The sequence below is a fragment of the Rhinopithecus roxellana genome, chromosome 1, assembly GCF_007565055.1.
Source record: "Rhinopithecus roxellana isolate Shanxi Qingling chromosome 1, ASM756505v1, whole genome shotgun sequence".
Lineage (NCBI taxonomy): Eukaryota > Metazoa > Chordata > Mammalia > Primates > Cercopithecidae > Rhinopithecus > Rhinopithecus roxellana.
The window spans coordinates 54,797,587-54,864,939 of record NC_044549.1 but is presented as its reverse complement, the minus strand read 5'-3'; the positions used below and the strand labels follow the sequence as shown (position 1 = coordinate 54,864,939).

The 67,353-nt window shown below is 52.2% G+C and overlaps 2 protein-coding genes and 1 pseudogene across 5 annotated transcripts; 2 read left to right on the top strand and 1 right to left on the bottom strand.

Annotated features, from left to right (window-relative positions):
- The first annotated feature begins 7,468 nt into the window (after positions 1-7,468).
- On the top strand, positions 7,469-40,850 carry TEX264 (testis expressed 264, ER-phagy receptor). 4 transcript variants are annotated; one of them, XM_030934297.1, is made up of 6 exons: positions 7,469-7,575; positions 8,492-8,583; positions 10,554-10,845; positions 20,674-20,895; positions 35,994-36,162; positions 40,254-40,850. In XM_030934297.1, the coding sequence occupies exons 3-6, from the start codon at positions 10,588-10,590 to the stop codon at positions 40,544-40,546; spliced, it is 942 nt and encodes a 313-aa protein (XP_030790157.1). In that variant the 5' UTR covers positions 7,469-7,575; positions 8,492-8,583; positions 10,554-10,587; the 3' UTR covers positions 40,547-40,850. The 4 variants fall into 4 exon arrangements, with proteins under 4 accessions (XP_030790157.1, XP_010379924.1, XP_010379933.1 ...); XM_030934397.1 differs by lacking the exon at positions 7,469-7,575 and adding an exon at positions 7,580-7,618; XM_010381622.2 differs by lacking the exon at positions 8,492-8,583 and having other exon boundaries at positions 7,471-7,575.
- On the bottom strand, positions 30,768-30,886 carry LOC115900804 (annotated as a pseudogene).
- Positions 40,851-43,597: 2,747 nt separating the features above from the next.
- Positions 43,598-55,365, top strand: GRM2 (glutamate metabotropic receptor 2). Its single transcript, XM_010381639.2, has 6 exons — positions 43,598-43,696; positions 45,359-45,944; positions 49,123-49,960; positions 51,820-52,895; positions 54,390-54,570; positions 54,792-55,365. Exons 2-6 carry the CDS (start codon positions 45,495-45,497, stop codon positions 54,863-54,865), a joined length of 2,619 nt encoding a protein of 872 aa, XP_010379941.1. The 5' UTR covers positions 43,598-43,696; positions 45,359-45,494; the 3' UTR covers positions 54,866-55,365.
- Positions 55,366-67,353: the final 11,988 nt, after the last annotated feature.

Below are 67,353 nucleotides of genomic sequence, written 5' to 3'. Positions count from 1 at the left end.
GGGGTGAAGGTGGGAGGGGAGGGAGGGAAGAACTAAGATGGAAACTGAAAAATGAATTTATCTTTCTTTAAATGGAAGTCAGTTTGGTGGTTCATGGCACCTATTAGTGTGAACATCAGGGTGAGCCCAGAAGAGCCATGGAAATCACAAGTTTCCTTCTAGATGGGTGAAGAGAAGGCCCAGCTAACTTAAGTCTCTGGTTTTCAGAGCCACATTTGTGTGAGAATGTGGGGAAATTCATGAGAGAAAATGGGCATTACCAATCTATGTCTCTTAACCCCGGTGGCTATGTCTCTTAACCCCGGTGGCTATCTCTGAGCAGCTCTCCCTTTCCAGCGTGGAAGGTTGTCTGTGTGCAGAGGCTGGGAGGGAGAAGCACTGCAGTATGTGAATGAAAGATCGTAGAGTTGTGGCTGGAAGACATTTTTCACCAGGGTAGAACTGAGCCCCCAGCTGCCTATCCTGGTAGTCTTTCCTGTTTCTTTCCTTCCCCTTTAGAGAGCTCCATGTTAATTTATTTCTTATGGGCAATTATTTATTACTTGGACTTTTCATGTGTCTTGTTTATTTGGGGGTGGGGTGGGGGGAGGTTAAGGGTGAGGAGGGTAGGAGATAGAAAGGGAAGTTTTAAGATATCCCAGACCCTATAGCCACTGGTGAAAAACAATCCTGGATGGATGGTAAATTGACCAGGGAAAGAGTTAGGTTTGACCAAGGTTTGGATTAAACAACTATATTTTTGAGAGATGGCTTTTCAGGAAGATCAGGGAATCCTGAGACTGGATAGTTAGTGGAGGGTGGGACTCATTCCACAGAAATTGAAAGTTGTGATCATGGAGTTTGCAATTGGGAAGTAAGAGACCCCAGAGTTGGAGCTATATCCTCCTGGGATGACCTTAGAGGCTGGCTCTCTATGCCGAATAGTGAAGCTGTGGATAGGTGGTTGCTGGGTTGAGGGACTATTGATTTCTTGTTAGGAAATGTCTTCAAGTAGTCCATGTAGGCCTGGTGTCTGCTGCCTCCATCTTTGAAGGAACATAGAGGAGCCCTTTCTCTGTAGGAGCCCTAAGTCTGGGTTTTACCTTAAAAGAATGCGCCAGTCATTCTGGGTCTCCCCTTATTGCCATTGCCAGGGGAGGGTTGTCTAGTCCTTAAGCATAAACACTGGCTGTCTTCCTATTGGTGTCCCTGCCCCCTCTGTATCTACCACCACAAGACTTTGCCAGACGGTTCTTTATGATGAACAAACTTTGGCTTTAGAGCTTTACCACTTACCCATGGCTCCCTCCTTACTGGGCAGGTGCCGTACCTGCCTCTTCCCAGCCCAGAAGGCAGCTTAGTCAGGTTATCCCAGTAGTAGCTCCTGCAGCTCTTCTGACCAGCCCATTTCCATCTTTGGAGGGCCTCAGCAGACTCTGGGGTATTGTCCTCAGAGAAGAGACAAGGACATGATGGATGGGGTGCATGTGTATATGTGTGTTTGTCTGCTGTCCAATAACACCAAAAGTGGAACTTAAGAAGCTTTGTGTTTTCATAAGCACCCTGCCAGACACTTAACTCTTCTACTCATGGAAGCCTTAGATCTACAATTTAGCTATGCAAATTATTTTAATAATTTAAAAATAGCAGTTCCAACCAGTGCTTTCTCTTTCAGATGCATCCCAAGAATGGATGGTGAAGGGACTCAGTTGGAGTGGGCTCTCAGGTTGAGGTTGGTGCAGTAGGAGTGAGCTAGACTGAATCTCCAATTTACAGGACACACTCAGAACCTGGGTTACACTGATGCCTCTCAGGGCCTGGAGCACTGGGATCCCAGAGACGCGTGTGTGCAAGTGTGTATGTGTGTGTATGTGTTGTGTGTGTGTTTTGTCGGGAGAAGGGGGTATTTCTGTGTTCAATTCTAGGAAATCACTGTACCAACCTCCAAGAATCCGGAAACCTTCCCAGCCGGGAACTGAAACCATTCCCTGGAGGGATAGGCTTGACTTTTGAAGTTGACAGAAAGTAAATGGGTATTCTGAGAGGCAGCACATGCTTACTCTCTACCCATTGTTCCAGGGACTGGGTCTTGCTTCTACTCAGCAGAGGCCATCATTCTGAGAGGCTGACCTGACTAGAGAAGACTTTCTCTCATATGTGCAGTTTCTATTGTGTAGAGGGGTTGGGGGTGGGATCATGGGAAATTGGAGTGCTACCAGGTCCATGGTTTTTGCTTTTTTTTTTTTTAAAGAAAAGAACCTGAAAACACTTCTGACTTTTCCGCTATCTCTTTATGTGTGCTGGTAGGCAAATGTGCATGCACACCAAACATAAGCATGTTTGTGAGGGAAGCGGGAAGTATCTCAGAGCCTAACAACTATGTTTTACAGTTTCTTTGATCATAAACACTTGGTGTCTTCCACCCACCATCCAGGCCTGAGGGGGGGTTGTGGCTGGTAATAAGAGGGAGGGCTGAGGCATTTTCCCTTACCATTGTCTTCATGAAATGTTTTCAAGGGCCTCTCAAGCCCCATTCATTTGGTTTAGCCAAGTTCTCAGCCAGGGGAACACAGTACTACTTAATGATTCAGGTTTACCACTTATAGTGATGCTTGATTTCCTTAATATATTTGTAGATAAAAATTGAACAGGGACAAAGTAGCTATTTAAGAAAGGAAGTGAACCATGTTGGGTCATATCATTTTATTTAGATTGGATATCTATGAAGTCCACACTCCTTTGAGTTACGCTTCTTAGCCATCTATCTCATCATCTCCTGATTTAAGGATAATTCTGTCTGGTCCTTGGAGCTCTCTTCCCTAGGAATTAGTGTGTGGAGTCTCTATATGCTTGTGATTCACAACTAAATATGAAATTTCTCAATTCAGGAGCAGGAAGCAAAGTGCTGGGGTAAAGTTTTGCAGACTGGTTGAAATACTTAGCCAAACTTAAGTGACCTGGGTAGGACCATCACTCCCAAAGTTGTCAGCAGAGAAGGGCCCTCTGTGTCAGTTTATTCAAGCCTGGTATTGCTCTGAAATTAAGTCCTCATCCCATGGGGAAGGTCTTCTGGGGGCTTTACATTCTTTGTTACTAGTGTTCTGGATATTACCTTCTGCTTTCCACTTCTTTTTTTTTTTTTTTTTTTTTGAGATGGAGTCTTGCTCTGTTGCCCAGGCTGGAGTGCAGTGGCATGATCTTGGCTCCCTGCAACCTCCACTCAAGTGATCCTCCTGCCTCAGCCTCCCAAAAGTAGCTGGGATTACAGGTACACACCACTATGCCCAGCTAATTTTTGTATTTTTTAGTAGAGACGGGGTTTCACCATGTTGGTCAGGCTGGCCTTGAACTCCTGACCTCAAGTGGATCCGCCCGCCTCGGCCTCTCAAAATGTTGGGATTACAGGCATGAGCCACTGCTCCCGGCCCCCACTTCCTTTTGATTTCTCAGAAGATCAGTCTTTCCCTTCTGAGCCATGGCCTTCTGTGCACCCAGCTCAGTGGCTCTTCACCCCCAAAACTAAGTGAAGTCATCCTTCCCCAAAAGGACACCCGGGAGATGTTCTGGCCCTCTGCTGACTACTCCCAGGAATCAGTATCTCAAGGACTATTTGAGAATGCTATGCTCTCCATTGGTCACCTTCAGACTCTGTTCCCTGCTGCCAGCTGTTCTCTTCTGCCCTGTGTATTTTGCTGTGATCCCCTTAATGCCTTTTCTGTGCTACTAGCTTGGCCCTAGGCCTTTTATGAATATCTGAGTCTTATAACGATGAAATTCTTGAGCAGGCAGTGTCCAACTTCTTTGCTCTTCAGGGACCTGAGTGTGCACCTTTCGCTTTTGCAGGTCTATTTGACGTAGTAATCTAGTGCGTTGGGGAGGGGTAGCCAAGCAGGCTGCAGTGTCTGCAATGCAGAGGGCTTGGGGAGGTTTGGGTACTCTCTGCTGCCACTACTGGGATGATATTCAGAAGAGAGAGGACCTCATACTGTGACCGGACCCAGGACCCTCCCTGGAAGAGAGCTCAGCCCAGCTGTGTGTGTGTGTGTGTGCGTGCGCGTGTGTATGTATGTGTGTGCTGTGCTCATCTGCACCTGGGTGTAAAATGACTGTTATCTGGTTGTGTTACTCAGGGTAGGCTGGGGACTCACCAGAAGAATCCCCCCAGCCTGCCCAAGACAGGTTTTTCCCTTGTACCATCTTCAGAGAGGTCAGGGGAAGAGGGTCCAGGTGGGTTAAGGGGGGTCGCTATGGATAACCACTAAGACCAGACTGCTGCCAGGAGGAGTGGGGGATAATGAGGTGGCCCCAGGGTCCTGGCACCTGGCTTTGGTTTTCCGTCTTCTTTCCTCAGGACGCCCCTGAGGCCTGGGACCTGTGCCTGGCTTTGAGGAGCATCTGTGGCTGGGTGATCCAGCTGCTGGTGTGATCATGGGCTTCCCTCCTCTCAGCAGGGCAGGCGCTCCTGCCCCAGAGACTGGGCAACTGGCTGTTTCTATGACGTATTTATTTTTACTTGTGTTTCATGTCACTTTTTAAAAAAAAAAAAAAAAAAAAAGCAAACAGAACAATTGTAAGTCAGTATAACTGCCTATCAGTTTTCTTTATTTCTCTTTTTGTAAAATAAAATTTAAACTCAAGAAGGCAGTGTTGCTTGATCAAGGAATTGTCTGGATAGCTGTTTGGCTGGGTGGTGGTGAAAGGAATAGATCTTAGAACATAGTGGGCTCTGGGATAGCCCTTGGGTGGTGAGATAGGCAGGAGCAGAAGGAAGACTGCTGGCAAGGCTCTTTGTTGCAGTGGGGTTCACTGGGCTTTTTCTGCTTTTGTTCACCTGAAGAAGGATGTATTACCAGGCTCCAGGGGAAACAGCAAGCTGACTTCAGAGTGGCTTGAAGCTAGCTGGTCCTCAGCCAAGGCAAGACCAGTGAAGGGGCAGCCCTGACTAGACCAGTGAGTGGCTGGGGATTGGGCACAGTACCTTCAGAGAGTGGGAGATGGTGTGTCTGTGAGTGGCTGGTGGCAGCGAAAGCATTCTTATTGCATGTGTATTCTCTGATTGTCATCTGTGTTGGGGAATCTAAGTCACTGGCCCACAGAGTTAACCAGAGCTTTGGAGTGTGAGAGGTGGGGGAAAGAAGGGACAGTCTACTCCAGCTTCCTGTTTAATTCTTCAAGGGGAGGGGCCCTGGGGAAACAATTTTCTGGAAATGTACAAAGAAGGATAGAGAAAGAATCTCTGTAGTGATTCCTTGGACAGAGGAAGGCAAGAGGAGATGAAGGCCAAGTCTGGACTCATGATAGGGGAATCTGTGCTATTGGGAGATAAGATTGGGAGTGGAGGCCAAGCGCAGTGGCTCACGCCTGTAATCCCAGCACTTTGGGAGGCTGAGGCGGGCGGATCACGAGGTCAGGAGATCGAGACCATCCTGGCAAAACACGGTGAAACCCCATCTCTACTAAAAATGTAAAAAAAAAAATTAGCCGGGCGTGGTGGCGGGCGCCTGTAGTCCCAGCTTCTCGGGAGGCTGAGGCAGGAGAATGGTGTGAACCTAGGAGGCGGCGGAGCTTGCAGTGAGAGGAGATTGCGCCACTGCACTCCAGCCTGGGAGACAGAGCGAGACCGAGACTCCGTCTCAAAAAAAAAAAAAAAAAAGATTGGGAGTGGAGGGTGGTAGCAGATGGCTGGGCGAGCTTGTTTAGTCCAACTTGTTACAAGGGGTTGGAATAAAGTGCCTTGCAGAGTAGGCTGCTGCCTCCTGGTGGCCAGCCGCTGCCTTGCAGGGATCCTGCCAAGGGACTTCACTTGGCACTGTTGGAAGCAGCCTGAGGTGAAGCTGGGCGGGCTGATGTGATGGCCTGCAGCTCCAGTCACCAGCGGACTCTCTTTCCACAAAAGAGGTGCTGAAGCTCCTGAGGCACATGCTGAACTCTGATGTGGGGCTCTAGAGTTCCCTAGTCAGGCTAAAGGAAGTGAGCAGAGAGAACAAGATAAAGAATGGGCACCTCCTTAAAATGGTTTCCTGGGAAAAGCTCACCACCTTCTGAGAAGCAGGAGAAATGACCACGCAGACCCTGCAGGCAGAGGCTGTCAGTCTCTGAGCCCGGGCCATGGCCGCTCCTTGTGTCAAAGGAAAGGCTTCTAAGTGTGTAGCCCGCCTGCCCTGGGGCACCTAAGCTGAGGGTTTGACCATGTGCTTGATGTTCATAGGTAAAACAACTGCTGCGACCTGCACTGGCCCAGCCCGGAGTGCCTGTGAGGGGCCAGCTGCCTGTTCTGCCAGTGTGCCTAGAGAGTTGGGACAGGCTTGGCCCTGTGGATAAAGTTCAATCTCCCCTGCCTGCAGAAGGAAGAATGTGAAGCACAGGGAAAGGAAGCTGGGATTCTGACTGCCTCTGTGTGCCCAGCCTGCTCTTTGCTCGTGCAGTAGTGGGGATCCACAAGGTGAACCACCTTGTGACTGCTGACTTTTCCCACCACCACCTTCGTGGTGTTCCCATCTGCTGAATCCCCTCCCAAACATCAGTCCTTGTCAGGATACCAAAGTAGCTCTTGGCCTCGCCGGTCTTGTAGCCAAGCTTAGCAGCATAGTTGTCACCTTCTCCACCTCCCACCAAAAGTCCGGGACTCTCACTAGAGGAGCGTTTTATCTTTGGGCCCCTAGAAGAGTGCTTTGTAGTTTGTAGGTCCTCAGAAATTTGAGGCGAAGATGGAACCAATCATCAAGGAGCTTACACTTGATGTAGGAATCACGTAAGTTATCGCTAAACCAGAAAAGTAGACCAGCCTCCCCCAGCTACAACCCGGGCACTGAGGGAGGAGCCTGGAAGAAGGGCATTCCCATGGAACGTGAACTCCAGGAGGGCGGAGCCTTGGTTTTGTTCACTCTGTCCCCAGCCCCTAGAACTGTCCTGGCAAGGAGTGATATAAGTGTTATATGGATGAATGTACTCACGGAAGTGGGAATGGGTGGACGGAGGCAGGAAGCAGATATTTGCACTACGCAGAGATTGGATCCACCAGTTTCTTTCGTGAGCTCAGACTGGGCTTCAGCTTCCTCAGCTGTGTATGCCTTGCTTGGTTCCCAAGTCTGTTGTGAAGCCACAGTGAGAGAAAGTGGCAGGACTAAAGGTGGTGCAAATGCCAGAGGCTGATACTGCTGTGCTGCACCTCCCTAGCCTGTACAAATTCTCCTCAGCCCCAGCTCCCTGGCCCCCAGCCTGGCCCTCTACTGCGGACCACTGGGCTGCCTCCCGTACCCAAGTCTGGGCCAGGCTGTCATTGTGGTGCTCCTGCCAACTCAGATGCCCGGGGGTGTTGCCAAATCAACCTCAGCAACCGGATATTTTGTTGGAGGCGGGAAGGTACGGCGTGGGTTCCGCGCAGCTGGCGCTGGGGCTAGGCGCACGCCCGTTGCCATGGAGACGGGGCGGGGCAGGCCTCCGCTCTCCGGTTCCCGCGCGCACGCGCCCACGGCCACGGCCGCGTCCCGCCGCGAGAGGGGGCGGAGCGAGCGTGCGCGGCGGGCGCGCGCAGGCTCCGTAACAGAGCCCTGAGCCGCCTGCGCGGATCGGCGTCCGCAGCGGGCGGCTACTGAGGTGAGGGCCGGGCCAGAGAAGAGGCATACCCGCTGGGGCGTAGGTCTGGGACCCCTGTCCGCCCTGGCGCGACCTCAGGACTCCCCGTGTCCCCTCCGTGACCCCAGCGGCCCGGGCCGCTCTTTGCAACGTCTTGCCCACAGATGGCCTCGGCCGGGTCCGAGGGCCTGGATGCGACTTTGGGGCAGCCCCTACTCTTCCGGGCAGCCCACTGCGGCGGCCACCGGTGCGGGGCGTGCCCCGGGGCCGTGGAGGTGGGGGAAAGAGGCGCGAGTCGCGTTTTAACTCCGCCTCTGTCCCCCAAGGCCGCGCCTCGCAGCCTGGGCTGCAAACTTTAGCGTCCCTTAAGTTACAGATGTGCGTGGGGCTCCGTGAGGAGGTGGGCGAAGAGAAAGGCTCTGAGTAAATAGGCGAGGCCCGGGATGAGCAGGGGCTGGAATCCGAAAGTGGGAGGCGGCGGCCCCCCGCTCACCATAGTCCACCCGGTGCCTGCTAGCACCGAAGTTTAGCCTAGGACTGGGGCCGTTTAAGGGCCCGGCCCTCCGCCGCCGCGCACGTGAGCGGCTCCAGGAAGCCAGCTGGGCGCAGCCTTCCCTGACGCTCTCCTGTACCGGCCGCACGCGTCCATGCCGGGCCTCTGAGCGGAGGGGAAACCGAGGCTAGAGGGAGGGCGCAGTCTGCCCAAGGTCGGCAGCAGCGGCAGTTTCTGAGCGCCAAGTGTGGTTGGAGCCCTCCAGGAAGAGGAGTGTGACCAGAGCTCTAGTGAAGAGCCCTGACCTTGTAAAGCTAGGTTTAGCTTCTGATTTCCCCAAGGGGTTTGAGAATGGGACGACGGTGCTTTAGAGGCCCCTGTAGGCTTTCCCTGAGGAGGGCAGTCAGGGCACGATGGTTGGCTCAGTGATTATTTCCTGGGCAGGGGTGGCTGTTCTTTCAGCTCCCAGCACTGGAGCGCTCGGTTCCTGCCGCACTGGATGCAAGCAGTTACTAAAAGTGAGCCTGGCATTTCAGGTGAACTCCCAGACCGTCTTCCTTTACTTTTGAATATAGGGGAAATTCACGTTACCCCTCCCCGTGCCGACCAAGCCTCTGAGATGCACAGGTGCATTTTTCCCCCCCTTTCTGAGCAGTTTGGGAAGTGAGAGGAAGAGAAAGGTAGATACTAAGTTTCCTTGAGGAGACAGGAAGTGTTCAGCTGAAATGGCAGATCAGGATGAGAGTTTGTCATTCCCAAGGCAAGTGGGGGCCTAGATGCTGAGAGTTTTCCAGCTTTGGGCTCAGAGATGTCCAACAAGGATTTAATGCTTGAGCCTTTCTGGAAGCCAGTCACCAGAGAGGAGAGAGAAAGTGGAAATTGGGGCCTGGAGTCAGACTGTCTGGGCTTGTGTTGCCTGCATTTTGATCCATGTGGCTCTGTTTAATACCTGTGTTACCTTGGGCAAGTCTCTTAACCTCTAACCACTTGTACCTTTAGCCTTACCTACCTCTTTTGATTGCTTTGAGGTAATGAAGTAGCCGTGTTTCAACATTTAGACAGTGCCTGGCATATAGTAAGTGTTCTGTGGAAGATTTCTCATCATTATCAAAGAAAATTGGAATGAAAGTAACTGGAGATGAGATGAGTAGGACAGGCAGAAAAGAGAGAGATACTGATGGGTAGAAGCACAGATGGGTGAGACTAGTGGGCAACACCTCAATTTCCTGACACCAAAAGTCTAGAAATTTACTTTGCCTTTTTGTGAGCAAATACTGTGTGCTCATTGACTCCAAGGACTTTTTTTTTTTTTTTGCGTAAAATCAACACCCAGCACCCACAGGGAAGAAATAATTACACAGAGCTAAGTTTTCCACAAAGCTGCAGTGTGGCCTTTTCAGCTTCAAAACCTTTTAAATGTTAAATATTACTTTTAGATAATTGAGGTGGGAATGTCCCCCCAGTGGGTCACATGGCTCTCTTCCTCTTTAAACAGTCTTCTCTGGGCTGTGATTTATTCCCCCCGCCTGGGCAACTCAGGTCAAGCCCTCCTTGTAAGAGGGTTAGGCCTCTGACCCCAAGCTGCCTGAAGACCTAGGCAGCCTGCCTTGAATAGCTCACACACTGGCCTCTGTGTTACGTTCCTGGGCCCGCTGTTGAACAGCTTCTTTTCCTCTTACGGATAATTGTTACTTCTTCCTGCTATGCGACTCCCCTTTTAGCAGCCTTTTCCTCTTACTCCTCACTGTTTCTTCTATGGGCTGGAAAATTGGGATGAAGCTTGTTAACATTGGTGGTTCAAGTCTGGGAAGCTTAGTGTTGGACTTTGTTCTAGCTGCTCAGGCCGTTTTGCTCTGGTCTTTCCTCTGGTTCTGGATGGGTGAGCTTGCTGGATTGCAAGGTCCTTGAAGGCCAGATGTACTTAGAAAAGGAGAGTTTCTTATGGAATTCTCTTCCTGAGGCACATTTTCCCTCATGGGTTTTTGTTCAGTATGGTTTGTCCCCCTGTTCATTAATAAGTGTTTGAACCTTAGCATTTGCCAGTCCTCCCTCTGGCAGTCGTCTCTGAGGCTTGGGGAGGCTGGGCTGGTGGCGTGGTTCAGCTGTGGGGAGGAAGAGGTAATGTGGAGGAAAGGCAGGCTGGCTGGTATCTGGTGCATCTTGGGGGAGACTTTTCAGGGCCAGGAGAGTATCTCTGGCTGACTCACTCCTGTGCCCCTCTATGACTCAGTTTCCCCAGGTATGACCAGGGCTGCCAGCTCACAGGTAGAGCTGCTCTGAGATCCTCACCAACTGCGATTAAGAAATAAAGAGGCTTGTGGCTTCAGTCATCCTTTGTAGCTCCCTTCTAGGTCACTCTGTGTGTAAACACCTCTGGCCCCTCCCCTCTCTGGGTCAGAGCACCCAAGGCAGGACTGAGGAGGTTGGGCCAGAACTGCTTGGCAGGCAGGTGGGCACATTGTCAGAGCAGGCTACCAGCCTCCTCTCCCTTCTTTCTCCTTTACAGCTGCCTTGAGGTGCAGTGTGGGGGGTCCAGAGCCATGTCGGACCTGCTACTACTGGGCCTGATTGGGGGCCTGACTCTCTTACTGCTGCTGACGCTGCTGGCCTTTGCCGGGTACTCAGGGCTGCTGGCTGGGGTGACAGTGAGTGCTGGGTCACCCCCCATCCGCAACGTCACTGTGGCCTACAAGTTCCACATGGGGCCCTATGGTGAGACTGGGCGGCTTTTCACCGAGAGCTGCAGCATCTCTCCCAAGCTCCGCTCCATCGCTGTCTACTATGACAACCCCCACATGGTAAGGAGCCTCCATGGGGTTCTGCCCCATTGATGGACCTGGTGGGCCAGAGCTTCTTTGGGGAGGGTAGTTTTGGTTGCTGAGGAAAGGGTGGGAGAATCTTCAAGCTGGCTCTGCACACCCCTCCTCTAAGAGCTTGAAGCACCTTCCAGATTTAGCCTGGACTTCTGCTCCCGGCATCCATATGTGGGCTTTCTGTTTGCCCAGGTCTGGTTTCCTTTGCCCATGGCTAATTGTGGATTTCCAAATGCAGTAGACTATACCACCATGAATCCCTAGCTTCTGCCAGGACTTTGGTCCCCTGCCTCCTCTTCTTGTCATCCCTCCTTCCATCTCCATTTGGGGCCAGTGCTCTAAGGCCAAGCCATTCAGATTCTGCCCATGCTTTGGGGTTACATCTTGCTGTTTCTGTGCTTTTCATCCCTCAGCTCTCCTGCCATAGTTGTAGGCCCTTGAGGGATGAGAGGGCAGTCCCTGGGCATGGGGCTTGGAATCTTACCTCTTCAGCCATTCTGATGCCCCTCAACCCAGTGATATGGCATTTCCTTAGACCTCAAGCGGCCTAGTTGGGAGATGGCCTAGGGGGCTAGTGGAGCCAGATGAGCTACTAAGATTGTTCAGAATGCTGATGTCAAAGACTAATCCAGCATCACTAGCACCCTGTGGGCGTCTGGCTGTTCTTACAACCTATGGTGAGTCAGAGCTTGCCAATGTAGCCTACTGCTATGCTATGGGGTGGTGCTGCCCACAGCTGGATGGGCTGGCAGCTCTGTCAAGGGTTCTTCAGCCTCTAATACTAAGCCATGCCAAACCAAGCATTTGGAATCCCCAGCTCTGATTTCTTTGCCTGGAGAACTCAAGTGGACAAGCCCTGCAGCCTACCCAATGTCTGCTAACTGGCTCACTGGGGCACTAGTTGAAACAGGGTGTGCTGGTTCCCTGTCTGTGCCAGGTTCTACTCCACACCTACACTCTGGAGATGAATCAGACCTGGCTGTGCCCTCAGGAAGCTCTGTGTGGCTGACATGTCAGCCCCACACAAGTGATTCTCCAACAAGACACTGTGCTTGATGTCCACAGAACTTTGAGCTCTAGGTTCAGGGAGGCTGCCATGAGTCTGCTGGGGAGGCTCAGAGAAGGGGTAGATGTCAACTGGGCCTTCTCACGTAAGTAGAATTTTTGCTCTGTTGGGAAGGGGTACTTGGCTAAGAAAACTGCGACAGCAACAGCCTGAAGACATGGGATGACTGGAGAATTGTGGTTAGTAGACATGTCGTGGGTGGAGAAAGGTGGAAGGGTTTGCCCAGCCAGGTGGTGGGGAAGTACAGCAGGTTGAGAAAAGGGTGTGGCACAATTTGCCACCTTTGTTTTAGGAAGTTAGCTGAAGGGCAAGTGGAGGAGGGAAGGAGATGAGGCAGGAGGCCATAGAAGAGATTGAGCTGGGCCCAGGTGAGAGGTGACATGGGTTGGTTGAGGTTTTGCAGTCACATGGCCAGGAGATGGCACTAACTGAAGTTGGAAGCACTGGAGCCTGAGTGAGATGGGACAGACAGTGGGCTATGGGGAGCTCCTAGACCAGATGTGTGACCCTCACCCCTTCAAGGGCTCTGTTGTGTAAGCCCCTGCTCCTCCTCCCACACCTGGCCCAGTCAGAGCCTTCTGCAAGGAGAGTCCTTGCATCTGGCTCTCTTCCCCTTGGCATGTCTGTCTGTTCTGGAATCAACACGTTGCCTCTTGGGTTGGAGGTGCTAATTCCTGGATGGGAAAGGTCTAAGGCAGCAGGGTACTCTGGGGTCAGTGCTGGAGGCTGGTCTAGGGACGAGTGAGATGGAAGAAACCTGGCATGGGATATTCTGGCCTGGCCACTGCCTCCTGCAGCTTTCCCAGAGATGTGGTGGACCCCATGGGGTGGGCCCTGGGTCTCCAGGGTTGGTTGGTCATAGTCTGACTTGGGTGCTTGTCTGGGGGACTGTGGCCTGAGAGCACAGCCTTGAGGCTAGCAGTCCCGAGTTCTGATTCTATCCCATCACTATCCTGCTGAGTGATCTTAGGCATATCACATAATCTTTCTGAGCCTGTATTTCCTTGTCTGCAGAGTAATGATAAAATACCTGCTTCATAGTAGACTGAGAGGAGTTAAGTGATATAGGTGAGGCATTTACCCCAGCACTTAGCCCTCAACAGATGCTTAACAACAACAAAGACAGGTGGGAGAACCACTTGTGCTAACATGTGCTGAGAGGTCAGACTGAGCAAACCTAGACCCTTGGCCTGGCTGTGGTCATTTGGCTGGCACAGAGGATGATGAACAGGTCAAGATGGCCCTTCTGACCCTGCCCCTCCCAGTCCTGGGTCAGTCCAGAGGACACCTGTGTCCCCATTTAGAGCTACGTCACACTGGCACGTGGGATGGCTCAGGGACACTTGGGTCCCCATCTACTCTGGGAGCTGGTCATTGCATTCTCTGCCTGACAGAGATTGTAACAGGTTCAGGGAACCATGGACCCCCAGGCTTCAGGTGCTCATGGCTATCACAGACTGGTCCGGAAGGACCTGAGGCCTCCTGGTCCACACTGCCTATTATGGAGGGGAAAACAGGTTCAGATAGTAGGAGTAAGGTACTGATCTCATACGTTTTTGTTTTAATTTAACAAATATCTGAGCACCTGCTCTGTACGAGGCTCTGTGTTGGGCACTAGGGTACCATGGGGACCAGGACCTGCCAGTGTGTGGGTGATAGGAGCCTAGAGGAAAGGCCCCATTCTGGTCCTGGAGTGGGCTGAGAACCCAAGCTTTTTGCCCCCTAGGCTGCCTCCACCAGCAGTATGCAGCCTGAGGCATGCTCTGGTTCTCAGAGAAAGAGAATAGAGGCTGACCTGTTGAGTGTCCCACCCCCATTGTGTCCTTCCCTTGCCCAGAACAACAGGTGCCAGTATCTGCTTCTCTGTGAGTGTGGAGAGGCAGTGAGGCTGTGTCAGTCTCTGTGAGTGGCGTGGTGAGTAACCAGGTGAGAGGTGCCACCTTTAGATGCTGCCCACCCCCATGAGGTGTGACGGACAGTTCCCTAGGCATGCCTCTTCCTGTCCTCAGCTGGGCAGGGAGGAAGCTGGTCCCACCTAGGCTGGGTGTGGACTCAGGAAGTAGCACAAGAAAGGGTACCACTAAGGTGGGACAGCGGCAGTTGCTGTGGACCTGTTCATAGTAGCTGCTGCTGGAGCTCTTAGCCTTGAGCCCTGGAGTCCTATATGGGAAGAGGCTGCAGGTCTGGGTGAGTGGTTCCTGTGAGGCAGGAAGAAGGATTCCATTCTTCATCCCTGAAAGCCTTGGCATGGTTGGGGATGGGAAGGTAGGGAAGAAGTCTCTTGGGAAGTGGACAGACCCTGGCAGGGGCTCATGGGTGTACTCACCCACCTCAGAGCCCAGCATTCATGGAGTGTGGGCCATTCCTCTTTAAGGTATGCAAGGGAAGGGGGATGAGTTCAGAGATAAGGGTCACGTGTAGGTGGATATCAGTCACAGATCTGCTACCTTAACACACACTGGTCCATACTGCCCTTGCATGGCTGGGGAAGGGTCCTGACTAGAAAAACTGCTCTGCCCTTAGCCCTGCTTCTGGGGTGGGTGCTGGGGGCTTGGAAAGTGACTTCAGGCTCCCTTTTGGGGCCTTGTCCCTCTGGGAGCCTTCAGTGTTGGAGGGGAAGGAAGGAGCTGGGAGGACCCTGAGTGCCTCGCTTGATCCTGGCCTGCTCTGGCCCGTGGACAGGCCTTAGTGGATGGGCTGCTGTCACTGTGCCTGTGGGCCCATCCTGTCTGCCAGGCTGGCCCTCTACCTCCTGCCCCACTCTGTGCCACCACCACTTCCGCTGCTGTGTTTGGGGCTTAAGCAACCTGCCTGCTTGCTTGTATGGGGAGCCTGGCTGGGGCAAGAGGAGTGTGGCAGCTAGTTCAATTTATGTGGACCTGTATTTGCTGCTTACACCTACCACCTAGGAGGTGGTGTTTGCTCCAGGAATGGAGTGGGTTGGGAAACTGGTGGTATTTGCTTCTGCCTTTAGTAAGCAAGACTGCCATCAAAGCCCCCTTTCCCCTAGTCCAATGAGAACCAAGGCCCAGGGCCACTAGGTCTGCAGGGGCTGAGGCTGGTGAGAGTTCTGATGTAGGCCTGTGTCACACTCCCTCTTCCCTCAGTATGTGTGGAAAGGAGGCTCCCTGCCCTCCCTGGAGGCACTTAGTTTGGATGGAGCCTGGGAAGGGGTGAGGGAGTAGGATTTCCCAGGACTGACCTCCTCAGCAAAGCAAATGGGAATGTGGGCTGGGATGTTTCCTGAGGGCCCAGGCTGCCTCCTATCCTGGTTACTCCATGGTTATTTTCTGCCAGGTGGAGTCCAGGCATTTGCTGTGCAGCAGGTTAACTATGTGGGACAGGTCTGGAAGCACGAGCTCCTCTCTGCCCACTAGAACTGTCCTTGAGGTGAGGTGAGATGAGGTGTGAGAGGAAGGGGCTTTGGATTTGCCCTTATAGGTTTGAATCAAGGCTCCACTGCTAACCAGTGTGTGACTTTAAGTGACTCACTTGGCCTGTCTGAGTCTGTCTCCTCATCTGTCACATGAGGATAAAAGAATCCCTACCTCAGGGTTTTTGTTTTATGGGAGCTAATTGATAAGGATATGGTCCAATACCCAGCCCTTAATAGGTGGGTATCACACTTGACATCCAGTCCTGCCTGAGGACCTCATGCCACTGGGACTTTGTACTTTTAGGGACCCTGCCTGCCTTTCTGGTTTAGTCCCAACCTCCTGCGGGTTGTCTGGGCAATGTGAGGCGGCACAGTACAGGGAAAAGCCATTGTGAAGCCTGCTCCTTGCCAGGGCCAAGTTCTCGGACCCTTGGATGCCTCTGGGTTGTGTAGTGCAGCTCTGAAGCTGGTCTGCTTGGGTTTGAATCCTGACTTCAGCACTGCCTTGCTGTGTGACGTTGGCTGAATGGCTTGGTTGTCTGGGCCTCAGGAGCAGGGGTGAAAACAGTACCAACCACAGAAACCTGTTTGGATTTAATGAGTTTATGCTTGGAAGGCAGCACCTGGAGAAAGTGGTGAGTGCCTGGTCAGGTATCAGCTATTTTTAGGATTCTGTTTGAAGGTGTAGGGGTATAGAGGAAGGTTCCTGAAAGGTTTCTAAGTAAACTCACCTTTGAGGGCTGGTATCTTGTTGACTCCTCTCTTTCCTCCCGAGCCTGAAGAATGAGTCCTGTCCTCTGGCCGGGCTGTCTGCATCATCTCGTGTCCTGATTGGTGCCTGTCTCCATGTGCCTTTGGGCGTAAGCTTCCCAGGGAAGTTGGGGGTTGGCCTGTTGACCTGTAGTACCTAGGAGGGCAAATGAGGTCCCGTATCAACCCTCTAGTCATGGGCCAGTGCCACTCCTCTATTCCCTTGGGAGTACCAGTGCAAATGAAGGGCCCTGCCTCTACTTTCCCCCTTAACTTGGGTAGCTCTGGGTCAGTAGGCTGGCATGGGAAGAGTAAGGGCAGCCCTCTGTGCCTGGGTTTGAGAGATGGTGCTGCTATCCCTGTCAAGTTGTGTAGGTTGTGGGCCTGGGGTTGGCTGTTTCTATTAACCCTGAACCCAACGGCTACATTTGGTCTGGGCCGCTGACACCATTTCTCATTCCTGCATCCTGAAAGATTTTCAGTCTTGTCCAGTTCCCAGACTCATCAAAGTCTTGGCTTGGCAGGGGCTCTGAAGTGGCTGTCTTCACTATAGCTTCACACAACAGGGTCAGCAGGGCACTGTGACACCACTCAGGAAGGGGCAGTGGGGCCAGCCTTAGGACTAGCTCAGACCTGAAAGCTTCAGGTTCTAAGCAGATTGCCCTCTTCTCCCAGTAATGGGACTTGGGAGGCTTCTCTGCCCAAAGGAGATGCTCTGGGGTCTGGCATGCCTCTATTGTTTTCCTGGTACTCTTGCTTTGAGGACACATCCTGGATGGGCTTGTCTTTACCCCGAGTGGTGGTGGGCCTGGCCACTGCCTTGTTTCCTGGGTGTGGTTCCTTGTAGGTCCTAGTTGTGATCCAATTCTTGTTCTGGGCAAAGGTACCCAGAGAAATAGCTCATCTGGGGAGGAAGAGGAGCAGGCAGGTAGAGCTGGGAGGCCTAGGCCTGTGTCCTAGGGTTAGGCCCAAATAAAGATACTGCACTGAGTCAAGGTGGATGGGGTCTCTTGCCCATCGGGACATCCCAGCCTTCTGGGCGCTTGACAGCCTTAGTAGGCCTTTTCCCTGGAGGCGGGTCTGGGCTTTACTGGGAGGCCAGGAAAGCTTTCTTCTGCCACTAGATCAGCCTTGCCACTCTCTGGGTTATTTTAGGGCCTGTTCCATTTCCTCCTTGCTGGTGCCTTGTTCAGCTACTTCCCAGCTTCAACTTTGGATGGGGCTGCTTAGTGGGTGGTGGTAGGCTTGCTGAGGGACCTTCTAGGCTCCCACTTAGGCCAGGGCAGGGGAGGGGGTAGGAAGTGTTCTTACTTGTAGAATTAGGGGGTTGCTCAGCCAGGAAAGGAGCTGCTCTGCCCCACACACCTCCTGGATCCTAGGAGCCCTGCCTTCTTAGCTCCCTTCTTCCACTGTGACAGGAGCTCCACCTTTTCTCCAGGTGGAGGAAGAGGAAGTTTGTTATGGTGCAGGACTTGTGTGTGCATGCATGTACTGTCACTGAGCATGCCTCAAGAACTGTCTGTGTGCGCAGGATCCTGGACCTTTTTGCCTAGAGGCCTGGAGTGATGGAGAGAGATGGGGAGGCCATCAGTTACAGTGCAGCACAAGACCTTCTCCCTGGTGGGTACTTGGGATCAGAGAGGAGGGGCTGCTTGGTGGAGAGCAACAGAAGGCTTTGAAGGGGAAAGTTGAGCTGAGTCTTGCAGGATGGGCAAGAGTTTCCCAGGCAGAAGGGACTCTGGAATAGAGTGAAGAAGGACATTTCAGACAGAGGAAGTAGCTTACGCAAAGGCAGGAAGCATGGGAGGACGTGGCATGTTTGGGGAGCTGCAAATAGTTTCATGTGGGTGTGTGTGGGGGTGTGGCGGGTGAGGAGGCTGGCAAGGCGGGCTGGGCCAGAGCCTGGATCCATCCCTTCCTCTGCCATGCAGACACTCAGTAGGTGCCTGCCCATCTGGGCTGTGGCCCCTGCTGGGGCCTGAGGCTGCAGAAACGGAGTGCAAGGTGAGTGTGTGGGCAAATTCATGCAGTATTATGTAGGCCACTCCAAAAGAACCTTGCCTACTTGGCTTGTGAATTTAGTTTCATCCTAGAGGTAAATTGGGAGCCATTGAGCAGTTCTAAGCAAGATGACCACATGTGTTCTGTTGCCTTTTGGCTACTGAAGAGGGATGTTGAGCTGGGAGTCCCATGAGGGCTGCTGAAGCGTTCCCAGGAAAGACCCTGGAACTCAAACCCAGGAAAGCCAGCAGTAGAAAGGAAGAGATCAAGTGACCTTCCACCTGTTTCTCCATGTGACTTATGTAGATGTTTCTTTTGCACAGCACAGGTTGGTAAGGTCAGGGACATGAAGATAGGCTTTGTGGCAGGCAGTGTCCCTTGGCTTGTCAGCAGGAGGTCCACCAGGTAACTTCCTGCCTATCTGGTCATGCTCAAGTCTTGGCGTGTGAGTAGGGCAGTTGCACCATCTAGAGACAAGAGGTGGTATTGCAGTGGTCTCCTGTGCCTCTGGGTGGGGTGGGAGGAGTTTCAGGCCAAGAGAAGTGACCGTGTGCAAGGTAGACTTGTGGAGGTCAAGAGAGTTTACAGCAAATTATTGGGGGAGAAGAGAGTGCCACTGAACCACTCTGAAAGGCTCTCCAAGAGGGCATTTGAACCTGAAGGACAGGCAGGGAGGAGCTGCATATTCAGAGGTTTGGGTCGTTGAGCATTCTAGGCCATGGACAGTTGTTTGGACTGTGTCATAGCTACTAATAACCAACAATTATGGAGCACTTGCTGAATGCTGGGCCCAGGCTAAGCTCTCATGAAGTTTGTTTAATATGGCAGTTCTGTAATAGATATTGAGGAACTGGGGCTCCCAGAACCCAAGGGACTTGTCTAGAATCACACGACTCAGATTCACACCGTGGCCTGCCTCTCTCAAGCTTTGTTTCTGACCACTACACCCTGTTGCCTGCCACTAAAGCTCTGAGCCCAGTTTGGATGCCATAGGATTCAAGGGGGCTGCAAGGGGACCAGAGCCACAGGCAGTTGAGGGTTACCGTTAGGGTCTGCTTAGAGGTGAGAGCCTGGAATAGGTGCCCAAGTCCCAGGCAAACTGACTAAAAGGAAGGGCTGGGTTGGCTTCAGTAGAGGAGGCCATTCAGGGCTGAGAAACCCCCAGGGGATTTCAGAGAGGGCTTGGAAAGGGCTGTAATGGGAGGGAGAGGTGAGAACAGGTAATAATGAATGACTTCACAGTGCTGGGAAGGAGGGGTTGGGAGAGGAGTAAGTGGAGGTAGAGGGAGAAGCCTGTTTAAACTTAGGGGTCATCCCTGTGAAGGTGAACTGCTGGCAAAAAAAATTTTTTTTTTGTGGTGGGTGGGGAGAAAGGAGCCTTTAGAGTTGAGCAAAACCCAGGATTGAGGGTACAAGGTCTGTGCTGAATCTCTTGGATTTATGATCATATGTCTCCGAGGGCCCAGCCTGAAAGCAGGTACAGACTTAGGCACCTGGAAAGCTGACATGGGAAACAGGGAGCAGTAGGTGAGACAAAGTGAGGCCTCCTGATGCCAGGCGGAGAAATGAGTACTGGGCCTTGCAGCCTTGGGTCAGTCCTAGGAAGTGGTGGAGGCTCACACAGGAGCCTTACATGGCTGAGGTTTCTGGGAGCCAGAGGAGGGAAGTTAGGTAGGGAGGGGAGCAGAGTGGAAAGTACAGGCACTAACAACCTATAGAGACTTGGAGGGGAACCCAGTGGTCTTGGCTTTTAGCCAGGAAGGGACTTAGGAAGTGGGATAGGTCCCTGGATGGGCCATGGGTTGGGGAAGAAGTCTAGAGGCTCTGGTGATAGTAGCTGGCCCTACAAGAGGGATGGGGAGGATGATCTCTTCACAGAATTTCACCAGCAACTCAGAGGCCAGTGATCCCAATCCTATGTCCTGACAGGTACTTCCTGCAGCCCCTCCATACCCACTTGCCAGGTCCTGACCCTGCAAGCATGTGTGTAAACACACGCACACACACACACACACACGCGTTCTTGCTTTCCTAGGGCATGACCTTGGAGGGCTCTGAGCTCTTTATTCCTACTCCTCAGTTTTGCTCCCTTGCCTGCCATAATTTCTCTGCCCATGAAGCCTGCTCTTCTCCAGGAGACAGGAGGGAAATGAGCTAATAGGATTGTTCTGGACCCAGGCTGAAGGATCAGCCACTGTACAGTTCTGCTGGTGGCCCTGGGGCGTGGGGGCTGACAGAGGGTTTCATGGTGGGGTGGAATGGCCCCCTCAGTGGAGGCATGTGGAGGGTGATGGTTCAGTGGTCATCTCTGTCCTTCCCTCTCCTGGCCTCCGGGAGGGCAGAGACCAAGTCTAACCCCTCAGCATGATCCCTGGGTTTCCACAGGGCGTGGCATGTTTGTTGAAGGAATAGATGAGAGTCCTGTGGTACGATGCCACAGGCAGGGGCCATAGGTGGGTTTCAGTAAGAAAACAGCTAGCTCTGTCCTGGTATCTGGGGCTGCATGGCTTGTCAGAGCTGGTGGTGGTTTTAGGCCTGATCTGGCACAACCCCAGGAGGAAGGAGGTCTGAGGGCCTCCTTCCTTTGCCCAACTCTCACACCCATGCTTTGCTTCCCCAGGTGCCCCCTGATAAGTGCCGATGTGCCGTGGGCAGCATCCTGAGTGAAGGTGAGGAATCGCCCTCCCCTGAGCTCATCGACCTCTACCAGAAATTTGGCTTCAAGGTATTCTCCTTTCCGGCACCCAGCCATGTGGTGACAGCCACCTTCCCCTACACCACCATCCTGTCCATCTGGCTGGCTACCCGCCGTGTCCATCCTGCCTTGGACACCTACATCAAGGTGAGGCACAGGCCTGGGGTGTGTGTGTTGGGGACAGCCAGGTCCCTTGGGTGGAGCTAAGGAGGACTGCCTAGAATGGGAGGAAGAGGTGGTTTTGGCAGAGCAGCACCCTGGGACCCTCATGGAACAGGTACCTGTGGAGCTAAGAAGATGGGCAGAGGTTGTTGGCATCTCTTTCAGATGCCCAAGATCTTGTGGGAGCTGGAGCATATCCCAAGAGCATGGAGAGCTTGTTCATAAACCTAGTCTGGTTAGTTTGGCTCACTAGCTTTGACCAAAGACATCCTTAGTGCTTATCCCACACTCTGGCTCAGATGAATGGACAGGGCACTTTATTCTCATCCTGCTGGAGACCTGCACAGCAAGGACCTGAGGCTCCCAGTGTCTGGGCAGGCCCCAGGTAATCATGTATTGCCCGTGGCCCTGCCTCTGCATGGGCTTATATACCTGCTCCCAGAGGCCAGGGCTGGGGCAGCAGTGGCAGGCTCTGTCTCCTTTACTTCCTGACTTGGTCACTGGCAATGCTGGCAGCCCAACCTTCCTGGAGGAAGGAGAGCCAGCCACCAGGTCATCTGACAGGGATTTCTGTGTCTACAGAGATAGATTTTTTAAAAACATGCCCTGTTACACATCCCTCCTCCCCTAAACGTTTTGTAAATTTGGGTGCTAGGGAAATGACCCCAGTTGGGTTTGGATGTGATTCTTTGTTCATTCATTTAACTTGTATTTATTGTCTGCGTGCCAGGTGCTATAATGGGCACAATGTGAATGAAACATTGGTGCATGAAACAGAAATTCACAGTGAGGTGGTGAAGATAGGTAATAAATGTCAGACAAAAATGGGACATGTGCTAGAGAAGGAGAGGGTGAGAAAAGTCGGGGAACCAATTTGGACAGAATGATCAGGGACAGCCTCTCAGAGGAGACAACCTCAAGGCAGAGTCCTACAAGAGCCTTTAGAGAGGAGGTAAGAACTTCTAGGCAGAGCTTTGATCTACATGCAGCAGGAAGTCACTGCAGTGTTCCAGACAGGAAAATAACACAGTTGGAGCCACGTCTGTACAAGATGGGCTGTCCCATCTCTGGGCATGGTGGAACTGGACCATAGACCTGGGACCAGGTGGAGATGCTTAGACCTAGGGCTGAGGAATTAGCCTAGGAGGCTATCATGAATCCTATTGTGAGTGGTGGCAGCTTGGGCAGGCCCAGTGGCTACAGAGATGTGGACAAGGATAGAGATTTACAATCACTTCTGGGATAGAACTGATGGACTTTGGGTGGATTCGCTGTTGGGGAAGGAGAGGCAATGAGGGAGTCACAGAGGGCTCTGCTCCCCTCTGGCCTGGGCAGGTGGGCAAGCGTGTAGTGATGCTTTTCACTGACATTTGGGAAACTGAGGGAGGCCCTGGTTTTGGAGGGGAAGGTAGCTATTTGGGCTATGTCAGGGGAGCTGCCTGAGATACATCTAAGTTGGGGGGTGTGGAGTCAGCAATGGTATGTGTGGCCTGGAGTTGAGAAAAGGCTGGGCTGGTGGATATATTTGGGGACATCAGCCTGTTGGCAGTATTTGACCTGGGAGGCTGCCCTGTGCCTCCCAGCCTCTGTGGGGTCAGGTAGGCGATAGACAGCCTGTGGCAGCAAAGGCTGCACAGAGGGTGTGGCCAGTGTGGCAGGGGTCAGAGAACAGGACAAGAGAGTCAGTGGGAGTGAGAGCCTGCTACACTTGGAGGATCCTTGCAACTTTGTTCACCAAAGCAGCTTGGGGAAAGGGACAGAGCGTTGATGATGGAAATGGGAGCTCAGATGTCCCTGGAGTCGGGTGTTGGGGCTGAGGAATGAATAAATGAGGCCCTGGGTCACCAGCTGTGTCCTTGGTGGTCAAGGATAGGTTTGAAGAATCAGGAGTGAGAAGACCTGGAAAGGGGAGGGCTGTCACAGTGATAGGGCAGGGACACAGGGAGAACAGAGGGGAGTTTCCTTTGTGAGATGGAGGGTGGTGGCCAGAAGGGGTGCTGGGCAGGATGTGCTTGCCTGGCTGCGGTTGGACTGGAGGTGGGGGCAGGCTGGCTGGTGGCGTAGGCAGGAAGGAAGATACCAGTGCCCTAGGCCTGCTTAGGGTGCCACCTCTGGGGAGTCCTCCCCCATTTCACTCAAGGAAGGCCTCTCCAGTCCTGTCGGTGCCATCCTCAACCTCATGGGCCCGTCTGGAGGGGCACCCCCGGGAAGAGACTTCTTGGGTTCCAGACCTCAGAACAGGACGTGTGGCATGTGGTGTGGTGGCGAGCAACTCAGCCACCAAAGCCTTTTCCTGGCTTCAGGGGTTTATTTTTAGACACCTTTGTCCAAATTTCCCGGCCCCTGACAGTTTCACAAGTTGCCTGGTTTTGACGTCACCTCTTTGATGAAAGCCCTTCCTCCTTCCTCCCCGCTCCCATGGGAGCCTGTCAGCTGTGATCCTAGAGTGGGGGTTGAGACAAGAAAGCCAGGGATGTGGGGGAGAGCAAGGGGCTTCTCCCCTGTGAGGCATGCTTGTGTGGGCTTGGCCATCAGCAGGGAGAGTAAGATAGAGGCCAGCTGCCCACAGAAGAGGCATGGCCCAAGGTCCTGGGCTTGTTTTGGCAGCAGGGTGTGGGGGTTGCCTCTACCCCTGTGTTTAGCCTGACCTTGCGTCTTGGGGAACAAAGCCAGGGGAGAGATGAGGAAGGGGCTAGCTCTGTTTGCTGGTCACAGCATGCAGTGGACAGGGGTGGCCCTGTGCCTCTCTCAGCCCAGGAGACAGCAAGGAGAGAGTATAAGCTTCCTTTCCATCCCTGCCTTCATCTCCTCTGCCCTGGGGTCAGAGAAAGGAGATTACTAATGAGACTGGGTGCTTCTGACTCTAGCGCCAACAGCTGACTGCCTTTAGCTGTGTGTGTGTGCATGTGTGTACACCCTTCTTTTTCTCTCTGGATCTGGGACTGCTGTGAAGGTTCTTCAAATGGAATGACAGCAGCCGTCAGCTTTCTGTTTTGGCAGGGGTGAGGGAGACCAGGAGCCCTGCTGCCAGGAGTTGCGGGGGGAGGATGTGTCAGGCTCACCAGCCTCTCTAGAGGCTGGGTGAGGGGCAGGGGTGAATGGATCTTAGCTTTGGGTTTGGGAGGTGGAGAGCAGCTGCTGTCCTGGGAGTTGCAGATGTGCCTGAGCCTGGGACCAGATTGGTCTCATGGGACAGAGGGACCTGAGACCAACAAACCCGAAGTTCATAGTGAGAGGCCCAAGGAGCACTTGTCAGGACTCTCGGGATTCTGGAAGGGATGGCTGATCTCAGCTTTCCTGGTTTGCATGGCAGCCTCTGGCTCTCTGGCTAGCCTTCCCCAGCTTGGCAGCCTGGCAAACTGCTATAGGAGCTGGAACTCTGCCTTTCTCCATGTAAACTGCTAAGGGCCCCCAGGCTGAACACTCATTCCCCAGGAATCCATGGGTACTGTGTGACCATCACTCCATATGGAAGATGCCTCAGCTTTGTCAGGCTGCTCCACTGGAGTCCAAGGAGGTGGCCTCTAGTACAGGAGGAGACCACTCCCCAAGTCCCAGGAAGGGGGTGTCTTCTGGAAGCTGCAGGATGGAACAGAGCTTGTTTGAAATTGCAAACCTGCAGAGGAGAGATGGGGCCCAGATGTGAGCCCAGAGCAATGGGCAGAGGCCCCCAAATTCACCACAGTCTTAATGAGTGTCCAGGGAAGGCTTCGGACACATGGAACAGACCAGGACTGAGGGATGGGCCTGGGAATTCCATGTGTGGGATTGTGTGTGTAAGGTCTCTAGTGCAGTTTGCTCATATCTGTCTGTAGCACTTGGTGGGAAAGGCCATTGACAGTGCTCCACTGGCATAGCCAAGCCCCCATACCTGACTTCTCTCCCAGATCCGTCCAAAATCCTTTTCATAAGTGTCCTTCCCCGTAGTCTCTGATTTCAGGGAGTTTTTAGGGGAGGGTCTTTGTAAAATGGTTTGATCTTCTTCTCCCAAGTTTAGGGTGTTACAGGGCATTGTTCATGTAGCGGCTGATTGGCTGGGGAGTGCAGGTGGCCCTGGAGGTCAGACTAATGTCTGACCATCCACCATCAAATTGGAGAAAAGTGTGTGGGGAGGGGTCACCAAGGGGATGTAGTGAGCCTCTGAGGGGAACCTTGGTGGCTGAATTCTGGGACAGCTGGGTTGACTGGGACTGTCTTACCAGGGGCTTAAAGGGGATAAGGCCAGGTGTGGTGGCTCATGCCTGTAATCCCAACACTTTGGGAACCTGAGGCGGGAGGATCACTTGAGCCCAGGAGTTCAAGACCAGCCTAGGCAACATAAGTGGGACCCTGCCTCTAAAAAAAAAAAAAAAAAAAAAAAAAAACAGAAAAAAAAAAAATTAGCCAGGCACTTATAGTCCCAGCTACTCAGGAGGCTGAGGTGGGAGGATCGCTTGAGCCTGGGAGGTCAAGGCTGCAGTGAGCCATGATTATGCCACTGCACTCTATCCTGGGTGACAGAGTGAGACTCTGCTGAAAAATAAATAAATAAATGAAGGGAACATGGTGGCTCACACCTGTAATCCTAGCACTTTGGGAGGCCAAGGCAGGTGGATTACTCCAGCTCAGGAGTTTGAGACCAGCCTGGGCAACATGGTAAAACCTCGTCTCTACAGAAAAAAAATACAAAAAAATTAGCTGGGCGTGGTGGCATGGACCTGTGGTCTCAGCTAGTCAGGAGGCTGAGACAGGAGAATTGCTTGAGCTCAGGAGGCAGAGGTTGCAGTGAGCCAAGATCACGCCATCGCACATCAGCTTGGGTAACAGGAGTGAAACCCATCTCAAAAAAATAAAAGTAAAAACATTAAAAAAAAAAAAAAGAAGAAGAAGAAGAAGAAGGAAGGAAGGAAAAGGAAGGAAGTAAAGTAAGGAAGTAAGGCAAGGACCCCAGACCATAGTTCTCAGACTGCTCTGACTGTGCTGAGGTGCCCTGTGGCTATTAGCCTGGGGCGGAGGCTGTACTCAGACCCTTACCTGCTTCACCTGAGGTAGTTCTGCCTGTGCGTTTTACAACCCAGGTGCCTTGAGCTTTTGTTTGGAAGGGAGCTTCTGAGGCTCAACTGGTTTGCAAACCTCTGTCCTAAGAGAGGTACAGTACTGGGCAGATGCCACCTCCAGTCCCGCCCACTGCATGTCTGTTCTCGATCCTGAGGATGCTGTAACTGCAGTGTGAGTGGATCTGGGAGGCACCAGGGCCCAGCCCTTGTGCAGGTAGGGCAGGGGCTCCAAAGAGAGACACTTGTCTTGAGGGGAGTGTGACTGATTGGAAGCTGGACCTGGAGGGACCCTGGGGAACTGCAGGTTGGAGTTCTCCTGGGGTGGTGGTGACTGAACTCCTGAGTGGTGATAGCATTATGGGGCAGCCATCTTGGAACTAAGGCTTGTGGGCCCCAGCAGGGTGCCTGTGGAAGTGGGTCAGCCTGTTGAGCCATGGCTGTGAGGAAGCTCGAAATAGCCTGGCCACAGCCTGTGTTCTGTCCAGTGGGAACAGAACCCCTTGTGTTTGTTTCCCCTTAGTCTGCCTCAGTGACCCTGAGGGAGTTAGTAGGTGGGTCTGAGTCCACGCTGGGGTCAAAACACCAGTGCAGAGCAACAAGGCCACGGCAGGGAAAATACTGGTGAGGACGCCACGTGCGGTGGCTCACGCCTGTAATCCCAACACTTTGGGAGGCTGAGGTGGCTGGATCACCTGAGGTCAGGAGTGTGAGACTAGTCTGGCCAACACGGTGAAACCCCATCTTTACTAAAAGTACAAAAATCAGCTGGACTTGGTGGCACACGCCTGTAATCTCAGCTACTCAGGAGGCTGAGGCACGAGAATTGCTTGAACCCGGGAGGCAGAGGTTACAGTGAGCTGAGATCACAACACTGCCCAGTGAGCTGAGATCACGACACTGCCCTTCAGCCTGGGTGACAGAGCAAGACTCCATCTCAAAAAAAAGAAGCAGGTGAGGAAGCCCCAACAGGAATGTGAAATCTGCGGTCATTTCCCTCTTCCTGACTGTCACCTTTGCCAAGCTAACGTGGGAGGCTTCCAAACTTTATTTTTAACAAGGGAGGCCCTCTTGGCATCTCAGCTCAGTCACTTATTCAGCAGTTATTTACTGAGGTCTCTTGTGTGTGTCATTGTTCTGTGCATGGAGGAACCAGCTAGGAGGCATGATAGAGTCCTAATCAAAGCCAGTATCCCCATTGTTTTACAGATGGGGAGGCTGAGGCCTAGGGAAGGAAGGTGCCCCAAGGTCAAGGGATGGAGCAGTGGCTGAGTCCAGACTGGGTCCCTTAGGCTGAGGATCGTTCTGATGGCTACATGCCTTTTGCCACTCTGTCCTATACATAAGTGGGGCTGGAACCAAGAGGCCAAGGACTTGTTGTCAATTTGGGATATGCCCTGGGGCACCATCCCGAGCATATCCCAAATCCACTTGATCTTCTTTCTCCAACCCTGGTAGTCACAGTTGGGGGCTAAGGCTTCAGGTCTAGGAGACTGCTGGGAGAGCCGAGTCTAAGCATAAGAAGAGGCTGTGTACCTGCTTGCCCAGCAGGCACTCACTAGTGCTCTGGGCACAGGAAGCAGCTGCTGCAGGCACCTTATTGGGCCTCATGTCCACACCCTCAGTGAGGCAGAGGCGGTTCTATTCCCAGGCTTCCCTCCCTGGATCTCAAGGGCTGGTTCACCTGCTGGTGCTGCCACCTGCTAAGTGGCCTGCTCTGGCACAGGGAGGATGGCACTTTTGGCAGCATCAGGACCTGGAGCTGAGTGACAATCCTTCAGCACTCTTTCCTCCTCCATCTCCTCCAGCCACAGAGCCTAGCCATGCCTCGGGGTGGGGAGGGGAGGGATAGATTTGCTGGGAAAGGCAAAACAACCCTTGTAGGGTGGTGGCATTTGGGCTGCATCTGTAAGGTGGGCAGTGTTCCCCAGGTGGCAAGGCAGGTCAGGCAGAGGTACTGGCTTGGTGGCAGTCATGGCTTGTGTATCCAGTGAGACTGGAGTACAGGAGAGGAGCAAGAGTTTGGGCCTAAGAGATTAGGCTGGGTCCTGCAGGTACTAGGGAGACACTGATGGCATCTGAGCAGATGAGTGACAGTATCCAGGCTGGGATTCAGATCAAGTCTCTTGAGTACCTGGGAGATAAGGAGGAAGAGCCAGAGGCCACAGCTAAATTCCGCAAAAGGATAATGCAAGTTAGCAGAAAGTAGCAGTGACTTTTCATTCCCAGATGTCCCCAAGCCAAGAGGCGATCCTCCCACCACATCAGGGCTTGGCTTCCCTGGCCCCCTTAGGGAGCTACCCTTGGGTATTGAGGTGTTGAGGGCCAGGCCTCTCCTTTTTGTTGGCCTAGGCACTGGAACCTGCTCCTTAGCCTCTCTAGCTTTACCCCACCTCCCTCCCTTCCCCCAGGAATGAAAGCACAAAGCCAGCCTTTGCTGGGGCGGCGTGGGAGCCACCACTCTCAAAATACCAGCTCGGATATTGTAGCTTGGCAGCCCTGCAGGACCCTGGGGGCTGAAGCTTGTCTGGATGGTGCTGTGGGGTTGGGCTGTCACCAATCCAGAGGGAGCCTTCTTACCCAGGCAGATGGAATTTACTTATCAAGGAAGAATTCTGTTGCTCTTCTTCAGGAAGCTCAAGATTGGAATTAGGGAGAGGAAAGAGATTCCAAGGAAAGAACTCGCAGTGCACCCCCTCTTCCCCAAGCAGAACAACTTCTCCTTCAGCTGAGCCCTCAGATGAGGAGAGGCTAGCTGTCTAGTTATGCAGGTGGGAAGGAAGGGACTTCCCTGAGGAGTGGAGCAGAGGTCAGAGGTCCCAGTTGGAGATGAGAAATTCAGGGCCTTTTCCTCTCCCTCTCTTCTGTCCCCTGTCTCCTCTGCATCCCCACTTGCCCACTTGTCCTTCCCCTCTGGCAATTCCTGACTCCTCTGGCTCTCAGGTGCTTGGCTTCACAGCTCCATCTGTACGAGCAGCCTTCCTGCTGCTGGGTAATCATCAGCAACCAGTTTGTCAGCTTGTGAGCAGGACAGGGCTCAAGGTCCTTGACTACACAGACAAGCTGCTAAGAGTGCTGGATCTTGGAGAGGGGGTAGGCTGTGGAGCCTGCGATGGTAGGGCCATCATCTGGAAGGCTGTGGCTCTCCTCCCAGATTTGCAAGGGAGAGCAATGGGATCTCAGGGCTGACTCACCCAGTGCTCTAACTGAGCTCTCCTTGGGGTACTCACTCCCGTACTCTCCAACCCTCTGGTCCGGCCACACAAGGGCCCAGGCCCGAGAAGGCCAGAGCAGGGCTGAGCCAGGGTTGTATCTTGGCCCTCTGGGCCTAGAGAAAGGTAAGGCTGGGTATGGATGCAGGATTAGGGGCCTCCCAGTCTATCTGGGCACTAAGGTGCTCCAGAGCCTGTGTCCATGTGCCTGCTTAAAGGGAAACATTATTTCCCTACCCCTCAATACCCCAGCCTGCCCTGGTGCTTGACTGCTGCCTAGGCCCTCCTCCACGGGCTGCCCAGGAAGCCAGGGTCTGCGTCGTGCCAGGGAGATGAACAGAGGTGTAAATTGTGTGGCGAGCTGCCGGCTCTGAGGTGAAAATGAAAAGTCTTCAGGCAGTGGCAGCAGCAGGCGCAGCAGGCTGGGGTGCCAGGCACAGCACACCGTCTCCCGCCCCACTCTCCCTCACACCTTCCCCTTCTACAGTCTTCCCCAGGTTCCCGCCCAGGTGTGGACCTGCCTGCCTGGCTCCGGACCTGCCTGCCTGGCTCCTCTGCCATTCCCTGCCTTTCAGCATGGGGCTCCCAGACTGGCCCTGGGTTCATCCTAACCCCAAGAGGGCTGTTATATCTCATTTCCATTATGTTTTCTTTTTTTTTTTTTTTGAGATAGAGTCACATTCTGTCACACAGGTTGGAGTGCGGTGGCACTATCTTGGCTCACTGCAACCTCTGCCTCCTGGGTTCAAGCAATTTTCCTGCCTCAGCCTCCCGAGTAGCTGGGACTACAAGCATCCACCACCATGCCCGGTTAATTTTTATATTTTTAGTAGAGACAGTGTTTCACCATGTTGGCCAGACTGGTCTCAAACTCATGACCCCAGGTGATCCGCCCGCCTCAGCCTCCCAAAGTGCTGGGATTACAGGTGTGAGCCACCATGCCTGGCCTCCATTATGTTTTCTAATTGGCTGATCTGCTGCACAGAAAAATGGGCTGTGCTTGAGTTACCTTTGTGACTTAATGTTCATGGTAGTCCCTCCATTGATTCGTTTTGGGTTTTCTGAATATACAGTTTTCTTATCTTCACATAATGGTGTTTTTATTCATTGTTTCCAGTTCCTCACTTCTTTTGAGATCATCTATTCTAATCTCTTCCTTTCTTTCCCTTTCCTCCCTTTCCTCCCTTTCCTCCCTTCCCTCCCTTCCCTCCCTTCCTCCCTTCCTCCCTTCCTCCCTTCCTCCCTTCCTCCCTCCCTCCCTTCCTTCCTTCCTTCCTTTTTTTTTTCTTTTTCTTTTTTGAGACAGTTTTGCTCTTTTGCCCAGGCTGGAGTGCAGTGGTGCGATCTTGGCTCACTGCACCTCTGTCTCCCGCGTTCAAGCAGTTCTCCTGCGTCAGCCTCCCAAGTAGCTGGGATTACAGGCACCTGCCACCACACCTGGCTAATATTTGTATTTTTAGTAGAGTTAAGGTTTCACCATGTTAGCCAGGCTGGTCTGAAACTCCTGACCTCAAGTAATCCACCCGCCTTGGCCTCCCAAAGTGCTAGGATTACAGGCATGAGCCACCACGCCTGGCCAAAGAGGGAAAGAGGGAGGGAGCGATAGGCCAAAAGCCTACAGCACCTGGTGTTCCTAGGCAGTGTCCCATCCAAGTACTAACTAGACCCGATCCTGCTTAGCTTCTGAGATCAGACAAGATCAGGCGCATTCAGGGTGGTATGGCTGTAGACCCTTTATTTCATACTTGGGCAAATTGAGGGCCAGAGGGAAGCTACCCATTTGTCTAGCCAAGCCAACACCCTAGGCTCCTGCCTGGGGTGCTCTCTGCCACGTCCTGCTTCCTCTCTCCCCTCCCTGGCAATCCTGTCTTATTCCCTATCTCCTTTGCCTGCTGTTTTCAGAGCTTTGGGCTCTCCTGGTGTGAGGGGAGAGTAGAGAGAGGGGAAGTGCTCACCAGCCCTTCTGCAGGCTCTCCCTGTTGGTGTGGCAAGACCCCAGAGCACCAACAGACAGGTCTAGCTTCTGGGCCAGAGGCTTTGAGGCAGCCTGGTGGAGGTGAGAGGAAAGTTTCTGGGCAGAATAATAACCTGCTACCTTCTAGCTGCAGCCTCTTGCTGTACCTCCACAGAGCATTCACATGCCATGAAGACCAGCTGCCTGAGGGGCCTCTAGGGTCTGCGCCCCCACTTGCAGGTACTGCTGTGTGCAGGCAGGTACATGTCGTCGTCTGTAATTAAAAATGAGCATGCATCACTTCATCCAGCAAGGAGACGCCACCACCTTGGGTGGGATGCAACAGCTGCTTTCTGGCTGTGCAGCTGCCTGGGTGTCCAGCCTGGCACAGAAGGATAGATAGGATTGGGTAGCTCAGGGTGAACAGTAAGGCAAGGCCCAGGGCCCCTCAGCCAGACCTCATCCCTTTCTGGGCCTAGAGCTTAGGTAGGAGATGTGACCCAGTCCTTGGCCCACACGTTGCCTCCTTCTTTTGGGCATTTGCAGCCACCTAATTCTTAGCAAACCTCCAGCCTCTGGGTAGCCTGGGAGTGGGACCCATCATCAGCCTCCATCCTGAGCCTGACCTCTTCTGTCTTCGATTTGCTCCCAACCCCTAGATGAAGCCAGGGCACAGGGTGATGTCCTGAGTACAAAGCACTAAATGAGGATAGTTCAGGTCCTCTCTCTTATCTCTTTTCTTCCTCTCCCATAATTCAGAAAGACCTGCTGGGGAGGCACTATGGGTCCTGTGGGGAAACCTTGGCCTGGTGTATCAGTCTTGCCCTGTTGTGGGAGCCCTTAGCTGAATGGGCTAAATGCCTGCACCCTACCCAGGAGACGAACTGAGGCTGAGGTGAGTTGGGAGTGTGTGATGTGTCCCCAAGGTAGCCGAGGCAGTGGTACTGTGGCAGCCTGTGTGAAGTGGGTGAGCTGCTCCTTCCCCTTTTTACCAGCACTCCTGAGTGGGTGAGCAGGTGTTGGTGCAGGGTGGGGTGGTGGTGGGGAAGTGCTGGTGTTTGGGGTCTCTTAGAAATTCCTGCATCATGGGTGGTGTCACAAGTCCTCATCTTGTTTCTGCATGTGGAAGACCCAGGTGGGAGGGAAGGCCTGGAGGTGTGTCTGAGGGACCAGAACTCTGAATCCAGTTTCTGGCAGTCCTTGGCAGCACCTTGGCATGATTCACTGACTTTTGCCTGTTAGGTGGAAAGGAATGTGAACATCTGCAACTTTCCCACCTTGGAAAGAGGCTTTATGGTCTCTTTGGGTCTGTCTGTGGGAGTGAGCTGCTCTGGGCTGTGGGTTTGTCAGATGGCCAGTGGTGTCAGTGGCAGAGTATGTTCTTATGTCCTGGCGATGCTTCCACACACTTCTGGCTGTCTGGGCTGTGGAAGGGGGTGTGCCAGGGGTAGGAGGACCCCACGCCCACCCAGGCTCTTCACCAGAGGGGCCAGCCCAGTGTGACCTTGAGTTAGTGTCCTTGGCCATTGGCAGTCTGCTCTCCAAGGGCTCCCTGGGGCTAGCTGAGGGAGAGGCAGCTGGCCTTGCCTTCCTCCAATGATTTTCCAATATTTACTGGCTCATTGACATATTGCCCGGGCCGTGGCTCCTACTGCGCAGCAAGGACCTGAGAGCCAGCCATGGTCACCCTCTCTTCCCTCTGAGGTTGCACCTGACTGGGAGGGAAAGGGCTTGTCCTCTCTGCCTGGTCATTCAGGGACAGAGCATATAGCTCATCCTGCCCCTCACCCTCTATCCCCAGCCCCCACTAGACTCGTTCTTGCTCAGTGGGCAGAGCATGGAAGGGAGAGCAGTCTCCCAGGAAGGGCCAGGGGCAACTGCAAGCCCCTTCTCTGCCTGTGGGCCTGGCTTATAAGTTTGCTCCTTTGCCTTCTTCCTGCCGTTTCTCTACCCAAGTCTGAATTTTGGTAGGACCTGGTGCTATAATGATTTGGGGCTTAACAGTCAATGGCACTTTAATTAGCTCCATGCCTCCCTCCAGTAGGGAGGACCAGGGCCCCCAGGTAACAGTGGATAGGACCAGGCTAGTTTTGGGCCTGAGGCTGCCCCTCCAGGGGTCTGGGAACAGGCTGTAGGACGTGGTGCTCCCTGTGTGGGGTGCTGTGAGGAGGGAGAGCTGAGCAGAGAAGGAAGGGCTGTGTGGCAGGGCCACAGTTTTCTCTCCATCCGCTGTCTCCCTTGTTCCCCTATTGTCCCCGATGGCTCTGAGATGAAGGCGATGGCAAGGATGGAGGATGCAGTTTCCATGGCAACGGGGCTGTCCACAGCCAGGCAACTTCAGAGCCAGGCTCTCTGGAGGAGGCAGATGCGCAGAACAGCTGCAGACTGCCTCCCGCCTGCCAACAAGGGGGCTGGCAGAGCAGGTGGCACAGGGTGGCAGCCTGGTGCTGCCCAGCCTAGGGGAGAGGGTGGAAAGAGTAGTACTCCCTCTTATCATCTTGTTACTGCCAAGTTCCTCCAGAAGGAAAGCTAGGGAGGTGGCTTGAGTGTTGAGAGGGGTTGGGGTAGGGTCCCCGTTGTCCCTGGAATCTCTGGGTGGACACAGGCTCTAGCTTCTGGGATCTTCCCCAAAAGCCAAATGTCTGCTGCTCTTGTGATGGCCACTCAGCAGCTACCCTTTGGACCCTTTGTCCAGAGTGTGAGGATGTTGGTGAAGGCCATGCCCTGACTAGATTCAGGGATCCTTTTCTTCCATCTAGCTACTGGGGAAGGACCTGGATCTTCTTCAGGGGCCTCCCTGCCCCTGGCCTCAGTGACCTGGTCCAGTTTCTTGAGTGGGGCTCAGGTTTGGCAGATGCCTGCCTCTAAGTGCTGGCATTGGAGGGGCCCCAGAGCCTGACAGCTCCTGCTTCCTGACACTGTGATCTTGTTTAGCATCCTCCTGGAGACCAAGGCTGGAGTGGGTATGTGGGTGGGTAGAGAAGCAAAGACAGCCATCTGTGCGTTTAGAAATGGGAGGTGTCAGGGGCATGGACTCTTGAGATGGAGGAAGCCCCGAGGGCACCCAGGTTGGCAAAGAAGATTTGAATCTAACTATTAAAAAATAATGACTTTCCTTCACTGACCTTGGAAGCATCAGGGTTGGGGTGTTCTATTTTGTCGTTGAGCACATGGAGACTTAGGATGAAAGGCTTTACCTGGATCACCCGTGGAGTCAGAGGCTGAGCCACAACCAGACCTGGGCCAGGCCATCCACCTCCCACGTGGCCTCCTAGATGCACCCTTCCTCCAGCTGGCTGCTGAAGGTACTAGCTAGATAAACCTTTCAGGCTCACTCCCCTTTCCCTTTATCATCCATGGGCTTTTTTTTTTTTTTTTTTTTTTGAAATGGAGTCTCCCTCTGTCGCCCAGGCTGGAGTGCAGTGGCCAGATCTCAGCTCACTGCAAGCTCCACCTCCCGGATTTACACCATTCTCCTGCCTCAGCCTCCCGAGTAGCTGGAACTACAGGTGCCCGCCACCTCGCCCAGCTAGTTTTTTATATTTTTTAGTAGAGACGGGGTTTCACTGTGTTAGCCAGGATGGTCTCAATCTCCTGACCTCGTGATCCGCCCGTCTTGGCCTCCCAAAGTGCTGGGATTACAGGCTTGAGCCACTGCACCCGGCCTGGGCTTGTTTTTAACTGTTCTTTGCTTGCTTGCTTTAGTTGAAGGAGATTCCTCAACCCTAGGGTTGGCCAGGCAGGCGGACAAGAGGAGTCCTGGAATGGTTTCTCCTTGCCAGGCAATAAGTTTCTCATTACTGCTAAGTGGAAGGCTCATTTCAGAGCTCATGGTGAGAGTGGTGCGAGTGCTATAAATAGTCTTATTGTGAAGGTTGGCGGGTGAGCAGTGACAGGGCAGGGGCTTTGCAGTCATCTTTGTGGGTATTTGTGCTCCATCGCAGGAAAGGTGGGGGGGCAGACCGTGAGTGAGAAGCACTTGACCCCCTGTTCTGGCTGTCACTGTCCGCCTCAGGGTGACTCTGGCATGTCTGTGCCCCTCCATACACATCAGAGCATTGGATTCTGTGTCTAGGCAGAGGGAGGTGGAGTGCCTTTTGGAACTTGGGGCCCAAAAGGTGGTACATCAGCCCATTGCATAATGTCCTGTGCTAGATCTACTTGTCTTACCTGCCCTTCCAGTCCAGGGTCTCCCTCCTCCCCATCAGCTAAAACCCTGGGTTTATACGTGAGGAGGTATGGGAACCACACCTGATAGTCTCAGAGGTTGATATAGATCTGAACTAGCAGGGGAATGAATGGGAGTGGAAGTGCTGTTTAACTGGCCTTGATCCTTGTTCAGGGTCTACAGTAGCATGTCTGCAAGAGCAAGGGCTGGAGGCCTAAGGACTGAGGGTACTGGTCTTCTGATATCTATGGGTCAGTCAGCGTTGTCCAGGGTGGAGAGGAGGTCAGGGCCAGGGGGTCCTGGGATGGAAAGTCTGGCAGGTGAGACTTTGGCTTGGGCACATGGGGTCCCTATCCTGGGGTGGTCCAGGGGTGCCAAGCTTCATGGCTCTGTGAGACCAGTGCCTTCTGGAACAGCTTTCTGGTCTCAGATGTACACATAGGAGAGCAGTGCCAGGCTCCTGGGTTCTTTTACCGCTTGCCCTAGGGTGTCGTCCTCGGTCTTCAGACTGTTATTGCACTCTGGACTATGGGGCCCTGCTGTTAGGGTGATCTATGTGTGCCTCCCTCAGCAGGGCTTTGGAACTTGGAAGAGGTTGAGAGGCAGAACCAGCCCCTGGGACGGAATAGGTAATAAACAGTTCTGGGGGCCACCCAGGGACAAGTGAGTCAGGGGCCCTGTAGGGCTCATTTTACCTTTTGCCACTGTCTGACTAGGCGCGGAAGCTGTGTGCCTATCCTCGGCTGGAGATCTACCAGGAAGACCAGATCCATTTCATGTGCCCACTGGCACGGCAGGGAGACTTCTATGTGCCTGAAGTAAAGGAGACAGAGCGGAAATGGCGGGGGCTTGCGGAGGCCAGTGACACCCAGGTGGATGGCACAGGTACAGAAGGTGGGGTATGAGGATGGGGCCCTCCTGGAGCTCCTCTCTTCTGGACTCCAGGGGCTTGGTTGAGGAGGCTCCTCCCTCTCTGGGTTGGCACTGTGGGTGTCAGGCTATGCTTGGCAGAGGGAGGAAGGAGACCCACCTACCCGAGGACCCACATGTGGAGTTGCCTATTCCCAGACAGACACATGGATCTACATAGATCTGGATTCACACACATTACCTCCTGGCAACACAGATACAAAGACCCTGCCTGGATTCCCTCCAGATGTAGCAGGAGTACCCTTGGAAACAAAGATCACAGACAACTCGATGTTCATGGGAGGGGGCTGAGGCCGCTCAGGAAAGGAGTCCCTTGGGTGGGGCTCAGCAGAAAGTAAGACTGGCATAGATCTGGAAGGTAAGGAGGGGAGCAAAGTGTTCTCCTGTCCCTCAGTACGGGCCCCATCCAGAGCCAGCTGCTTTCTCCCTGCCAGGGAACAACCAGGGAGCATGCAGAGGGGAGCCGGGAGATCTGTCCCCTGTGCCATCCTCCAGGGCCAGTCCACACTCCTGCTGGCAGCCTCAAGGCCCCAGGTCCAGGCTGGAAGGCTGCTTGCCTGCCCACCTCTCTGCAATGATCTCTGTGACCCCGGGCTGTCTCAGGCACAAGGGGATCTGCTGGGTTACATCCCAGATGGTCCCAGGGGGCCTTATTCTTGGCCAACCTGGTGGAATTTGTGACTTCTAGGAGTGGTACAGGGCTGTGGGGAGAGGAACTGTCCCTCCTCCCCTCCTTAACAGATGATCTGCCCATCCAGTCTTCAACAGCCAAGGTCACCCTAGGGAGACATGTGTCAGCTAGGGCTGGACAGGAGGGTACTGGGAGCAGTCTCTACTCCCTAGGGGTCTATGTCCAACACAGTTAACTTCATCTGCCACTTAATTACCTCCATGGGGTACAGCTCCCTTCTGCCTGGTAGTGCCCAGCAGACACTCTTCAGTTCCCCTACTGTGGGCACAGGACATGGCACAAGGTCAGCAGGCCCAGGCAGCCTCCAGGGCAGGAAGACAGAGTGCCTTCACTTTCCTGTGACCTCCCTCTGCTGTCGGCCTCCCCCTCCTTGACCCACCCTCCCAGCTTCCTTCCCTCCCAAACACTGCCTGCCAGGGGCGTTGAAGGACTGCTTGGCACCCACTACAGCTGGCTGCAGCAGCGGCTCCCACATTCCCCAGCTCCTCAGCCTGTTTTCCTCCCCTCCAGCCCACCCACCCACTCCCTGGTGTTGGGACCAAGGGGTCTGCCCACCTCTCACAGGGCCTGTCCTGACACCCCAGGGGGACTCGGTGTTTGCCCGCCAGGTGCATGCCACTGACACAGCAGTTGGTGGTGGGTGCACGCAGGGTGTCTGACTGCCCAAGGCTTGGCCTGTCCCTGCCCACCTCCCTGCTGTGGCCCCATCTTGGGCTGAGAGGTGAAAGGGGGTAATTAGCTGCCTTGTGCCTGTTACTACATTGATGTATTATTTAGCTCCAGAGAGGCGATGAATATTTGATCATCTTGCACTGGCTGTGGGCAGAGTGGGAGGGAGGGATTGGGGTGAAGGGGGTGGGCTTCAAATCTCCTGCCTCAGCAGCCCTGGGGATTTAGGTAGGGCCCTGCCTTGCCTGGTATCTTCTCCCCAGGGATGCAGGCATGGGACTGTTGGACCTCCTCCTATGTAGATCTTAGTGGGGCTATAGGGATGCTACTTCCCTGTATTGCACTCCTTTTTTTTTTTTCTTCTGAGGCAAGGTCTGACTCTATCGCCCATGCTAGAGTGGTGCAGTGGCAAGATCTCAGCTCACTGCAGCCTCTGCCTCCCGGGCTTAAGCTGTCCTCCCACCTCAACCTTCTAAGTATCTAGGACAACAGGTGTGCACCACCACGCCTGGCTAATTTTTGTATTTTTTATAGAGATGGTGTTTTGCCATATTGCCCAGGCTGGCCTTGAACTTGTTAGCTCAAGTGATCCTGCCTCAGCCTCCCAAAGTGTTGGGATTCTAGGCATGAGCCACCATGCCCAGCTGGATTCCTTTTTTTTTTTTTCCTAAAGACGGAGTTTTCCTTTTTTGCACGGGCTGGAGTGAAGTGGCATGATCTTGGCTCACTGCAACCTCTGCCTCCTGGGTTCAAGCGATTCTCCTGCCTCAGCTTCCCGAGTAGCTGGGATTACAGGTGCCTGCCACCATGCCTGGCTAATTTTTGTATTTTTAGTAGAGATGGGGTTTTGCCATGTTGGCGAGGCCGGTCTGGATCCACCTACCTCAGCCTCCCAAAGTGCTGGGATTACAGGCGTGAGCCACCGTGCCTGGCCTCCAGCTGAATTCCTTTGCTTGAAGTGTATATATGTCCCCAGGGGCTGTCTTCATCTCAGCAGGCTGTCCTGGCCTGAAGGTGGCACCCCGAGGCTCCTTCCTCTGAACACTCCTAGCCTAGGAGTTGGGTGGTAGGAGGTAGCATGCTGGAAAGCAGGCACATTCCTGTACCTGGGGTCCCAAGAGAGCCATTGAGTGGGTGGGCAGACAGAACATATAGTTTAATAGGGCCAGGGAGAAACTGTCTCCCTCTTTTGCTCTTTTCAGGCCTGCAGCCCCTAGGGCACTGATCATTATTTAAGGAGCAGTGAGGGCCTGGCATCCTGTCCCCTGGTCAGAAGAAACTACCCAAAACTCATTCCCCCACGGCTCCCCCACCACCTCATTCACAGGCGTCTGTCCTGGGAGCCACACCTGGGGCCTCAGCAGGAGGAGAGCCCTGAGCCAGCAGCCTGGGCTTCTGGGACTCACCTCACCTCTGCCAGTAGCACCCAGAGGGCATATTCTGGGGGCTGAGTGGGTGGTGGGGGTAGGGAGAGACCCCAAATTCCCCCACCTCCTAATTCTCCCATCCCTAACCTAGGCCCCAGCTGAGGCTCAAGGAAAGCCCAGGCTGAGTCCAGGTGCCAGGCAGACCCCAGCTGCACCTGGCTTGGCTCCAGCACCATGGAGACAGCGGCTGGGGAAGCTGGCCCACCCCTCACCTTCTGTGATGTTTGACAGCTGACCCTCTCCCCATCACACATGAAGGGTAGCAGATCCACTCTCTCCCAGTCTGGATTCCTGCACACAGCGGGCCTGAGCCCTGTGTTCCTCCTTGCCACCCCAGCCTGCATTCAGTGCCTCTGATTCAGGGAGATGAACCCAGGGGTTGTTCCTGGACAGGGCAGATGAAGGGGCTGCTTGTTTGGAGGATGTATTGGGGGTGGAAGGAGCAGGTTAGAAGGGATTTGGGCCATCAGCCTGGCTCAGCACTGGTTTGGGGCACCCCAACCACCAGCAGAGTGCTCTCATCATCCCCTTTTGCTATCTTGTGGCTCAGGAAGCACCAGTCGTTGGGGGTGGGGTGGGTAAGGGTTTCTCAGGGTCGACCCAGGCATAGGGAGAGAAAGCCAACATGTTTCATCCCAGCACCCTCCTCCTTGCAGCTGGTTGAGTGTTTCTCAGGCCTTCTCCATCCTGCTCATACTTCAGCTCCCTCCTCAAGTGGGGACTTGGTGTGGGCCAGAGACAGGGGCCTGCTGACTCCCTGGATGCTGCTCCTGGGAGCCCTGCATGGGGGAGGGCTGCAGAGGGGCCTCCTGCTGTATTCTGCAGTCCTCATGCCCTTGGGTGATGTTCTGTAGCTGGCCCTGGATACATCTCTCTCGAAGCTTGAAATGGGGTTGGGGGAAGGTGGAGGGGACACTACATGGGTCTCTTTGTTCTATCTCAGCTCCTCACCTCAGGGCTGAGTGGCCCTTAATAAATGTAGGGGGGAGGGCAGCAGGCTGTGTGGAAGTGCAGGGAGCTGAGGCTAATTCAGGGTGGGGAGAGGAGTGCACAGCTGCCTCCTCCCTCCCTCCCTGCTCTTTCCCTCTGCCCTGTCTGTGCAGCCCAAGTCAGGGTAGAGGACAGAGGGCAGCTGGAGCGAGCCCCCTGAGCCCAGGAGGCTGCATTATTCATGAGTGCACTGTGTGCTGAGTTGCCTCTCCCTGGAGGAGGGATTGGGGTGGTCCTGGCTAACTTGTGCTCCCTTTTCCTGGCCATAGGAGCTGACACAATGAGTGACACGAGTTCTGTAAGCTTGGAGGTGAGCCCTGGCAGCCGGGAGACTTCAGTTGCTACACTGTCACCTGGGGCGAGCAGCCGTGGCTGGGATGATGGTGACACCCGCAGCGAGCACAGCTACAGCGAGTCAGGCGCCAGCGGCTCCTCTTTTGAGGAGCTGGACCTGGAGGGTGAGGGGCCCTTAGGCGAGTCACGGCTGGACCCTGAGACTGAGCCCCTGGGGACTACCAAGTGGCCCTGTGAGCCCAGTGCTCCTGAGAAGGGCAAGGAGTAACCCGTGACCTGCACCCTCCTGCAGTGCAGTTGCTGAGGAACTGAGCAGACTCTCCAGCAGACTCTCCAGCCCTCTTCCTCCTTCCTTTCGGGGAGGAGGGGTTCCTGAGGGACCTGACTTCCCCTGCTCCAGGCCTCTTGCTACGCCTTCTTACTGCCCTTTAGGCTCCCAGGGCCAAAGGAGCCAGGGACTATTTTCTGCATCAGCCCCTAGGGCTGCCGCCCCTGTTGTGTCTTTTTTTCAGACTCATGTTGGAGCTTCCAGGACCCACAATAAAGCCAATGATTTACTTGTTTCACCTGGATTTGGGTTGTGTATTTGTTTGTTAGTTGTGCCTTGGTTGGGGGTGGCGGGGAGTGGCTGTACAGATAGGCTGGGAGTGAGAAGGAGCCTCCCCTCCCCAGGACAAACAACAGAGGGAACATGGCAGGTACCCTGGGGTCGGGGGAGGAGGGGTGTTAGAGATCCTCCACCTCCTACTCTGTGACCTCAGTGGCCAGCTGCCCCTCCACTGCAGTTGCCAGAGAGCAAGCAGAGCCTGGCTTGGGTGAGAGCTGAGCATGGGGTACCCTCCAGGGCTCAGGAGTGGGGAGCTCACAGCCTGTCTTCGTCTGCCTCCAAGGGATGCCTTTGTGTCTGTAGCTCTAGTGTGCCTGCACGCTGGTACTTCCCCAGTAGGCGAGGCTGCCTCACACTGTGCCTGCCAGTGGCTGTGTACCTGTGTGTGTGCATGTGCCCTCACACTCATGCATTTGTCTCTGTATAACCACGGATGGGGCTGCTTGGGTAAAGCTGTGCCCAGGTGAGCATCAGGGTATGGTTGTACCTGAGCATGACTGAGTCTGTGTGGATGGCTGTATGCCTGTGTGTGTGTGTGTGTGTGTGTGTGTGTGTGTGTGTGTGTGTATTGCTGTGCTTTGTGTCTGTGTATAGTTGTATTATAGGAGCATGTGAGGCCAGCTAACAGCATCTCTATGGGGTCTTTGTTCATCTACAACTGTGTGTGACTGTGTCTGTGCAACTGTGTGTGTGGTGATGTTCATGACGTTCATGTATAAAGCTATGTGTTTTGCTGTGTCCACATATAAAAGCTATGGCTCTGTGCAGCCGTGTATCCATAATTATGGCGATGTATGTGTGGACATGTTTTGGTGTACAGTTATTTGTGGCATGTCTGTGTGAGCAGCTGTATAAACATGGCTGTGTCCACATGTGCAGCCGTGCGTAGATATGGTCGGGTGTTCTTAGGGGCAGGGGTGTGCCCATGTGTATTATTGCTGTCTACAAGTATAGCTGTGTGTGGTTGCATGTTTACATGTACTGTGTATGTGGCCATGTCCACATGTACAACTGTGTGTAAGGCTAGGTGTATGTCCTCATCTGTGTGCACACAGCTGGGAGTGGTGGCTGCCTGTGTGTAACTGTGTGTCCATGAGCTGTGACTGTGCAGCTTGTTTGCTGCAGGCCACATCATGGGCTTTTCTGGCTGGTGCTGTACATAGTCATATCTGTGTTTACAGCCCTGTGCCTTTTGTGAGGCTGACTTGTTGAGCTGGTTGGGAGTGTGGCTAGAAGGAGTGTGTGACTCCTCACCTCAGCACCCTCCTGCTGTCAACAGAGGCCTGGCCCATTGTTCACCTACCCCAGGGAGCGGTTGCTCTTCGACAGCCAGAGAGGGTGAGAGCAGCCAGTGGCAGAGTTGGAGGTAGAAGACAGCATGTCTGTCTCCCACTGCCACCTTGTCTCCTGTTAGTGATGGGGCTTGTGTTTGTTTGGGTTTGATGTGTCTGTTTTGTTTCAAAGCTGTGTTCTTTCCACAGCAGCAGGGCATCGGGTTTCTGTGTCCAGGGAAAAAGCTCGTCCTTGGTGATCACCCCCACCCCCCTACGGACTGCCACATGCACAAGTGGGTGTATGTGTCTGAGGGATGTGGGCTTGGCATGTTCATTAGCATGTATCTGAGCTGGGCTTGCTTCCACTGACACCTGTGGAAGAAAGGGCAGTGTCAGGGGAATGTGTGTAGGGGATGCCATGTCCCTTGGCACTTGTTAAGTGTATGCACATGTTAGGGGCAGATAGCACAGGCTCTCTAATCCCCATTCCTTCAGCACAGTCTGGCACTACAGCTTATCCACTACCCTCTACCCAGGGGCGTCCTTCCCCATCCTGCTGTGGGAGGGAAGAGTCAAGAGCATCTTCTCAGAGCTGTCCTCCCTCTGCTTGGGTTCCAGCTCTCACTCCCTCCTACGCAGCAGCCAGTTCCAGAAGCCTTTCCCCAGGCCCCTCCCCTCCCAGATCCCCCTGCCATCCCTAACACTCCCTCAGGGTTGACCCTAGTACTTGGTTCTGCAACCCTTCCTGCAGGTTGCTCTCTCCTTGCTTAAATACCCTTTTTACATGGGAGTGGGTGGCAGTTTAAAGGGCATCTGCAGGAAGGAAGGGGAAGCACCATTCTCCTCTGACCTCTCCCTTCCACTAATCTTTTCCTCCTAGTGACTCGGGCTCCAGCTCTCACAAGGGACTCAGGACACATGCCTCAACCTCAGGCCTGGGATGTGGACCCAGCTGAAATGGCTGGGTGGGGAGAATAGCCTCCACCCATCTCCCACGCGCCCCTTTACCTATCCCCCAGAGGCACCCCTTGCACTAGGGCCAGCTCCTCCACTCTGCAGTAGCACTATGTGCACCTGTTGGGGCGCAGTGACCTTCCCCACCCCGTGCCCCGTGGCATCCCCCCGCCCTGCACCTGTGCTCTCTAGGTGGTAGTCGGACTATGGAGTGGAGTGGGCCACCAAGCATCTGCTCCAGCGCAGAGCGAGGGCGCTCGGGGATTCAGCACCACGAGGCGGACAGCTCCAGGCCCTGAGGTCCCGAGAAGAGCAAGAGCGTGGAGGGTCCAGAGGCAGGCGGAGGCCGGGTTGGGAGCAGGAGACCTGGAGTTGGGAGGAACGGAGGAGGGGCTGGGGGCGGGCCAGGGCCGGGGGCGGGGCGGGCCGCGATTGAAAGCGGCGGGGCGAGCGGGCGGGAGGAGAGCGCAGGGGCGGAGAGCGCAGAGCCAGCGAGCAAGCGAGCGAGCAAGCGAGCGGGAGCCGGAACCCCGCGCCCCCAGCTCCACTCCGGTTCTCTCCGCGCCAGAGCTGGGCGCGCCAGGTAGGGTGAGCCGGCGGTGCCGCTGCCGCTGCCTATCGTTTTGGCCCTTATCTTACGTCCCAGGGTCCCGCGGGCCCTCGAGTTGTGGGGCGCCCGCACTGGGGTGTCCAGACAACGTTCCTTGCGAGCTCCGGGAAGCGGCAAGACAGCCCCGGGCGTCCCGCCTTTCTTCTCCAGAAAACGCAAGCCCCGCATCGCGCTCCCCCCTTCCTCCTGCTCCCACGTCCTCTGGTCCTTCTTTCTGTCTGTGCCTCCGTCTTTGTCTCAACCTCTCAGGCTTGCTTGCTCCCTGCCCAGATTTTGTGGCCCAGGCCCCCGGCTGCCTGACTCCGGGTTTCTGTCCCCTTCCTGCCTCTGAGCTTCTATCTGGGCCTCCCCTGTGGGAGGCTTGCGACTTGACTAGTTTTGGCCTCAGCCCCCATCTGGATCCCTGTCCCCATCTGTGCTGGTCTTCCTCCCCGCTTCTCCCTCGTTTGCCTGGGTGAGCTGTTGCTTTCCTGATCCCCAGAGGAGCCCAGTGCCCCTGCCCTGGGGAGGGGCAAAATGAAGAGGCCCAGCCTCCGTGGCCAGCACATGGGGTCCCTGAGTTAGTTGCTGCCCTTCTTCAAACTCAGTTTCCTTTCCTGTTCTGAGGAAAGAGGTATGTCCCTCTCCCAGCCTTTCCAAGCCCGTGTGATTGTGAGAGCCTTGTGGGGTGTGTGTTTGGGAAGGCAACTGGGGTACAAATGATAGGACGCAGTGGGGAAGAGACAGGGAGGGGGTCTCTGAGGGCCATGGCTAGGGTGGGCAGAACCCTGAAGCTGAGGATGGGGAGATTGGAAATGGTGACTTTCTCTGCTGGGTTGGGAGTGAAGAGAAAACAGAGGCACAAAGTCTCAAACAGCGTTCTACATAGAGCTAGAGAGTCCCGCACTCTCACCCTCAGCACTGTTTGGAGACTCTGGCCCCCAACCCTGACACACACATACGCGAACATCTGCTTGCCCTGTTGACTTAGGACCTTGAGCCACTTGGGTACCCTCCCTGAGGCCAGCCATTCCACCTTGCTGTCTCATTCCCAGGGCTTAGTGTCCCTATTCCTTCCTCAGTCAGGAAACTGTGGGGATGGCTTTTTAAGAACCAAAGGCTAGGACCCTTGGGTGTTCACATGGGCTCCAGTCTCCCCAGGGGTTGGAGACTGTCCCTTAGAGACTGTCTTTTCCTCTTCCCTGGTGGGTCCTTAGACAGCAGTTCCTTCTCTCTGGAAATCCAAGGCTCAGGATGATGACCTCTGAGTTTGTAACTCTGACATAGTCTGTTCCAAAGGTATTGACCTCGGGATCCTGGGAGGTTTGTGCTGTTCTTGGACACCCTTTGATTTACAGAGGGGTCAGCATTGGCTGGGGTCTCCTGTCCTCTGCCTGGGACTTCACTGCTTGCATCCCTCCCCACTGCTGGGTTTGGTAGGTGAATAGGGCCCATCTCTCACCCAGCTGAGGCCAGGGCTGAGAGACAGGCCCAGGGGAGTCCCAGGAGCTTCTCAACCTACTTGATGACACCATCCTGTCCCTGGTTCTTGAGTACCTAGGAAAGGGGCTTGTGGGGAGGCAGAGTCAGAAGGGGCAACTGCTCTCAGGCTCCACTTTTCCTGGTCTGTTTTTCTGTCTTTCTGTATCTCTGCAGGAGCTGGGTCCCTTCGCATCTCTCTTCTTGTCTGTCCTTTCCTGGTCCCTGTTTGCTCCTCTCTTTGCCTTCGCTACTTCTAATCTCATCCCCTGGAGACCCAGGTCTGCTGGACCCATCCATCCCCTTTGGGGCCATGGGATCACTGCTTGGGCTCCTGGCACTGCTGCTGCTGTGGGGTGCTGTGGCTGAGGGCCCAGCCAAGAAAGTGCTGACCCTGGAGGGAGACTTGGTGCTGGGTGGGCTGTTCCCAGTGCACCAGAAGGGCGGCCCAGCAGAGGACTGTGGTCCTGTCAATGAGCACCGTGGGATCCAGCGCCTGGAGGCCATGCTTTTTGCACTGGACCGCATCAACCGTGACCCGCACCTGCTGCCTGGCGTGCGTTTGGGTGCGCACATCCTCGACAGCTGTTCCAAGGACACACATGCGCTGGAGCAGGCACTGGACTTTGTGCGTGCCTCACTCAGCCGTGGTGCTGATGGCTCACGCCACATCTGCCCCGACGGCTCTTACGCCACCCATGGTGATGCTCCCACTGCCATCACTGGTGTTATTGGCGGTTCCTACAGTGATGTCTCCATCCAGGTACGTGGAGGCAACCCAAATGGGGACTAGGGAGGGAGGCTAAAGGTGGTGACCCAGAATTCCTGCTGAAAAGGGAAACTAGAAGCTTCCTTGCAGTAGCTTTTACAGAAGCTAAGAAAGTGCCCTGGTCACATAATGGCGGTCGGTTCTTAGAGACTGTGCAGGAGAACATCTTACTCCCATTACTCCCACCACACACATACACACGCACACACACCCTACCCACACACTCACACACACATACACACACCCACACACACCCTACACACCCTCACACACATATACACCCCCCCACACCCCCACATACCCCCACACACCCCCTACACCCCCCCACACACCCACACCTCCATCCCCACACATACCCCAACCCACACACCCCCAACACACCCCCCCCACACCCCCCCACACACCTACACACACCCACACACACCCACACACACACCCCACACACACCCACACCTCCATCCCCACACATACCCCCACCCACACACCCCCAACACACCCACCCACACACACCCCCACACACCTACACCCACCCACCCACACATGCACCCCACACACACCCCATACACACCCACACCCATACCCACACCCTCACACCCCCACACACACCCACACCCTCCACATACCCACACACACCCACACCCCCCACACACACCCACACCCCACACACACCCACACACATACACCCACACACACCCACACACACCCCCCCACACACCCTCTCTCACACACACACACACCCCCTCACCCTTGATGTTAAACAACTCTGAGGGGTTTAATAGCCTGGTCTCCCCACTTACTAACTGCATGACCCTGGCATGTAATTTCTCTTTTCTGTGTCACAGTTTCTTCCTTATAAAATTGGATTTACAACACTTTTTTTTGTTTTCTTTTTTGAGACAATATATTGCTCTGTCTCCCAGGCTGGAGTGCAGTGGTGAGATCTCAGCCTACTGCAACCTCTGCCTCCCGGGTTCAAGCGATTCTCCTGCCTCAACCTCCCAAGTAGCTGGGATTACAGGCGCCTGCCACCATGCCTGGCTAATTTTTGTATTTTTAGTAGAGACGAGCCTGACCTCACCATGTTGGTCAGGCTGGTCTCAAACTCCTGACTTCAGGTGATCCGCCCACCTCGGCCTCCCAAAGTGCTGGGATTAGAGGCGTGAGCCACTGTGCCCGGCCCACAATACTTTCTACTTTCAGGTTTGCCATGGAAATTTAATGAGTTGATACATGCATAGTATGTATCAGGGGGCCTGACAAGTCATAAGGGCACAGTTGATATTAGCTGCTATTATTTTTAACCCATTTTATAGATGAGGAAACCAAAGCTCAGAGAGAGGTGGGCCACATTCAAGGCAGTGGTGGAGGGGAGCTGTGAAATCGGCTCTTGGCCAAGGGGCTCCTGACTTGTCAGATCATCTCTGCCTGGATTGGAGAGGGGTGGCCAGATAGAAGCCAGGAGTGGCCAGAGGAGAACATCAGGGCAGAGGAGTCAGGAGGAAGATAAACGAATGTGTCAGGGGAGGGCACCAGAGAGTCTTCAGGGGGCACAGGATTTGAAGCAGGGGAAGGGTGGGGAGCCAGCTCCCCTGCCCTTAGCCTCCTACTTTCCCACAGGGACCAGCAGAGGGTGCCCTGTGGCTCAGCTTCAGCAGAGGCTGCTGGCCCCGCTGACCCCTCTGCTGCTCCCAGGGCTGTGCCCAGCTGTGATCTTCCTGTCTCTGACCGGGTCCTACCTCTCACCCAGATTCCCGCTTGCCAAGTACCCAGCACAGGCTGCTGGAAGATGCGGCTGGAGCTAGGATCAGGGCTGGGGGACATAAGGTAGGCCTTGGCTGGGCCTCAGCTTCCTATAGGAGAGTGACTGAGGGCATTGTCGTGATGGAGAGAGCCAGGCCCCCTATGCTGGAACAGTTGTTCAGGAGAGATGGAGCAGAAGCAGTAATCAGAACCCTAGAGTCAGTTACTGGCCTGGAGTCGGGGAGGCCTGGCCACGCTGTCCACTGCTGGGAGTAGATTATCTGTCCTGCTAATCCCAGTCACTGGAGGTGGCTAGGCAGCTGTCCTGCTAATCCCAGTCACTGGAGGTGGCTAGGCAGCTGTCCTGCTAGTCCCAGTCACTGGAGGTGGCTAGGCAGCAGCCTGGGAAAATGTGGCTTGCTAGCATCTACGTCTGCAGCCCTGGGTTGAGGCAGGGATGAGTGGGTGGCCTCCCACCTGCTGCTGTCTTCCAGGACCTCTGCTGATGTTTTCTCCACAGTTCTCCTTAGGGCCCATGTATTTATCTCCAGAAGTCCAGTTACCTGCTTGCCATCCCGAGCTGCCTGCCTCCTGGATCAGGACCCATGCCTAAGCAGTGGTCTGCTTCTCCCTTGTCCTGATCAACATGAGGCTAGCCTGTCATCCGTAGGCTGCACATACCTGTTGATATTCCCCCTCATGGCTGCTCCTTCTCTCTTGCCCATGTCCCTATCATCTTCCCTTTGCCAGGCACTGTGGCCTCCCATGCATTATTGTTTTTATCCTCTCAGCAGCCTTGTAGGGCAGGGATGTGAAACTGAGGCTCAGGGAGATTTGCCAACTCCAGGGGCCCAAAGGTAGAACATGTGGGAGGGGAGGAGACATTGAACCCTAGACTGTCAGAGCCATAGACTGTATCCAGTTGCAACACAAGACTCACCCTCTGCTGTAGAATCTGTCTTTCTTCCTAAGGGAACCTTTTCCTTCTTTCTGTATCATTCTGTCAGATTGATTCAGGGGAAGGGCTACCTACCCTCAAATAAGTAGAGAGCCAGAGAGCTCTGAGTAACCAGATGCCATCTCATGCCTCCCTCTGCCCCAGTGTAGCCAGGTGCCAACCTCCCTCCACCCAGGCCTTCCCTTGGCCCCCCTGCCATGTGTCTAAAAGGGGATGGCAGAGGGGATCATGTGTGGCTCATGACCCTGGTGTCTCAGCCCTGCGTCTTCTCTCTCTCAGCCCTTGGAAAGAGATTAAAAAAACTCCCTACCCCAGAGGGAAGACTGTCAAGTCGGGATGCAGGGCTTTAGAGAGGGAGCCTTTAGGGCTGACCTTGTGGACACTTGACACCAAGACCTGCTAGCTGTGGGGGATGCACCTGTCTCTAGTGTTTGATCTGACCTCTGATCTTTGCCTTCTCTAATCCTCCCCCAGGTGGCCAACCTCTTGCGGCTATTTCAGATCCCGCAGATCAGCTATGCCTCCACCAGTGCCAAGCTGAGTGACAAGTCCCGCTATGACTACTTTGCCCGCACAGTGCCCCCTGACTTCTTCCAAGCCAAGGCCATGGCTGAGATTCTCCGCTTCTTCAACTGGACCTATGTGTCCACTGTAGCGTCTGAGGGCGACTATGGCGAGACAGGCATTGAGGCCTTTGAGCTAGAGGCTCGTGCCCGCAACATCTGTGTGGCCACCTCGGAGAAAGTGGGCCGTGCCATGAACCGTGCGGCCTTTGAGGGTGTGGTGCGAGCCCTGCTGCAGAAGCCCAGTGCCCGCGTGGCTGTCCTGTTCACCCGTTCTGAGGATGCCCGGGAGCTGCTTGCTGCCAGCCAGCGTCTCAATGCCAGCTTCACCTGGGTGGCCAGTGATGGCTGGGGGGCCCTGGAGAGTGTGGTGGCAGGCAGTGAGGGGGCTGCTGAGGGTGCCATCACCATCGAGCTGGCCTCCTACCCCATCAGTGACTTTGCCTCCTACTTCCAGAGCCTGGACCCTTGGAACAACAGCCGGAATCCCTGGTTCCGTGAATTCTGGGAGCAGAGGTTCCGCTGCAGCTTCCGGCAGCGAGACTGCGCAGTCCACTCTCTCTGGGCTGTGCCCTTTGAGCAGGAGTCTAAGATCATGTTTGTGGTCAATGCAGTGTATGCCATGGCCCATGCACTCCACAACATGCACCGTGCCCTCTGCCCCAACACCACCCGGCTCTGTGACGCAATGCGGCCAGTCAACGGGCGCCGCCTCTACAAGGACTTTGTGCTCAACGTCAAGTTTGATGGTAATGTTGTTGGCCAGTGTCCATTGGCCTGCTGGCTGTCAGAGGATGAGGGGAAGCAGGCCTTCAGCTTCCATTCCTTTGCTAAGGAAACAGTAGAGTGAAAGTAAAGGACTCACCCAGGAGTGGCATCAGAGCCAGGGCAAGAATGCTAGGCAGAGAGGACTCCAACTGAAGCCAGGGCTGAGGTTCCACTTTCTTCCAGAGAGTAGACCTCTGGCCTGGTCCTGCCATTTTGAGGGTCTCTGGCTCCTCCTTGGACCCTGCCCTCTATCTTCTGTCTCCTTATCTTGCCAAAGGTGGAGACCAGGAGACCTCAAGCCCATTCTCAGGCACCAGTGAGAGTTAGAATCAGTCTGACTTGAGGGTGAACATCAGGATGACACTCTATATTCTTTCTTTCTTTCTTTCTTTCTTTCTTTCTTTCTTTCTTTCTTTCTTTCTTTCTTTCTTTCTTTCTTTCTTTCTTTCTTTCTTTTCTCTCTTCTTTCTTTCTTTCTTTCTTTTCTCTCTTCTTTCTTTCTTTCTCTCTCTGTCTCTCTTTTTCTTTCTTTCTCTGTCTCTTTTTCTTTCAGAGATGGGGTCTCACTATATTGTCCAGGCTGGAGTGCAGTGGTTATTCACAAGCACAATACAGCCTCCAACTCCTGGGCTCAAGTGATCCTTCTGCCTCAGTCTCCAGAGTAGCTAGGATGACAGGCATGTGGCACTGCACCTAGCTTCAGGGAAAATTTCTATTCCTAATCTTGATTTTCCACTCAAGGTGACCTGAAAGTCTCCTGAAATCAAAAGTTATTTTAATAAGAGTGCCAGCTTTAAGAGAAGTGAGTGCTACAGATCGTCACTATGCTTCAGGAAGAATCACCATGGGAACAGTGGGAGACAAAGCTTGGAAGCCCTGGCTCAGGGTTAAGATGAAGAGTAATTCCAATAGAAGTGACATTCAGAGTTATGCTACAATCAGCGTAGGGGTTAGGGTTGGAGTCTGGGGTCCAATTGGGCTGATGTTAGAGCAAGGCTAAATTCAGCATGTTTGACTTGGTTGGCATTTATGGTAGGGCTAGAGTTGGATTTTGAGAACTTTTAGGCTGAGTAGAAAGAGTAGGTGCTTGAGGGGACCTGGGTTTGAATCTAGGCTGCACTATTCACTCATGGGGCCTTAAGCGTGTCTTTTGCTTTCTTGAACCCTGATTTCTCACTGGGGCTGGGGATGGCTGTAAATCCTGGCTAGAGCCTGGCTGGGAGATGTGAGGTTCACAGGGGATGAAGTGGGGGTGGAGAGAGGAAGTGATTTTCCAGCCACTGAGCACATTCTGGCAAATGGCAGTAGTTGCAGGTGACCTCTGAGGCTGGGATTCAGTTTGTACCAGGATGACTATTAGGACTGGGGGTGCTGGAGCTGGGGTTGTTGTTAGGATTAGTGGGGACAGGATTGGAACTGAGACTGGGTTTAGCCTTAGCATTGAGTCTGGGGAGAGGGCTGTAGTGTATGTTTCGATGAAGTTGGGATTTGGGGCCTGGGTTGGAAAGTGTTGGATAGTACTAAAGTTGAATTTGGGGAGTCATGGTTGGGGATTGATGTGGGCATTAGGTTTTTGGAGATGTCTGGGCTTTAAGGCTGGGATTGCATTTGGCATTTAGGGTTGGGGTTTGATGTTGGAGTTTAGGAGTAAGACTTTGTTGTCATCTCTCATTTAGAAAAATGACTGGGGTCAAGACAGGATTTAGTATTGGGTTAAGGATTGGAAGGGCTAATGGTGGCCTTAGCGCTGGCATTTGGGTTCCATGTTAGGGTGGATGTTGAGGTCACATCAGGGTAACACGCTAGTCCAATCTTCTCTTCCTTCCCTTCCCCATCCTAGCCCCCTTTCGCCCAGCTGACACCCACAATGAGGTCCGCTTTGACCGCTTTGGTGATGGTATTGGCCGCTACAACATCTTCACCTATCTGCGTGCAGGCAGTGGGCGCTATCGCTACCAGAAGGTGGGCTACTGGGCAGAAGGCTTGACTCTGGACACCAGCCTCATCCCATGGGCCTCACCCTCAGCCGGCCCCCTGCCCGCCTCTCGCTGCAGTGAGCCCTGCCTCCGGAATGAGGTGAAGAGTGTGCAGCCGGGCGAGGTCTGCTGCTGGCTCTGCATCCCGTGCCAGCCCTATGAGTACCGATTGGACGAATTCACCTGCGCCGACTGTGGCCTGGGCTACTGGCCCAATGCCAGCCTGACTGGCTGCTTTGAACTGCCCCAGGAGTACATCCGCTGGGGCGATGCCTGGGCCGTGGGACCTGTCACCATCGCCTGCCTGGGTGCTCTGGCCACCCTCTTTGTGCTGGGTGTCTTTGTGCGGCACAATGCCACACCAGTGGTCAAGGCCTCGGGTCGGGAGCTCTGCTACATCCTGCTGGGTGGTGTCTTCCTCTGCTACTGCATGACCTTCATCTTCATTGCCAAGCCATCCACGGCAGTGTGTACCTTACGGCGTCTTGGTTTGGGCACTGCCTTCTCTGTCTGCTACTCAGCCCTGCTCACCAAGACCAACCGCATTGCACGCATCTTTGGTGGGGCCCGGGAGGGTGCCCAGCGGCCACGCTTCATCAGTCCTGCCTCACAGGTGGCCATCTGCCTGGCGCTTATCTCGGGCCAGCTGCTCATTGTGATCGCCTGGTTGGTGGTGGAGGCACCGGGCACAGGCAAGGAGACGGCCCCCGAACGGCGGGAGGTGGTGACCCTGCGTTGCAACCACCGCGATGCAAGTATGTTGGGCTCGCTGGCCTACAACGTGCTCCTCATCGCACTCTGCACACTTTATGCCTTCAAGACTCGCAAGTGCCCTGAAAACTTCAATGAGGCCAAGTTCATTGGCTTCACCATGTACACCACCTGCATCATCTGGCTGGCATTCCTGCCCATCTTCTACGTCACCTCCAGTGACTACCGGGTGAGCTACCTGCCACAGAGGTCAGGGGAGATGGGACACCAGACCCTCTGTTTCCTGTATCTTATTTAATCTACTGGTAGCTCTGGGGCTCCAAGAGGTTAAATGCCCACGTAGGGGACCACAGCTTGTGTGGATCCCAAGGGGAAGGTGGGAGGGCTGAATAGGGCTTAGGGAAATGGCCAGGGAGGTGGTGAACTCGAGTTAGAGAGAGCTGGGATTTCAGGACTTGCATGTCATCCCCTATCCTGGGAGGAAATAGGGGTGCAGAAATATGTTCAAATGAACAGGGTTCTGCCCTCCTCCACTGAGGGGTCAGCTGCAGAAGGGGTTGCGAGATGAAGCCAGGGAAGGCAGGAAAGATGAAGCAAGGTGGGTAGGGGAGGAGATCTGTGGTATAGAGTTGAGAAAAGCTAAGCAGGTGCAAATTGTTCCCCAGTTGGTGGCTTCTGAGCAAATTTGGTTCCAAATGGCACTGTGTCTCAATGGTCTCCCCAGCTCCAAGGGGCAATGACTGCTTCAGATAGGGTGGTCAGGGAAGCCCTCTCTGAGGAGGTGACAGAAGAGCTGTGTCCTGAATAAGAGGATCGTCTTGGTTAATCTTCATGACTTGAGTAAGCTCCATGGCTCTCCCATTTTACAGATGAAGAAACAGAGACTCAGGGAGGTTCAATCCCTTGCCCAAGGTCACTCAGCTTGGGAGTGCAGAGCAGGGTCTGAACTGCAGAAAAATTGAGGCGAAAGCCCTGGCAAAGGCCCCTTCCCCAAGACAGAGGTGTGGTGGCAAAGTGCTGGGGGCCAGGGACCGCTGGGCTTGGCTGCTCTGCTTGCACCTGCTGGGCCACCTGCTTGGGTGGTAGAGGCCAGGGCTGGGGAGGGATTCTGCTCTAACTCAGCCTGTATTTGCATATGATTTGCATTTGCATGCCAATCACAGGCAGCTAAGGACTCACCTGGGACACACACTGTACCCATACATGCATGCACACACACACACACACACACGTACACACAGACATAGCCACATGCATGCACACACACATATCCCACATACACATACTCGTTGGCACACACACATCTTCCTAACAAATGAATCCATATCCATGCACCCTACACTCACACACACATACACTCACGCAGACAGCTGCAGAAATTCACCACCCCACATACATGCACTTACACAGATACACACACACACACCTACATGCATGCACTCCATACCTGCACCCCCTCAAATGCACACACCCCTGCGTATACATGCACCCCTGCATGTTCTCCCCTTCAGCTGGAACTCTTTTCACCCTGGGAAAATGGTCTGGGTCTGATGCTGGGACTGTGCCCAATTTTCCTAGCAATGCTTTGGGACCTGGCAAATGTATCACAGCCCAGTGTTGGATGCTGAGTCTCCCCCACTCCTTCCCCCACAGCCCGGGCAGGGGGTCCTGAGGTCAGGCCCAGGTCTTGACCTGTGCCTGTTCACCCACTCACCCACCACAGGTACAGACCACCACCATGTGCGTGTCGGTCAGCCTCAGTGGCTCCGTGGTGCTTGGCTGCCTCTTTGCGCCCAAGCTGCACATCATCCTCTTCCAGCCGCAGAAGAACGTGGTTAGCCACCGGGCGCCCACCAGCCGTTTTGGCAGTGCTGCTGCCAGGGCCAGCTCCAGCCTTGGCCAAGGTCAGTGTTGTAAGCAGCCCTCTCTGCCTGTTCCCCTCTCCCTGTCCAGCTCCTTGGGTTGCTGAGATCTCTTGTCTGGGGGTGAGGTGCCCCTCAAGTGACACTGGCAGGAGAGGATGGGAGAGGGGAGGGGAGGCTTCCCTCACAGCCCTGCTTCCCCATTGCCTGCCCTCCATGGAGGACCTCAGAGTTGGCCCCAACCTCTGGCTTCCTTTTCTTAGGGTCTGGCTCCCAGTTTGTCCCCACCGTTTGCAATGGCCGTGAGGTGGTAGACTCGACAACATCATCTCTTTGAAGACCCCATACTCCCGCCCTGACACAGCTGCTCCTGGGAACCTAGTGCAGACCCGCGTCCAGGGCCAGGAGGAAGTTGGCTGGAGCACTGCAATAATTTATTGCCCACCCCATGTCTGCCCCCAAAGTCACTTACCCACCTCCTTACCCCAACTCTTCAGACTCAGAAGTCAGGAGCCTTGGCTGGGAGCCTCTGCAGTGGCCACGAACTGCCCTTGTAGCTGTGTTTCATCCTGGCCAGGCCCAGGGCTCGGAGAGGAGCAAGCCAGGGTCCAGTCTGTCCTGGACCGGGGTGGCGGAGGACGGCAGGCCCCAGTCCTAACCAGCAAAGGTGCTTCCAGCCCAGCCCCTCCCCCTATCTAGGACCTTTTTTATTTTTTATATCAGTTACTCTGGGATGGGGAGGGTGGTTATTGTGGGGGCTGCCCCTCCCCCGCACAGTAGTTTGTCCTGTCGTTTATTTTGTATTACCTGTAAATAAAGTGGCTTTATTTTAAAAAATCACTCTTTGCCTTTGACCCAGCAAGGCCCTTCATGCCCTCCACAGCCTCCCAGCCATCATTCTGCTAGTGTTTAAACATCGACTGTGCTCTGCGCCTGATGTTAGGACCTGTCTGCCACCGAGACAGACCCAGCCCTGCCTGGTGAGGAGATGGAAAATGAATGAGCCATCCTCCCTTAAAAGGAGCCACTGCAGACTGGCCCAGGCATCCTGGGGTCAGATGGGGGCTTTACATGGATAGAGATGAATGAATAGGCTTATCTGGCAGTCCAGGGGTTTCCCTGGGGTCCTGGCCTCCACAATGGTGTGGGTAATGGAGCAGGAGTGACCTCCAGGAATGGTGGGCTTTCCCACACCTGGCCAGCCTGGCACTGGATCCTCCAAGTGTGTGGAGCCACACCGAGCATTTGGACTGAACGTCGCCTGTTCACATGGCACTTACAAAGGCAGAAAGAGCTTTTGGGGAGAGGGGGTGGGCGAAGCAGGGAGGGCAGAGGCGGAGCAGCTGGAGACACCATCTGCTGTCAGGCCCAGCGAGAAGTCAGAAAAGGGAGCCTTTCTCCAGTCCCTGGAGGAGCTCTGGCCTGGTGGGCCGGTTGAGGAGCCCAGAGCCTTTGGGCATCTTTGGAGTTTGCTGTCAGGGCTCACCAGCAGAGGGCGCTAAGGTACATGACTGTGGCCAGGCGACCGCTGCCCTCCTGTGGCCTAGAAGGCAGCGGGCACCGAACCGGAAAACAGCAGCTTCTGGGGAGTCCCCAGACTGCGTGGCGCAGAGGGACAAAGTCCTGCATTAGCCAGCAGCCCAGGGCATTTGTTATTTTTAAGTGAGCTCATTTGCATCCACAGGCTGGCAAGGCTGTGGAAATTTGGGTAAACAATTTAAAAAACAAAAACAAAAATAAACAAGGAAAATTGCAGGAACAGCCAGCATCTGGGATGTACGGATGACAAATGAAATACAGACTGCGCAGTTGAATTTGAATATCATAAACAATGAATACTCTTTTTTAGTATAAATATGTCCCACAAAATATTTGGAACATACTTATATTAAAAATTTTGGTTATTTATCTGACATTCAACTTTAACTGGACATCCTGTATTTTCATCTGCTCAGTTTGGCAACCCTTTTGGGCCAGTCTCTATTCTAGATCCCCCAATAACTCAGGCCTGGGTGCTGCCCCCAGTGGCTGGTCACCAGGGAAATGCACCCCATGGCACCCGCAGCCCCAGCCCCCACTTCCAGTATGGCCTTTTCTGGGTCTTCCTGCCAAACTCTGAGGACATTTGCCCACCATCCCCAGCACCCGGACAAATGAAGACGGGGCTCTGAACCCCTTGTACCCAAAAAGCAACCCTTCTTCATATGGTTCAGGAATATTTTCCTTAAAATGTAAAACAACAACAGCAACAACAAAACAAGTAGTTACGAACATGGTTCGCAGCTAAAAAGGTTCAAAGGGTATCCAGTGAGGAATCTCCTTCTATCCCTGCCACCCATCTAGCAGGGAAAACCAAAGGCCTGGAGGCCAGGGAAGAAGTCCAGGAAGAATTCCTAAGGACCAGTCCTCACATCTGCCTGTCACACCTCTTTTCTTCCACCTGCTCCCCTCATTTCCCCTTCCTGCATTTGTGAGAGCGGCCTTCTTATTTTTTGTCCTGTTGTCTCAATGGCTCCACCCCTCAGTCATGACCCATACCCCTGTATTGCATGATCCCTCCCACCCATCCTTACTGTGTTGTGGGCAGCGAATCTTGGCCTTCACACCTCAGCTGTCAGTCCTTAGCACACATTACTAAGACCCGCCAGCTTTCTCCAGTCCCCGGAGGAGCTCTGGCCTGGTGGGAGCTCCAGGACAGAGCTCCAAGGCTGGGAGTCCTGGGATATGGAGTGGCCTGGCTTTACATCTCTGGATCTCCTTTTCTCCAATACCATAGTCCATGTCCTACAAACACTGACCCCTCTGCTTGTGTTAGACATGGAGTCCTCAAAGGAGAGCTCTTCCCCTTGTGGCGACTGAGGACCAGAGGTGCCCAGCATTTTGTGTTCTCTTCCACCCTAGGGAGGCACCCTTCATGGTGAATTCACTGTCTGTGAGTGGAACTACTAGGTTGCTTTGCTTGGGTAGCCAGAACTTACACTGGGACATGGGCGTTTCTCACATGGCTGTGTTCGAAGGCTCTCCCAGATCCACTTCTATCCTTTCCCCTGTCCCTTGCATTGGTCCTGTAAGACTGCAGAGTAGTCCTTGCCCTGTCTGGGTGGGCCTGGCTCTCTCTTACTGAACCATAAGCTCCCACAGCTTGGGAAAGGGTGGTTCAGGCCATGCTGCTCTTGGCTCCCCAAGTCCTGACATGGGAAAGGGGGAGGGGAAGAGTCATGTTACAATGGCAGCTCTGACGATGCCCCCTTCCCACATTTGAGCTCTGTCCAGCAGCAGACCCTTGAGATAGCACACCAAAATCCAAGAGGAAGTGGATACATTGGACAAAGGGACTGGGAACAAAAAGTGGAGCCAAGGGATGACATGGAGCTGGGAATGAGATTCAGAATCTGCCATACCCCAGAGCCCCGAAGGTGGACACTGCCTAGAGCTGCATCAGGCCAATGCTCTCCCTTGTTCTCCCAGCCCAGCCTGGCTGCTCACCCTTCTCTCCTGGGCTGGGGGGTCATGGGCGGCAGAGGGGAAAGGAGGGACCACTGAGGGTCTCAAAACCCCCTCAAGATGTCTCTGCCTCAAGTTCCAGCAGAAAAAGGAATGGAGCCCACTGCTCCTACCCCCATGAGCCCGTGGGGAGTTCAGCACTGAGAGATGGGACTTCTCAGCCTGTGGGAGAGAGACTAGATGTGGGGAAAGCGGGGGAAGGAGAAAAGGATGCGTGTGCACGTGTGTGTGTGCATGTGTGGATGTGTGTCTCTGCACGTGTGTGAGAAAACAGGAAGAGGGAAATGGAGGGGACTGAGGGTGAGGGGACAGGAAGCGAGGAGCAGGAGGAGGAAAGTAACATAGGGACGTGTTAAACCCCAAGGCCTCTTGCCAGGGGGTCAGTTTTTTCTTTAAAAAAATTACTTTATTCTTTCTGTGAAAACAATATATGCTCCCTACAAACAGCTTAAGCATTGCAGAAAAGTACAAAAAGAAAAAAGTATTACCTCAAGTTCTATCATTCAAATATAACCGTCATTAACATTTCTGGTACAGCATCCTCAACATATTTCTATGCATTTTTACAGATAGGAGAGATAGAAATACTTTCATAAAAATGGGATCATACCATATGTCTATTTTTTTAGCAAAGATTTAATTTTACTTGACTCTAATTGAAGAAAATGAATCAGAAGTAAAACAAGAAATTCTTGAACTCCACATTTATGCACCATGAGATATTTTTCCTCCTTGAAAGATCCTTCTAAGTTTAAGAAAAGGGATGGAGTGACATTCACAGGTAAACATTCCATCAGTCTCAGGGGATCTGAGGAGAGTTAGACCTGTGTTGTCAACCTTGCAACGTGAATGGAAGGAATCATCTCCTGGGGAAAGCGAGAGTCTGCTGACCCAAGTGGGTCTGATGCACACTGCTGCTGGTCCTGGGATTACGGACTGAATGCCTGTCATTCGTGCACAGCAGCCACACTCAACAGTGGGAAGGAGGCAGGCACCATGCTGAAGCATGCCTGGGGAGCGATGGGTCCTTGAACCTGCCTACTCTGTCGCTGTCATGGATGTTACTTCTTTCCTGATTCTTTCTCTTCCTCCCCTCCCCTCCCTTCCCCTCTCCTTCCCTTTTCTTTCTTTCTTCTTCTTCTTTTTTTTAAATATAGAGACAGGGTCTTGCTCTGTCCTCCAGGTGGGGATGCAGTGGCACTATCATGGCTCACCGCAGCCTCGAACTCCTGGCCTCAAGTGATCCTCCCGCCTTGGCCTCCTGAAGTGTTGATATTACAGCCATGAGCCACCACGCCTGGCCCTGATTTTTTCTAGAAACATTATAGTTTTTAGATTTAGGTCTTTGGTCCTTCTCAAAATAATTTTTGTGGGTGAGATAGGGGTCAATATTATTTTTTACCCATATAGATATTCAGTTGTTTCAGCATTGTTTGTTGAAAAGACTTTCCTCCCACTGAATTATACTGGTACCCTTGCTTTAAACTGGTGGACCATAAGCGGGTGGGTCTATTTCTGGATCCTGTTGTGTTTTGTTGATCTATTTGTTTATCCTAACAAACACCACATTGTCTTACTTACTGTAGCTTTACGGTAATTTTTTTTTTTTTTTTTTTTTTTTTTTTTTTTTTTTTTGAGATGGAGTCTCACTCTGTTGCCTAAGCTGGAGTGCAGTGCTGTGATCTCGGCTCACCGCAACCTCTGCCTTTTGGGTTCAAGCGATTCTCCTGCCTCAGCCTCCTGAGTAGCTGGGATTACAGGCATGTGCCACCACACCTGGCTAATTTTTGTATTTTTAGTAGAGATGGGGTTTCACCATGTTGGCCAGGCTGGTCTCCTGACTTCAGGTGATCCGCCCACCTTGCCCTCTGGAAATAATTTTCTTTTTTTTGGTTTTTTATTTTTATTTTTTTAGACAGAGTCTTGCTGTTGGGTAGGCTGGAGTGCAGTGGCACGATCTCAGCTCACTGCAACCTCTGCCTCCCGGGTTCACGCCATTCTCTTGCCTCAGCCTCCCAAGTAGCTGGGACTACGGGCACCTGCCACCACACTCGGCTAATTTTTTGTATTTTTAGTAAAGACAGGGTTTCATCGTGTTAGCCAGGATGGTCTTGATCTCCTAACTTCGTGATTCGCCTGCCTCAGCCTCCCAAAGTGCTGGGATTACAGGCGTGAACCACCGCACCTGGCCTGGAAATAATTTTTTAAAGTATCTTTTCTTTTTCCAGTTGTTTGTTGCTAGTGTATAAAAATACCATTGATTTTTAAAATTATGTCAAATTATATATGACATAAAATTTACCTTTTTAACCATTTTTAAAATTACCTGATGTAGGTTTAGAATTTTTTTTTGGTAGTGAGAACATTTAAGATCTCTCTTAGCAATTTTCAAGTATATGTCATTATTAACTATAGTCACCATGCTATACAGTAGATCTCCAGAACTAATTCTGTCTGATTGAAACTCTGTACCTTTTGATCGACATCCCCCATTCCCCTATTCCCCCCAGACCCTGGCAACCACTATTCTACTCTTGGTTTTTATGAGTTTTGACTTTTTTAGATTTCTCATAAATGTGAGATCATGCAGTATTTGTCTTTTTCTGCCTGGCTTATTTCTCTTAGCACAATATCTTCCAGGTTCGTTTATGTTGTGGCAAATGACAGAATTTATTTCTTTTTTAAGACCGAATAATATTTGATTGTATTATATACACCACATTGAAAAAGTTCATTTATTTGTCAGTAGACACTTGGGTTGATTCCATATTTTTGCTATTGCAAATAATGTTGCAACGAACATGGAGGTGCAGATATCTCTTCAAAACACTGCCTTCATTTCCTTTGGTTATACAGGAAGGAGTAGGATTGCTGGGTTATATATATAATAGTTCTATTTTAAATTTTTTGAGGAACCTCTATTTTCTATAATGGCTGCACAGTTTACATCCCTACCAACAGTGTATGAGGGTTCTCTCTCTCTTTTTTTTTTTTTTTTTTTTTTTTTTGAGACAGAGTCTCACTCTGTCACCCAGGCTGGAGTGCAGTGGCTCGATCTCGGCTCACTGCAGCCTCTGTCTCCTGGGTTCAAGTGATTCTCCTGCCTCAGCTTCTCAGGTAGCTGGGATTACAGGCGTGTGCCACCATGCCCCGCTAGTTTTTGTATTTTTAGTAGAGATGGGATTTCACCATATTGGCCAGGCTGGTCTAGAACTCCTGACCTCAGGTGACCTGCCTGCCTCAACCTTCCAAAGTGCTAGGATTACAGACGTGAGCACCGCACCTGGTCAAGAGTTCTCTTTTTCTTACATCCTTGCCAATGCTTGCTGTCTTTTATCTTTTTTAATAATAGCCATTCTAACAGATGCGAGGCGATATCTCATAGTGATGTTCATTTGCATTCCTCTGATAATTCGTGATGTTGAACACCTTTTCATATCCCGTTTGCCATTTGTATGCCTTCATTTGAAAAATGTCTATTTGGCCCAGTGCAGCTCATGCCTGTAATCTCAGCACTTTGGGAGGCGAAGGCGGGCGGATCACTTGAGGTCAGGAGTTTGAGACCAGTCTGGCCAACATGGTGAAACCCTGTCTCTACTAAAAATAAAAAATTCGCTGGGCATGGTGGCGCACACCTGTAATCCTAGCTACTGGAGAGGCTGAGGCATGAGAATCGCTTGAACTTGGGAGGTGGAGGTTGCAGTGAGCCGAGATCATGCCACTGCACTCTAGCCTGGGCAACAGAGCAAGACCCTGTCTCAAAGAAAAGAAAAAAAAGAAAAAGAAAACTGTCTGTTCATGTTCTTTGCCCGTTTTAAAATCAGTTTCTTTTGTTATTAAGTTTTGTGACTTTATTACCTATTTTGGATATGAACTCCTTATCATATATGATTTGCAAAGTTTTTCTCCAATTCCTCAGGTTGTCTCTTCACTCTGATTTTGTGCTTTGCTGTACAGGAGCTTTATAGTTTGATGCAACCCTATTTGTCTAGTTTTGCCCTTGTTGCCTGTGCTTTAGGTGTCATATTCAAAAAGTCTTTGCCTAGACCAACGTCAAGAAGCTTTCCCTGTGTTTTGTTCTAGTCATTTTACAGTTTCAGGCCTTATGTTAAAGTTTTAAAGCTACTTTGAGTTGACCCATAGTGTGACATAGGATCCAATTTCATTCTTCTTCATGTGGATACCCAATTTTCCCATCATCAAGTTTATTGACGAACTGTTCTTTCTCCATTGTGTGTTCTTGGGAACTTTGTTTTGACTTAAAGTCTGCGGGTGAATATATATAGATTATATGCAAATACCATGCCATTTTTTATGTAAGGGACTTGAGGATTCTCAGAATTTGGTATCCTTGGGGAGTCCTGGAACCAATCCCTCACAGATATCAAGGGACAGCTGTATAATTTGAAATCAGGTAGTGTGAGGCCTCCAGCTTTCTTATTTTTACTCAAGATTGCTTTGGTTATTTGGGTTCTTCTGTGGTTTCTGTGAATTTGAGATTTTTTTTTTTTTCTATTTCTTTGACAAAAATGCCACTGGAATTGTGATTGCATTGAATTTGTAGATCACTTTGGGTAGTATAGAAATTTTTAACAATATTAATTATTTAAATCCATGAACATGGATTGTCTTTCCATTTATCTCTGTCTTCAATTTCTTTCATTAATGTTTTATAGTTTTCAATGTACAGATCTTTCATTTCCTTGATTAAATTATTCAATATTTTTGTTTTACACATAGGATTAAATTTTTTGGCGTAGTTCATTGTTAGTACAGTCGTGAACCTCATAATGATGTTTCATTTGACAGATTACATATACATGGGCGTTCCCATCAGATTCTAATGGAACTGAGAAATTCTTATCACCTAGTGACATTGTAGCTGTTACAAGGTGATAGTGCAATGCATTCCTCACGTGTTTGTGGTGATGCTGGTGTAAACAAACCTACCATGCTTCCAGTTGTATAAAAGTATAACACATCCAATTATGTACAGAATATATTACTTGAAAATGATATTAAACAACTATTACTGGTTTATATATTTACTATAATATACTTTTAATCATTATTTTAAAGTGTACTCCTTTTACTTATTAAAAAAGTTAATTGTAAAACAGCCTTAGGCAGATCCTTCAAGAGGAGGTATTTCAGAAGAAAGCATTGCTATTATAGGAGATGACAGCTCCACGTGTGTTATTGCCCCGGAAGACCTTCCAGTGGGACAAGATGTAGAGGTGGAAGACAGTGATACTGATGACCCTGACCCTGTGTAGGCCTAGGCTAATACATGTGTGTGTGTGTTTCACAAAAGCCTTAAAAACAAAAAAGTTTAAATAGAAAAAAGCTTATAGAATAAGGACATAAAGGAAATATTTGTGTACAGCTACACAATGTGTTTGTGTTTTTCTTTCTTTAGAGATGAGATCTTGCTATGTTTCCCAGGCTAGATTCAAACGCCTGGGTCAAGCAACAGCCTCCTGAGTAGCTGGGACTATAGGCACACACTACCATGCCCAGTGTGTGTTTTTGTTTGGAGCTGTTATTACAAAAGAGTCAAAAAGTTAAAAAAAATCCAAAAGCTTATAGAGGAAAAATTACAGTAAGCTAAGGTTAATTTATTATTAAAGGAATAAAAATATTTACTAAATAAATTTAGCATAGCCTAAATGTACAGGGTTTATAAAGTCTACAGCAGCGTACGATAATGTCCTAAGCATTCACACTGACTCACCCAGAGCAACTTCCAGTCCGGCAAGCTCCATTCATGGTAAGTGCCCCACACAGGTGTTCCATCTTTTATCTTTTTTAAAAAAGCATATTTTACTGTACCTTTTCCATGTTTAGACACATAAATACTAACCATTGTGTTACAAGCACCTATGGTATCAGTACAGTAACATGCTGTACAAATTTGCAGCCTAGAAGCAATAGGCTATACCATATAGCCTAGATGTGTCATAGGCTATACCATCTAGGTTTGTGTAAGAACGCTCCATTATGTTCACATAATTATGAAATTGTCTAATGACACATTTCTCAGAGTGTGTCCCCATTGTTAAGTGATGCATGGCTGTATATTAGAAGTGCTACTGACTTCTGTATGTTGATATTGTATCCTACAGCTGTACTGCATTTGTGTATTAACTCTAACAGTTTTCTTGGTGGAATCTTTTGGGATTCTATATATAAGATGAAGTCATCTGCAAACAGAGACAATTTTACTTCTTCCTTTTAAATTTAGATGCCTTCAATTTTTTCTTCTTGCCTGATTGCTCTGTTTAGGACCTTTAGTATCTAGTATGTTTAATAGAAGCTGTGAGACTGGGTATCATTTTCTTATTCTTGATCTTAGGGGACAAGGTTTCAGCTTTAATCATTGAGTAGATGTTAGCTGTGGTCTTGTCATACATGACGTTTATTATGTTGAGGTATCTGCCTTGTACAGCTAATTTGATGAGAGTTTTTATCATGAAGGGATGTTGAATTTGTCAAATGTCTTTTCTGTATCTGTTGAGATGATCATGATTTTTATCTTTCATTCTATTAATGTGGTGTATTGCATTTATTGATTTGCATATGTTGAACTCTTCTCACATCCCAGGGATAAATCCCACTTGGTCATGGTGTTTGATTCTTTTTTTTTTTTTTGAGGCGGAGTCTCGCTCTGTCCGCCGGACTGGAGTGCAGTGGCCAGATCTCAGCTCACGGCAAGCTCCGCCTCCCGGGTTTACGCCATTCTCCTGCCTCAGCCTCCTGAGTAGCTGGGACTACAGGCGCCTGCCACCTCGCCCGGCTAGTTTTTGTATTTTTAGTAGAGATGGGGTTTCACCGTGTTAGCCAGGATGGTCTCGATCTCCTGACCTCGTGATCCGCCCGTCTCGGCCTCCCAAAGTGCTGGGATTACCGGCTTGAGCCACTGCGCCCGGCCTTGATTCTTTAATGTGCTGTTGAAATTGGTTTGCTAGTATTTTGTTGAAGACGTTTGCATCTATGTTCATCAGGGATATTGGCCTGTGTCTTAAGTCCATTTTGTGTGGCTGTAAAGGAATTCCTGAGACAGGGTAATTTATACAGAAAAGATGTTTATTTGGCTCATGATTCTGCAGGCTGTACAAAAGCATGGCATCAGCATCTGCTTCTGCTGAGGGCCTCAGGAAGTTTTTAATCATGGTGGAAGGCAAAGAGGGAGCAAGTATGTCACATGGTGAGAGAGGGAGCAAAAAAGAGAGGAGGGTGCTGCCAGACTCTTTGTAACAATCAGATCTCAAGGGAACTAATAGAGCGAGAACTCACTACCACAAAAATGGCACCAAGTCATTCATGAAGGATCTGCTCCCATGATCCAACACCTCCCAGTAGGCCCCACCTCCAATATTGGGTATCAAATTTCAATATGAGATTTGGAGGGCATAAATATTCAAACTATATCAGCCTATAATTTTCTTTTCTTGTAGTGTTCTTATCTGGCTTTGGCTTCTGGTTAATGCTTGCCTCATAAAATGAGCTTGGAAAGTGTTTCCCCCTTCTTCAGTTTTTTGAAAGCATTTTGGGGAATACCGGCACTAATTCTTCTTTAAACTTTTGGTAGAATTCACCCATGAAGACATCAGGTCCTGGGCTTTTCTTTGTTGGGCGAGTTTTGATTACTGACTCAATCTTTTTACCTGTTATTAGTCTGTTCAGATTTTCTTTTTCTTCATGATTCAGTCTTGGTAGTTTGTAAATTTCTAGGAATTTATTTATTTCTTTTAGGTTATCCAATTTGCTGGTGTATAATTGTGCATAACAGTCTCTTATGATACTTTGTATTTCTGCAGTGTCAGTTGTAATGTCTCTTTTGTTTATAATTTTATTTATTTGAATCTGCTTTTATTTCATAATCTAGCTGAAGGTTGCTCAATTATGTTTATCTTTTCAGAAAATCAACTCTTAGTTTCATTGCTCTTTTCTATTGGCTTTCTAGTCTTTATTCAATTCTGCTCTGATCTTGTTTTCTTCCTTCTGCTGATTTTAGGCTTTTTCTTCTTTTTCTAGTTCTTTGAGGTGTAATGTTGGGTTGTTTATTTGAGATCTTTCCTTTTCTTAATATAGACATTTACTACTTAAACTTCTCCCTTGGAACTGCTTGTGCTGCATCCCATGAGTTTTGGTATGTTGTATTTCCATTCTCATTTAACTCAAGAGAGTTTTTGATTTCTCTTTTGATTTATTCTGTGACTTATTAGTTGCTCGTGTGTTGATTAATTTCCACATATTTGTGAATCTTCCAATTTTCCTCCTGTTATTGATTTCTAGCTTCATACCATTGTGGTCAGAAGAGATACTTGATAGGATTTCAATCTTCTTAAATTTGCTAAGACCTGCTTTGTGGCCTGACATGTACTCTATCTTGGAGACTGTATATGCTTGAAAAGAATGTGTATTCTGCTGCTGATTAAAAAAAAAGAGAGAGGGGCCGGGCGCGGTGGCTCAAGCCTGTAATCCCAGCACTTTGGGAGGCCAAGGCGGGCGGATCACGAGGTCAGGAGATCGAGACCATCCTGGCTAACATGGTGAAACCCCGTCTCTACTAAAAGAAAAAAAAAAAAAAAAAAAAAAACTAGCCAGGCGAGGTGGCAGGCGCCTGTAGTCCCAGCTACTCAGGAGGCTGAGGCAGGAGAATGGCGTAAACCCAGGAGGCGGAGCTTGCCGTGAGCTGAGATCTGGCCACTGCACTCCAGCCCGGGCGACAGAGGGAGACTCCGTCTCAAAAAAAAAAAAAAAAAAAAAAAAAAAAAAAAAAAAAGAGAGAGAGAGAGAGATGGGGATCTCACTCTGTCTAGGTGACAGAATGAGACAAAATGAACTTAAGACACAGCTACATAAGCTCACTGCAGCCTTAAACTCTTGGGCTGAAGCAATCTTCCCTCCTCAGCCACCCAAGCAGCTGGGACTATAGGCACATACCATCATGCCCAGCTAATTTAAAAAATTTTTTAAGAGATGGGCTCTTACTATGTTGCTCGGATTAGTCTCAAATTCCTGGACTCAAGAGATCCTCCCACCTTAGCTTCCCAAGTAGCTGGGATTACAGGTATGAGCCACCATGCCAAACTCTGCTGCTGATTATTTAATATGATTATTTTGGATGCTTTATTGGGCATTTTATAGATCTTCATTTCTTTAGAGTTGGTTAGTGGTGCTTTATTTTGTTCATTTGGTGGTATCTTGTTTCCCTGATTATTCATGATCTTTGTGACCTTGCATTGGTATCTGTGCATCTGAAGAAGCAGGCACTTCTTTTAGTCTTTACAGACTGGCTTCAGCAGAGAAAGCCCT

Excerpts from the sequence above, each read along its gene's own strand:
- TEX264 (XM_030934297.1), top strand. The coding sequence starts at position 10,588 with ATGTCGGACCTGCTACTACTGGGCCTGATTGGGGGCCTGACTCTCTTA. Across the intron at positions 10,846-20,673 it reads ACTATGACAACCCCCACATG|GTGCCCCCTGATAAGTGCCG; the intron begins GTAAGGAGCCTC and ends TTGCTTCCCCAG. Across the intron at positions 36,163-40,253 it reads CACCCAGGTGGATGGCACAG|GAGCTGACACAATGAGTGAC; the intron begins GTACAGAAGGTG and ends TCCTGGCCATAG.
- GRM2 (XM_010381639.2), top strand. The coding sequence starts at position 45,495 with ATGGGATCACTGCTTGGGCTCCTGGCACTGCTGCTGCTGTGGGGTGCT. Across the intron at positions 49,961-51,819 it reads GCTCAACGTCAAGTTTGATG|CCCCCTTTCGCCCAGCTGAC; the intron begins GTAATGTTGTTG and ends TCCCCATCCTAG. Across the intron at positions 54,571-54,791 it reads CAGCTCCAGCCTTGGCCAAG|GGTCTGGCTCCCAGTTTGTC; the intron begins GTCAGTGTTGTA and ends TCCTTTTCTTAG.